Source organism: Ailuropoda melanoleuca, chromosome 9 (genome assembly GCF_002007445.2).
Source record: "Ailuropoda melanoleuca isolate Jingjing chromosome 9, ASM200744v2, whole genome shotgun sequence".
In the NCBI taxonomy this organism is placed as follows: domain Eukaryota; kingdom Metazoa; phylum Chordata; class Mammalia; order Carnivora; family Ursidae; genus Ailuropoda; species Ailuropoda melanoleuca.
Window position 1 is genome coordinate 62250742 of NC_048226.1, and position 72089 is coordinate 62322830.

Consider the following 72089-nt stretch of genomic DNA (forward strand, 5'->3'; position numbering starts at 1 on the left):
TCAGTTGATATTCTGCAGGATACCCCAACGGTCTAGATATGTTCAGACTATATTAAGGCAGAGGGCAGGAGACTTAACATCATCCTGCACAAACCTATAAATGTAAATGGTTTTCCCTCCTTGTGAAGGCAAACTCTTTCCAACCTCTTACCTAAAGAGAGAGAAAAGAGCTCCATTATCGAAATAATGGCTGCAAATTGTATAACAAAGGCACGTTAATCTGCTCTAAACTAGATCCCCTCTTGCCACAGTCTCTGTGATCACGGCTACTATTTGATTGAGCTTCTGGTAGTCTACAGTCACTCTCCAGGATCTATCCAGTTTCTGCAGGGGCCAGATTGGTAAATTAAATGGAGATATGATGGGGACCACCACCCCTATATCTTTGAGATCCTTAAAAGTGATACTAATCTTCACCATCTCTCCCATAATGTTTCATTGCTTTTTGTTTACTACCTTGAGTAGGGATGTGGGTAGGCAGTTTCAAAGGCTTATTTTTTAGAATTCTTACATTCACCTCATTGTTTAAGAGCCCTAGAACTTTCTCTAGCTCAAATCCAGTTCCCCTACTCATTAAACTTCACTTAAAAATTGTCACCAGCTATCAAACTGAGGGTTGCTGGAGGGGAGGGGGGTTGAGGGATGGGGTAACTGGGTGATGGACATTAAGAAGGGCACGTGATATAATGAGCACTGAGTATTATATAAGACTGACGAATCACACACCTGTACCTCTGAAACCAATAATACATTAAATATTAATTGAATTAAAACAAAAAATATATATAAATAGCTAAAAAAAAAATTGTCACCAGCTAGACCCCAAGACCTGACCTTTACTGCCCATCTGCTTGTGCTCTCCAAACTTTGTCTTGCATTTTTCTGTAAGCTCTTCTTTCCAGCTTATCTCTTAACTCAGATAAAGAGATAAGCTGAAGGACTATTAAAGTGATAGTGACTACCTTGACAAGACCTCCCGCCAGCTCAGTTTGAGGGTAACCCCCCGCTTGGGCCTGTGTGGATGGATCATGGGGTGACCTCTAGAATGACGGAAAACTACCTTAACCTCATTCTATCACTAAAATCTCCATACGAGGAGAAGCACAAGCTTCATTTACATACATACAATGTGTGTACAAGCATGTTCCTTAAGCCACGCGCAGCCTTATGCCTGCCTCTACATACAACAGCAAGGCCTCCCTATCTAAATATTCATTCTAACCCTAAATAAAAGGAATCTATTCACTCTTGCTTAGTGTCAGGGCTTTGGAAGTTATTTCCTGTGATCTCCGTATTTGCTGCAAATAAACTTTACTTTGTGCAACAACTCCACCTGGTGTATCTGTGACTCACCAAGGAGCACACTCGACGTTGGTTCAGCTACAAAATGACTATTTTGAACTGTGTAACAGGAAGAGTTTTCCCACCACAAATCCTATTCTACATTGCAGGTGTTAATCCATCCAAAATTATTGACATAATCACCAATAGTATAATTTCTATAAAACAGACCAAGAGAATAGTCTGCTGTTAGTATAAAAAAGGGGGAGGGGAGGAGCAGCCTTCTTCTATCTTTGCTTACCCCCCAGCAATCTTCTGAATATCCTTGAAAAAAAAAAAGTCTTTACTCTTCCACACTGTCTCTCTGAGTGTCTCAATATAAAATCCTACAGGAAGAGCACAAATGCTTTAGGGATAGCTTTTCTATTATGAACTATTACTATACTCTATTTCCTCTATTAGGGAAAATGGTCAAAAATAATTTGAGACTTGTGGCATTTATTACTCTATTGTCAGCCTTTGATTTTATAGACAGAAACCATTTATGGGCCAAGTTGCATAATCTCGATATTGATCCCTGGTTTTTAATAGCCCTTCAGAGCCTTTACTGTAATATAAAAGTGATCAAAATGGATGAGAAATGGGCTCTTGACAGAGCAGCTTACAGTCCCAAATAGTACAAATGTCCTAGTCCACCTCTTTATTTTTCACCCAAACCACTTGATACATCTTTTGATAACCTGGATACATGACCTCCCATCATAGCATCCTCCTTTATGCTGATGACATAGTCCTATTACCATTCTCAGAGTGGCCTCAAGGAGCCACTAAACTTAGTGGGCAATTACAACTATGAGGAACAGCTCAATATCAATTAGACCAATACTGGGATTGCTGATTTTGGCAAACAGTTTTTGCATTTTGTTAGCAAATACACAGCAATTCCCTAAAAAGATTAACTCATTTCATTATTTTATGGAGCATTCTGCAAGCCCTGTGAAAACTAACTCACTCCAACAGGCTCACTGGAATGCAGTACAACACAAAATCAAATATTCTACAAGTTCTACTAGCCTAGAGACAGACTACTTATAAGGTCAGTTTCCAAGTCTCCTGTCCTGACCCACTATCAAAATTGGAGCCTGGCACCAAAGCTAATCTGATAAGGGTGCTGGTGATTGAACCACGCCACAGATGATGTCATTGCTCCACTAAGATACCCTTAGACTTTCTGGATGCCCCTTCTCCAGCCTCTGTGTGCTTTGGCTCCCCATATCCAGCACTCAAATGTGTTCTTGAAAGACAACCTCATGGTACTGGAGTGGCTTTGCTCTGCATGGGCAGACAGCCAGAAGTGCCTGGGAGTTTTCATCCCGGCTCCCGGCCCCACCACAAGGAGTCATTCATTGTCAATCAATCTGAATATTGGGTGCAAGAGCACAAAAACCCAATTCCTTTGCCTCAGAAAGAAAAATTTCTGAGGCATGAATTATATCACAGAGTTCTTCTGAGGATCAAACAACACTATCTATATTAGTCAGGGTTTTCTAAAGAAGCAGAAACAATAGGATGGATGGATGGATGGATGGATGGATGGATGGATGGATGGATGAATGGATAAAGGTTTATTATGAAAAACTGCATCACACAATTATTGAAGCTGAGAAGTCCCACAGTCTGCAGTCTGCAGGCTGGAGGCCAGGAAAGCCAGTAGTATAGTTCAGTCCAAGTCTGAAGGCCAGAGAAATGGAGGAGCCAATGGTGTAAATCCCAGTTTCAGGGCAGAGAGAATGAGATGTGTCCATGCTCAGTCAGTGAGGCAGAAAAAAAAAAAGAAAGAAAGAAAGAAATTCCCCTCCTTCTGCCTTTTGTTCCATCCAGACCCCTGGGTGATTGGTTGATGCCCAAATTGCATGGTCTTGGGGAGGGCAACCCACTTTACCAAGTTCACTGATTCAGATGCTAATCTCATCTGGAAACATCCTTACAGGCACACCCAGAAATACTGTTTACTCTGGCCCCCTTGTGACCAGTCACGTTGCCACATAAAATTAACCATCACATTACCTCCAAAGAACTCTCCTGAGACCTTAGTCTTGCTTGGTTTCCTCCCCTTCCTTGCCCGGCTTCTCCTTCCCCTTTCTTCCAGGGACACTTCCTTAATAAAGCACTTACATGCAAACCCTCATCTTAGGATCTGCTTGAGGAAAGCCTGACTTCAGACAAATGCTAAGATTTTTCCACTTAGAGTTAGTTTAGCCCTGAGAAGTGGAAGGCTGAGCTCACAAGTAAGGGTCACATGGTTCCGATTGTGGGGAGAAAGAGGGAGAGAGAAGTTGGAAACCCAGCTGAGCCTGATGTCTCTATCAAAAGCCAAAAGGAGTGAGTTGGCATTAGAGGGAAAAATTAACCTCATCTTCTGGAAAGAACTCGTGCATTTCAATACCTTATTTTAAAAGGCTCCTGATCTCAAAATAAGCCCTGTAAAAAGCATTCCCAAAGGCTGAGCAAACAGATGTATTCACATCTCTTCTGTCACAGGTTGGCCTCTCCAGGAAGCAGACCCTGAGATGGAGATTAGCATAGAGTAGGTTGATTAGGGGTATTCCTGGAGCCAACTCTACGGAAAAGAAGGGAAGAAATCAAAAATAGACGGAGAAGCTAGGCCGGACAGATTCTCAATGAAAGCTGCTGCCAGCTCCAGGAAGCTCTGAACCTGGGTGGTCCCTCAGAGTCGTAGCAAATTGGGTGAGAAGGTTGAGCCTTGAGTAGATGAGTCATTGGGTGAAGGCTCTCCCAGTGAAGAAGCCAACTGTGGGCAGCTGGATGAACAAGCCCTTCAGTCCTGAATGCGACCTCAGTAGCACACACAGCATATCCTCTATGTCCCTTCCTCACAAAATCTTATCGACACAAGCAAAATATAAAAACAAAAGTGAATTTGTAATGGATTCAGAATGTCAGGAGAGGTGTCTCTAGCAAAACTGAACAGGGGAGACTTACTAGAAATTGATGCGAAATGATTGATAAAAATGCCCATAGAGCTAAGCAACCCGAAGTGATATTCAGGTGTCAGAAAAAAATCTCTCAAACAAGTCCCAAAATACCCCAGGCGGAACCCAGAACAATCCCAACGTCAGAAGTAACAGAGGCTGAATGGGGATGCATACCACAGGCACTGAGCCTGATAAATAATTGCAGAGTGTAACAATTACACCAGTCCCCAAACTGTCAGAGAACCCAATTCCAGCCTTCATTGTGAAAGAAATCAAGAGGGTTCAGTATCAGAGAAATCAAGTCAGGACAGTATCCCAGCAAATGAATGGGGGCCACCAGCAGGGGGAGCAGTAAAGGATAACCTGAGCCAAATGCTGCCAGAGATTAAACAAGGACTAAGAATTCACCACCCTGTTGTATAGGTAAGGACGGTGACACAAAAAGTAATTCAAGAACCTGGGCAAGGTCACACAGCTTCTTTTTCTTTTTTTTAACAACTTCATTGAAGTATATTTTACATATCATAAAATCCATCTATTTCATGTGTGCAATTCAATGATTTTTAGTAACTTGATCAAATGGTTGCAGCCATTACCATGCTTAAAGAACATTTTTATACCAACAAAATTCCTCATACATATAGTTAAATCCATCTCACCCCCAGACTCAAGCCACCACTAATCTACTTTCTTTTTCTAGAAAATGACCTTTTCTGGACATTTCATATCAATGGAATCATACAACATGCAGTCTCTTGTGCTTGGCTTCTTAGCATCCTGTTTTCAAGGTGCCAGCATAATAAGCTTGCATGACTCAGTACTTTCTTTTTATTGCTGAATAGTATTGAGTGGAGTTTCTATCCATTTTGTCTGTCCATTCACCAGTAGATGGACATGTAAGTGGTTTCCAGTTTCAGCAATTATGAATAATGCTGCCACGAACATCCCCGAGTCACACAGCTTCTAACCGGGATTACCAGAATACAGACTCAGTCTGAAGAGAGTACACACTCCAGCCTCCGGCAGCTTGTAGCCAAACAGCTTTCTCTGACTTCCTTCCACAAAGCTGTCTCCCTGGCGAAGGGGATGAGGCCATGCTCAAACTCAGCCTGGACAGAGCCACCCCAGTAAGCCCCCATAACTGGGAATGAATGACCTCCAGCATGGTACAACTTTGGTTTTCAGACTAAAATCACGGAAGGCAGGAGGAATGGAACTGATGGAGGTAAAGTGCATAGAACAATGCCTGGACCACGTGCTGTGCTCAATAAGTGCTGGTCGCTACGATTAGGATCCATAACATTATGGCTGACCTAATTCTGGGGGGGGGGGTGAGATTAAAGCAAATGTTTTTAATTTCCCCCTGGCAAGAAAAATAGTTAATTATGAAATTATAAAACATAATAGTTAACTATAAATTACAGTAAGTTTGAAATCTATGCATTACCAATTTAACCTACTAGAAAAAAACTTAATAATAACATGTGGTTGTAACTACAGACTGGAGAAGAATGAAAGTACTCAGCACCCTTCTGAGCCTTGTTCTTCTCCTGGATCCTCTGTCTATATTGCTGGCATTTCCACCCATCCAGCCACCAAGCTAGAAGGCTGAGAGGATTCCTACAACTTCTCCATCTCTCTCATTCCCTCTGTCCGCCCAGCTGGCGATCAAGTCTTCCCCCGCTGCCCTCCTTCCATCCTTCCGTGGCGCCTGCCACAGCCAGGCCCCATCACATTTCTCCCAGACTACAGCACAGGCTCCAAACGCATTTGGCATCGGCTACATCGTAGATTCTAAAAGATCCACCAGGACCCGGCCCCACCCACCTCTCCAGGCTCATGTCCCACAGCCCCTTGCCTTACACGTGATCTTCCAGAAACACCAAAGCCCTTATAATTGCTCACACACTCCTTTTCACGAGTTATCCCTTCTGTTTCAAATCACCAATATACTTCAACCTGCTTTCAGGCCCAGAGTTTAAGATTACACTCAAGAACTACTACCTCCAAAATGCCTTAACTGAATTCCCAATGGTGGGTCCAATCCCTCTGCTGTTTCCTCAGGCCCCAGGCATGCCTCCATCATTGCATTTATCACTTTCTAGTGCGATGACCTCTTTGTGGGAAGCTCCCGAGAAAAACAGTCTCAAGTTCAAATCTGCCTCTGTCACTTACTAGCTACGTGGTCTTAGGCAAGCCCCTGAGAGTCTCAGAGTCTCAGTTTCCTAACCTGAAAAATGGGGTTATAAGAAGATTAAATGAAATGAGGGATATAAAGTACTTAACACAATACCTGGCCAACTGTAAACTCAAAATCAAAGTTCTCATTATTTTAAGTGTCTTCCCTTGATGGACTTACTCCAGCTCACACACAGGGCATCTATGCCCGACACTGAGGAGAAGCTCACCGAGTGCATACTGGGTCAGCGGCTCCATGAACATGGACAAGTCGAGGGATGAATGACAGCACCAGCCACCCTTTCATGGATGGAGATGGAGATCCTGGGTGGCGCCCACGGGGCTTAAAGATGGTTTACTTGTTCCCCAGGCATGTCACAGTCATCTTTCAGTACCTACCTGAGCCATCTTCATACCTCACCGACGCCCAGGCTGCAGGTACCCTCGGCAGCCTGTTTGGATGCCGGGCAGAGAGAGGCTGACTGCACACTTTGTATAGCACTCAGCCACACCTGTGTAGTTTTCTGAAAGTAAGAAACTTCTCGAGGAAATCATCCTGGTGTTTTATTTTTTCTTTTCTTTCTAGAACAAAGAATAAGAGATAGAAAGGACAGGGTTAGGGAGGAAGAAACCATCCCTATTCTCAGAGCTGAAAGGGACAAGTGCGTGTATATGAGAACATTCTGCCCCTCAGCTGAGAAATAAAAAGAGAGAGGGCCATTAGGCCCAGAGCTGTCACCTGTGTCCTTCTCCTCTCTGCTTCTGCGGGGGAGGGAGCTCCGAGGGAGCCAAATGGCTCCCCTGGCTGCGGGGCAGGGGCCCCTCTGCAGCCATCCTGGCCCAGTTTTCCTTAGTCACCATCGTCTTCTCCCGACAGTGGCTCTGGGATGAGAGGGAAGGGCGACCAAGCTGTGTTCACATCATATATTAACTCACTCGTTCCAAATGTAAAACAAAGTACACAATCCCAAGATTTTTCCTTCCAATCCACATTCTTAGCAAACATGTTTTTAGCAAGATAAAGTAAGTCCTGCTAGGTAACAAACTTGCATTTTCCTTTACCTGTCGGCCACCTGGCCCATTTCACACAAGGCATCAGCCTCCCTCTCCTCGCACAGTAGCTTCAGTTTTCTGGGCGAGGTCGAAGTGTAATATGAAATACTGTCACTAAAAAACATATACACCGTAATACAAAAATGGACAGATGTTTCTTAAGTGAGTAATAAGTATCACTTTTCTCCAGTTTTCTTAACAGGCTGATTAAAAACAAACAAACATCTGCACATATACTAAACCCATTTCAATAAAAGAATGTAACAGTCAAAAAATTTTAGAAGTCAAAAAACAGACTTTTTCCCCTCTTTTCATTGTGTCTTTATTTAGGCAACACCTAAATTTTGCCTCTATGTCACTTACTACCATAATAGATTTCAAACTACTGTAGAATACATATCTCTATATCTATGGATATACGATGAACAAATAAACACATATACATTCATGTATGTGTGTGTATGCATATGTCCATATATATGAACATACACATGTCTGTATATGTGTGTGCATGCATATACACACATAATACTCCAGCAAAAATCAGTTCATTTCACTTCATCTTTGTACGAGATAGGTAAACTGAAGGAAAAGGGGAAAGCTGGGGCATTTTCACTCTGCTTTGCCTTCCTACCCCATGCTTGAAGTGGGGCTTCAGAGAAGCACAGAATATAGGAGCCAGAGGTTCCTTCAGGAACAAAGGGCAAACTCCTTTCAATACTGAGGAAATCAGGGCCTAGAAAGCAAAGTGACTTCCCAAAACCACACAGCCACATGGCAGAAGAGCTGTCAAATGCATTCATACATTCCGATAAGACAAATTCTGGGAGACATGGGCGTATGAAATATCGGGTAATAGTTGGAAGAGACACCAGTCAGACTCTCACCTGGAAGAAAGTTCCTTAAAGCCATAAAGACAGAAAGTTCCAAACTCAATCATCTTTGGAACTGACCATGACATTGTAAATAATACCAGCAGTAATGATGGCATGGGGTCAGTAAGCAGTGTGTGTGTGTGTGTGTGTGTGTGTGTGTGTGTGTGTAGGCACAGCTGTGCAAATGCGAGAATGGGAATTCTGCCTCATGAACGTGGTCACGAAAGGCATGCCTTGCCACGGCTTTCTCCGTTCTCTTCTTACACCCTTCCTCTTGCTGCCGTCTTTCTTCTTTCTTTTCCTATTACCCTACCATGTACCTACCTTGCTCCTCCACACTCCCTGTCTGCACATGGTCAGTCCCAGTCTAGTGACTTCTGTGACTCCAACAGCTAAATCATATCAACAGTTCCGTGATATAATTCACCACACAGTGCCCTAATGGTTAAAGGCAGGCCCCGCAGTCTCAAAACAAGGCGGGGAAGGGCAGGGTCATTACATCATAGGATATGATATCGTTCAGCTAATCAGCAATAATTTTTGAGAATCCACTGTAATAGGGCGTCCTCATCAATTGTAGAAAACAGCAAGTGGCAAGAGGCCACAGCAGGCACTTGGTTCACACTTGCTCCGAGGGCTGCACTCTGGAGCTCACTGAGAGCTCTGAGGGACGAAGGGGAAGAGGAAAGGGAGAGCAGAGGGGAAGACAGCAGTCATCGCAGAGCTATCTGGCACAGGGGACAGAATGGGTGCTTTAGAGGTGCAACCCCAACGTCAACCTGAAGAAAGACCGGGAGTAAAACAGCATAAGAAATCCCTCCAGCTCATAAAAGCCCTGCTTATTATACACATGCAATTAATAAAATCATTTAAATGTATTTAATGTTTAAAGAATTTCAGGAGCAAAATTTCATTTTTTTTCCTCTTCTATTAGAGGAACTCTAAAAGTGGATTAAGCAGGTTCCAATTAAAAGAAAGGTTGGATTCTGTTGCTAGCCTACAGGTTTTCAGAGAAAAAAAAAAAAGATGCCTCTCGAAACCAATCACATCTACAGGTATATATTTATTTGTCAAATCTGTACATTGTGAACATACACTCTGACATCAACATTCTGCAGGCAGTGTGTTCACTTTAGTGCAGAACTTGTCGTGAGATCATTAAATTCTACTTAACCATTTCTAGAAATGATAGCTAGACGGTAGATGGACAGACAGGTAGATAGAGATCGATTGGTCTTTGGTGTGAAGGGGAGGCAACGGGCAGATTTTTATTAAATGAAAGGTGAACTAAATGTTTTTATTTGGAAAAAGAATAGATGTTAGTCATAAAGCAAAACTCTTATACTCCTGATCTATATTACACTTAGGGGCACGTGGATGGCTCAGTCAGTTAAGCATCTTACTCTTGATTTCCGCCCAGGTCATGATCTCAGGATGGTGAGACTGAGCTCTGGCTCCCATCCTCACTGGGGAGTCTGTTTGAGATTCTCTCTCTCTCCCTCTTCACTGCGCCCCACCACAAGCACAAGTGCTCTCTCTCTCTCAAATAAACAAATCTTTACAAAAAATAAATAAATAAATTACACTTAACTTCAGTATCTTTGATATAAGAATTTGATAAGCAAAGGCATGGAAGTCATTGTTGTCTTAAATTCTATAATCCTAAGAACTAATTCCAAACAGCCAAACTTTAAATAATGAATATTTCATTTTTCTGCTTTATACTGAAGAGGTGGAATGGAAAGAAGGCTAACATTCACTGAAAGCTACCCGGTACCTGGTGTTCAATACTTTACAACCAATATTTATTGTATTTTAAAGATGTTCCTGTTGGAATCAAAATTATGATCATTTCTCAATATTTACACATCGCTGTTTCAATTCTAGCAAACACTGGGATTAGAAACCAATTTTAGGGGCACCTGGGTGGCGCAGTCATTAAGCGTCTGCCTTTGTCTCAGGGCGTGATCCCGGCGTTCTGGGATCGAGCCCCACATCAGGCTCCTCCGCTGGGAGCCTGCTTCTTCCTCTCCCACTCCCCTGCTTGTGTTCCCTCTCTCGCTGGCTGTCGCCGTCAAATAAATAAATAAAATCTTTAAAAAAAAAAAAAGAAACCAATTTTAGCGGCTATATAGATTTTGAAAAATAGAAATATATTTTGTTCACCAATCTAGTGCCCTTGATGTTGTTTTTAGTCTCTCAAAACACCAGAATGTTTGAAGCTTGTGATCCACATTGTATCAAATTACAGGCAATACATTGCAAATTAATTACACCAAAAACAAGGACTGAATTCTCTTGCTGGAGAGGAGGAAGAAACGGACTTTTTTTTTTTCTCTTTTTATTAAATAAAAAAATGTAATGAAAGCCTGTTAATATAAAGTGACACATTTCAATGTGAAAAATGCAGGCTGTGCAAAGCTTGAGGTTCTCACTGTACTAACAAAAGACCCACATTACGCAGATGGAGTTCCTTTCCTTATTCGCCTCATAAATGTTAAGAGTAGCACACACAGCTTTTTCACTGTAGATGAACACTTGGTAAACACTATAATTGAGACCTTTAACTTGTATGTTTCCCTAGGCTTGGTGTGACTGTTTGTAGCTTCAATGTGACAAGAGTAAAGCTTTTTCATTGAATACATATATCCCCATAATTGTGGCACATTCCCAGTGGTTGTTCTCAGCACATGGTTGTTAGTTTTTGTTTCTTCTTTTTTTTTCTTTTTTGTTTTAATTTCAAGAAAAACTAATGAGTTTCCAGAAGCAGTGTGAGTGCTTTGGGGCTGAATGTGATTTAAAACCAGCAGTAAAAGAAAAAGAAGACAGGGAAGGTAGTTGGTTAATTGACCTTTATTGTGCCTTCTGGTTCATTTAGAAATGGAAATTAAATTAACATGATAATTCAGTCCTACTGTGTTAAGGCTGCTATAAACCCATTAAATTTTATGGCCATTGATTTAGCATTTTTTTCTATTAACTGGGTTTAATTTTCAAAATTGTCATGCAGGTTCTGAAAAGTGGTTCATCCACTCTGATTCTTCTAAGCTACTAATGTGTAGCCTTTTCTTTAATGGTACTTGCTTAATTATTCAAGCGTGGAGGGCCCAACTGCCCACAAATGCCTGGATTGATTTTGAAACTAACCCCGCTCAAAGTCTTTATAAGTAGCAGGGAGAGTTCGGGATGGGAAGAGTCAGTGAGATTTCCAAGTGCATACACCAAATTTCTTAAAGATTGCACCCTGAAGCTAAACCTGACAAGAGGAAATATTTTGGATTTCTTTTTGTGAGATCAAGAGAGCCGCAGGAAGATCTTGTGTAGCTGCTTCTCTTTTCACAGCTTCTCAATAATATGAAATCTTTTAAAATGTAACCACTGCTTGCCTGTCAGATTCCCAAACACCTTTTCAGCTACTAATTTGGAATAGTGACCAGTCAAAATTTCTATTTTTGAACTTTTAAAAAGTATCAATTTTTTTTTTGGAAACGAAAACAATTTTCTTGATTCAGGCTTTACCTGATATACATCTGAATGTAAGGTTTCAGTATACGATGAGCACAGTTTTAGTTACTAACTCAAATATGAAAGTTTTATTTTGAAACTTATTGACCCTTGAGGTCTCCGAGTTTCAAAAAGATTCTCTAACTTCTCTAACCTCACAGTATTGCTGAACAGTAGAAACACGATGATTTTACCTTCTTGATTTTATTACTACTAAAGAAAAGGAAGGTAACTGATGGGCCCACAGACCCACACCTACAACTGATGAGCGAACAGAAGGCAAGCTGAGGACAAAGCGGAAACTGACACCCCACAAACCGCCCCCCCCCCCGTGGGATGTACGTGACATTCCTCAGGCACTCCTGGCTGCCCTAAGGACAAAGAAATAGTTAACCTATAGATACCACAATCCTGCAAGACTTAAGTCTCCCTCAGTTTACAAATGTCTTAGCAGTTTACAAGAACGAAGCATTTCTACCAATAACCTAGCTTCCAGAAGGGAATGTAGATACAATTAAATGTCTTTATAATCTGCAGCCTCCAGGAAGTTCCCAACCATCTTAATGTTAACGCCTTGCTAGAGGGAAAAACACCTTAACTTGACAATGGCAAGGCCTCCCGTATCCCGTAAGTCTTCTTTAACATATGAAAGTCCCTTCTCAACCTCCCTTTTTTCTTACCTCCCCCACCCCAGGGTATGTAACACCCACCTCTCACAACCCTGAGGCAGCAGCTCTTTCTGCCCACGGGTCCTATCCCCTGTCCCCGTCCTTTAATAAACCATCAATTTTGCAACAAAGACGCCTCAAGAATTCTTTCCTGGTCGTCGGCTACGGACTCCATCCCACTGAACCTCACCGATATTCCCCAACCTCATCACAACTACCTGGCTGGTCAACAGTCCTGGACTTGCAACCCCTGTTTATAAATTCAAAGAAGTGATGAGTGACCACTCTTTTTTGACTAAATTGTCAACATTTTCTCATTAATTTTTAACAGTATGTTCAATTAAAGTAGCTGAATTTTTTAATGCTACATCATGGCTGGTCTGTTCATATTAGAGTCTAAATGGCTGTTTTTATGGAGGCAGCATGATTTCAATAGTTTTAGCAGTTGGCAATCATAAAGACCTTCAGAGCATCTGAAGGTAGTGCTATTAGAAAATCATAAACAAATACTTTGCTCCCTTCTCAGCAAAGTAAATCAGGTTCTTAATTATCCAGACACTATTGCCTTAGATGATGTTTCCACTCCAAGTCAAAGTTTTCATACAGTTACAAATACTTACTTGTTCAATGAACAGCCTGATATGGAACCTAATAGAAAATGCTGATCCATACGAAGAGGTATATGGAGAAAAGACAGATTATTTTCTTAAAGGGACAGCACAAAATGGGATTATAAAAAACGTTCAGGTGAAGAGGAGTTAGAAAGTAGTACTTGCTGATGAATATTGTGGAAGGAACACTACCTGGAAGATCTCTTATTGTTCCTAGTATTTACTATAGTATCTTGCACCTCCAAGATGTTCAATATATAAATCTAACAATTGCCAATGCTTAATTATATAGCACTGACGATGTGTCCTGCACTGTTCTAAGGATCTCATACATATGAAATCATATAATCTTCACACGATATGGGTACAAGAATTACCCTCCCCACCTTCAGGTAAGGAAAGAGAAGTACAAAGGGGTTAAGTAAGTCATACAGGATTTGAACCCACACCAACTGGCTACTGACATCTGTGTTGAATGACTGCTATACTCTTGTGTCTGTCAGTTTCCATCATTTCCACTCACCACGCCTGGAAATATAGACCACCTTGGACTTACCCTTTGTCATTGCTGTCTTTCCTGCACACCTTCTCCCCACCCCATCCCTCAACACCCAGCCCATCTTAAATCCAGGAATCATGATTACTTTTCATTCTCTGATCATGGAATCTAAAGACACTCCCTTGAGAAAGTTTTCTAAATTGCCTGATTGTGTTAATACTTCAAAACTTGAAGCCCCTGACCACTGCTGTGAGGGTAAGAGGCAGAATGAGAGGGGAGGAGGGAGAATGAGAGAGCGGGTATGAAGGGGAGAGAGCACTTCAGCATGGCTTCCTTGTGTTTGCATGGGTTTGGGTTTATAGGATTCCTTAGAGTAGCACTTGGTTTCCCACTGTGCCTGCAACAGGGCCTGGGGGGGGGGGTCGCTGCCAAGATAGAACAGAGTCACCTTTTCCCTTTTCTTCCACTGTACCGGACACTCACCTCTAGCATCGTACCTAAACACTGGGTTCCTCACACAGTGGCCCCCTTTACATTCCCAAACTCTGGAGTCTAAGGGTGGTGATAAAGACTGTCACTGACTCAAATCTCTATCCTCAAGGCCTCGAATAATTCTGCCTCATTAGTGCCCAATAAATGATTGATGACTGAGTGAGTTAATGAATGCCTGAAATAAACCAGCCTTCCCCAAGAAGCATAAATGAGAGTCAAGATTATGTACTAGTTGTGTTTTTTCTAGAAAAAAATGTTTAAGGAAAATGTAGTATCAATTTTACAAATACTGTTTACTCATTTTGCACTTGTTTTAAGAAATGAAACAAATACGTGACGAAATTTAAGAGAATAATTTGCTTGCTAAAATTCATACTATTCAGAAATGACTAGATGATCTAATTCTGGTTTTATCTTCCAGACCCATGTAGCAAATACAACCTGAAGCCAGAACCCTTTTGTGACATGTGCCCTGCTGATGTCCACCCCCCGGGGACCTAAGGCTGCACGGGTCTTCAAATATCTGCTTGCATTTTATAAGAGTGTGGGCATCCGTTTCCCTCCTTCATTCTTCAGGGGCTTACCTTCTACACAGTTTCTCTGGAAACAAATCTCACTTTCTTCCTCACACATTGTTTGTCATGGTTTGGTGTTTTAAATTCCCCTGAAGCTTTCATAAATCCTTTTACTTATTCAGAGCGAAAAAGAAAAAAAAAAAAAAAAGGAACAAAAGGAAGGAGAAGGAAGGAAAATGAAAGAAAAAGATACACCTTAAATTTGCACAACATTGTATGTCAAATATATTCAATTTTTAAAAGGAGATAAAAAGAGCTATCAGAAAATTTCTTGTATCTACTAACTCTGAGGTGGTCTTCATATGTCTCTTCAAATAACTCATCCTCTTTCCCAATAACACCATAATTTCCAAAGAATGTTCTATCTTTGCAGAAGCAAAATTCTAGAATTTTTTATAACCTGATCCAGCTTTCTGACACAAAATATTTACTTTATCACTTTATCACTTGCTGCATATTTAAAATGGATAGTCGGACAGAATACCTATTTTTTTCAGAGTTATATAATTCTATATGTACTTCTCACAACAGAGACCAGAAAGAAAACCTTGTTTAAATGTCCTATAGCATCTGGGCATCACCAATAAGTCCTGGACAGAACATGCAGTCTGCAAGGACACAGCAGAGGAGTAGCTATTTCAAGAGCTGGATCAAGCTGAACATATTACTTCTTACATCATAATCACTGAATCAAGGAGAAAATGTAGTAAAAGCATAACCAAGAAATAGGGCCAAATTTGGAAGCCAGGAGAAAACAAATTATGGGTTGAACTGAAGGACAAGGGGAAGGCATGCATAGATGAGAGAGGGACAGGTCAGCAACAAAGGAAACTAAGCAAGCAGTGAACTGAGTTAGTTTACATACATATATTTATTAGCTCTGTCCACTGAGAGGACTGAGAAGTAACGGCACCCCAGCATCCACCAGCACCAGCTCCCAGATCGCGGCTTCTAATACTGTTCTCCCATAAAGGGAACCAGGGCTCCTTGGAGAAATGGCTGATTCTAGAATTGGGACAGAATATACAAAACGAGAATGCGGTATCTTGTAAAGCCAGAACGTAAAGAAGCACTCAAAGAACAAAAGGGTGGGAGCAAGGCAAAGGGACAGAGGAGCCAACTGAACCCAAAATAAAAAATAAATATCCATGGGTCCATACTGACATTAACAAATAATTGAGTAAATAGAGAAGAGACAAATCTCCGATACAGAAGAATTCCAAATAATTTATGTAAGTCCTCCTCCCCTCGAGCGGATGAGGCTTAACTCCCCACCTCTTGTGTAAGTGGTACGTAGTGACCTGCTTCAAAAGAGTAGAGTACGAGAAGAGGGAGGAAAAAATAACTGCACAGGTGATCAAAGTCAGTGTCAACTGTGTAAGTCACGTGAATGGTACGCACCCTTGACATTATGTGGTGAGAACGACACTTGATCTCAAAGGTCTTCCTCCCCAAATCCCATTACTCCAGTCTAACCTGGAGAAAAACACCAGACAAACCCAAATTGAGGGACGGTTTAAATTCCCTACCAGCATTCCTCAAAACTGTCAAGATCATCGGAAACAAGGAAAAGCCCAAGAAACTATCAAACAGGAGAGGCCAAGAAGATGATAACTAAATACCATGTGGTACCTTGAATGGGATCCTGGAAGAAAAAAGTAAAGAGTTTTTAGGAAAAAATTAGTGAAATCCAAATAAACTGTGATGATCCGTTAACGGTAATGCACAGAGGGTATTTCTTAGCTGTGACAAATGTACCATAGTAACATAAGATGCTCACAACAGGGAAAACTGGGGGGTGGGGCAGATGACAACTCTCAATACTATCTGTGTGCCTTGTCTATAAATAAAAAAAAATTCTAAAATTTGAACAGTTTTTTAAAGCCATAAATAAAAGGCTCCTTAATGAAAGGAGCAAGATAGAGGCATAGAATTATACACCCATGTTCAGCATCTAAGTATCTGAAAATTGAGTATCCTCCAGAGATTTCTTTTACGTCAGGCTTGGTGCATCTCAGTGGACCCAGAAAAGATGTATGGAGTTAAACTGGACTAGACACATGGTAGACTTTTTTAAATGTACATTTGTTTTGGTTTTTTGGGTTTTTTAAATTAAAATTCAATTTAGTTAACATATAGTGTATTATTAGTTTCAGGGTAGAGTTGAGTAATTCATCAGTTGCATATAACACCCAGTGCTCCTTACATCATGTGACCTCCTTAATGGCCATCATCCAGCTACCCCATCCTCCCACCCACCATCCCCTCCAGCAACCCTAGGTTTGTGTCCTATTTGAGTCTCTTATGGTTTGTCACCCTCTCTGTTTTTCTCTTATTTTATTTTTCCTTCCCTTCCCTATGTTCATCTGTTTTGTTTCTTAAATTCCATATATGAATGAAATCATATAGTATTTGTCTTTCTCTGACTTATTTCAGTTAGCATAATACCCTCTAGTTCCATCCACCTCATTGCAAATGGCAAGATTTCATTCTTTTTGATGGCTGAGTAATATTCCATTGTATATATATATACCACATCTTCTTTATCCATTCACCTGTCGATGGACATCTGGGTTCTTTCCATAGTTTGGCTATTATGGATATTGCTGCTATAAACATCGGGGTGCATGTGCCCCTTCGAATCACTATTTTTGTATCGTTTGTATAAATACCTATTACTGCAATTGCTGGGTCATAGGGTAGCTCTATTTTTAACTTTTTGAGGAACCTCCATACTATTTTCCAACTGCACCAGTTAAAATGCATATTTATTGATCATATTGCAAAATCAACCTGTTGTATTTTTGCCTTCAGTATCACGTCCTTTTGTAAACTACCTCCAGGAACCACTTCCCAAGAAATAGTCAATTAAGGAACCCTACAATCTACAGGTGCTTACATGTGATCTAAACTGAACAAACAGAATGCCTAACTGCCCTGGGCACAGTGATTGGTCCAAGGGTGAACATGGAACCCAACTAGAGCCAAGCACAGACATTTTGGTTATACTGGAGTAGACATTTGGTATCTTTCTGAAACTGTGATCTATATTGGACTATGTAAGTCTAGAGCTACAAGGACCACCTTTTCTAATCACATGGAGAGAACTTGTTGGATAAAACACCTCAGAGGAGAAAAGAGACACAGAGAGAAAAGAGATTTCTAATGGCATCATCAGAGACCTGGATCCAATATGCCCATAGGCAGCACCACTCCTTAGATTCACAGTTATTTGCACTCATAAATTCCTGTTTTTCCTTAAGTGATTTTGAGTTATGTTTCTGCTACAACAAAAATCCTGACGAATAAAGGCATTTCAAGACTGAGTAGATGAATACTCAACTAGTAAATTACATATTTATTAATTTCAGTTACTTATATATTGAAATACTCAACATTTAGAGGGTACCTACTACTTGCCAAGTGCTGTGCTAGGTCCTGGAAATACAATGAGACAATAATCAATCTCTTCCTCAAGAACATACAGTCTGCAGGGGAAATAGGCAGACAAACAACTACAATACAAAGTGATAGACACTGATAAATGTATTACTGCATGCAACAGACCTCGCGAGATAGGCACTCAGTGCAGACAAGGGTGTCATTCTAAGAGACAGCCAAACTAGGTTCAGAAGAATGGTTTAGAGGAGTAAATCAAGATGAATCAGGAGTGGGAGGAGAGTGTCAGATGGGAAGAAGCAGATATCAAGCAGTAAGAACAGTCCTGTTGATGAGGGAATAGAAGGCTGGCTGAAGACAAAGCAGAAGCTGACACTCTGTAATCCACCAGCCCCCCCCCACACCCCCCCACCCCCGTGTATGCAACATTCCTCAGCGCTCCTGGCTGCCCTAAAACTAAGGAAAGGACCTGCAGCTCATTGATAGGCACACAGTGATAGTATGGACAGCCTTTGCTTGACAATAGCGGGGCCTCCAATATCCTGTGAGTCTTCTTTGACATGTGAAGGTATCTGCAGCTCATTGATAAGGGCACAGTGATAGTGTGGACAGTATTGGCTTGAAGATGGTGGGGCCTCCAATGTCCTGCGAATCTTCTTTGAAATATGAAAGTGCTTTCTCAGCCTCCCTTTTTCCTCACCTCCCCCAACCCCATGGTATATAATCAGCACCTCTCACAACCCGGGGCAGCAGCTCTTTGTGCCCACAGGTCCTGTCCCCGTGCTTTAATAAACCACCAATTTTGCACCAAAGAATTGCCTCAAGAATTCTTTCTTGGTCGTCGGCTCCGGACTCCACTCCACTGAACCTCACTTATATTCCACGACTTCATCACTGTGGCAAAGAGGTGTCAGGAAGCCTGACTGCTTTGAGGAACTCCTAGCAGCTCAGCATGACTGATCTGTGGGGACAAGGAAGGCAATGGCAGGATATGAGGCCGGAGAAATACACGGGGGCAGCTCCTGACTTTGAATTGTAACCCAAAGACAATCAAGGGCTACAGATGATGGTTATGTTCTGACAATGATCTCTATCAGTGTGGATGAATGATACACACTTTGTAATATTCACACACACACACACACACACACACGCACACCTACCTGCAACTCACTCAGCCACACACTCTTCCAAGGCCTGTCCCACCTGGCTCTCAGCTCAAAATTCAAGCTGACTGCCCAGAACTCAGCGAATTATCAGGGCAAACTTGGTTCCAGTTATAGCCAATAATCCGTCAGTGGATAACTTAGAGCTCAAGTGGTAGCTGAAATGGATACCTTGGAGCTGATATTCCTTCTCGCACATTTGATCAGTACAGATCAATTCTCGGATCAGCACACACTTCAATTCCCAATGACTATTTTTGTAAAAGTTTTCCTTGGGTTGAGTAAGACAGATATTCATCATTGTCTTTTCTCCCTTAGAAAACGTTCACTAGCCTGGCAAAGGCTCCCTTACTACTTGAGGGTACAGAGAACATGTTACCGCTGGTTCATGAAATTCAATGAGAATTTACTAACAAGAATTGTGTGGCGTCTGAGGACCAATTTTTTTAAATGTAGATCTGGTTCAATCCAACAAATACCCATTAAGTTCCTACCCTGCAAAGCCACTATTCTGGAGGCTCTGGGGTACAAGCTGAATTCCCCATACAAAAACAAATTTTCTCCATCATGCAATGAAGGGTTCTTTATATATCAAAGTTGGCAGGAGATAGAGGACTAAAATTGTTTCAAACTGTTGTTGGCAGTAAGCTTCTGTCTGTGTTAATTACACTCTCTGTTTGATGCTCATCATTCAGTCAACAGTTAACGCATTGTAGCCTTTCTGTGATTGACTAAATACCAAATTACTATGTGCAGCTTTTTAGATTTCTGAGTATATCAAATTTATATCATTCTCAGACAATCTTGATTGTAATAGTTTGGGGATTTTTCCAGCCCTAACTCCCTTGATAAACAACGAATCAATGAAAATCTTGGGAACAAATACAGACACATTCACGAAGAAAGGCTTACAGGTTTAAAACCCTTTAGAAATACAGATTTTTAAGGAAGTTCTTTTAACTTTAAATTTGAAAGGATAGATGACTTTGAGACAGAAAATTTGCACCATATTTTAATATTGTCTGCTCATACACAATTACATAATGCACAGACATCATCAAAAAATACAACCGAATTTGGGTATGTGCATGTATGTGCTTGTGTACGCACACATTTGGTATGAGGGTGAGAGAGCTATTAAAAATAATTCAAAGTAAAGATTCTAATGAACAGAAATCAAATAGAAAGCACATGCTTTGTGTTCCTTACTTTTAGGTTCAGTATTCAGTTCTCAAAATACGTTAGAATAGGTATTTTAAGCACGAAAGAGAGCAGTTTGCATCCCACAAGCTGCTTACACTCAGAGGTGTGCTGGAGCCAGCTCATATCGCTTGCAAGAGCTGATTGTGTGCATTTTTTTCAGCTCTACATTCAGCAACTTACCATGGGTAATGTGAAATTGCCATGGTGGGAGCAGTTACACCACAGAAATTGGCAGATGCTATAAATCAAAGTGTTTTTCTTTTCTTTTTCCAGGAAAGTTGATTAGGAAACCATTACCAAAAGACAACTGTGTACATACATATGTTAATATTTATATGTGTATATAAATGTTACATGTCTAAACCTACATGTGTATATGTATACGTGTATGTTCACACTCACACACACATAAACAAAACATATGTTAGGGAATAGAAGGCTAGACAGAAGTATGACGTAGGGATTGTTTTATTTTTGTACCTTCATATTAAACACGGGGCAGCTTTTCTGTAGTTATGGATATGTAGATAGACGGTAAACAAATGACAGATAATGAGAGAGAGGAAGAGAGACAGAGGATGACTAACTTAATAATAAAATTGTTGCTATAAAAGAAGACAAGAATAAAATTGGAATTAAAAGACATAGTGGCTGGGGCGCCTGGGTGGCTCAGTCGTTGAGCATCTGCCTTCGGCTCAGGGCGTGTTCCCAGGGTCCTGGGATCGAGCCCCACATCGGGCTCCTCCGCTGGGAGCCTGCTTCTTCCTCTCCCGCTCCCCCTGCCTGTGTTCCCTCTCTCACTGGCTGTCTCTCTCTCTGTCAAATAAATAAATAAAATCTTAAAAAAAAAAAAAGGCATAGTGGCTAATAAATGTAGAAAAATTGCAATGGCTTTACTAAAAAGAAAGCAAAATTCTTAAGCATTTCATACTTCTTAGAGCTAGGAAGACAGTTTAGTCCGTGTCTAATCTAACTTCCCATTGCACCTATGAGGAGAGTGAGGCACACGTATTTAAGTGGCTCAGCTGTAATAATAAAACTAGGCAACGGGGCGCCTGGGTAGCTCAGTTGGTTAAGCGTCTACCTTCCGCTCAGGTCATGATATTGGGGTCCTGGAAAGGAGCCCTGTGTCCTGCTCCCTGGTCAGCAGGGAGTCTTCTTCTCCCTCTCTCTCTGCCCCTCTCCCCACTTGTGTGCGCACCTGCTCACTCTCTCTCTCCCAAATAAACAAATAAAATCTTAAAAAGCAAAACAAAACAAAACAAAACTAGGCAAGTAACAAAGCCAGAACTAGACTCAAGTTTTCTCACTCAGGCTTCTAAGGGGACCACTAGACCTATTATGTTCCCTTTCATGCCATCTTAACAGAATGAAATTGCCAAAACAAGATCGATTTTTCCAGCGAATGCTTTTCATTATTAAAACAAAATACCAGTTGCTTAAAGCCCTTTCAAGAGAGCAGAAATACATGACAGATGTTTCTTTAAAGCAGACTTCCCACAAGTCTTCCCTCCAAGTCTTGACTAGGGTCACCAGTGTCTTCTAGATGAAAAGACTGGAGCACAAAATTTGAGATATTAGGATGAACCTAGTATTTTCTTTTACAAAATTACTCTTGAATTGATCCTGCTTGCAATTTCCCCCATCATTTAATGCAACTGTACAAACAAGGTTTTCCTCATCTCCGAGTATTAAGCTGATGTTAAACCCTAAGGAGATGAGAGGCTGCCCCATACTATTATAAGACATGAATTTGTTACGCTACTAATAAAAATATCTGCCAGATTTACGACTAATCTATGATATCCCTGATGTTACCTAAAATACCCTGTTCAGTGTAAACACTTATACATGAACAGTTTACATTTCATAAAGTGCTAGATTGCTAGAAACTTCACTCGGAGGAACAGAAGGAAGCCAATTGCCATCTTCCTCCCACTTGAAGATCCCTCTCAGCAGGCATCTCTCTCTGATGCACTATGTCTTCTCTGTTGACTAAAACATCCATCCATTTACTAAAAACAAATTGAGCCAACAGAGCAAAGAGAATAGAATTTAGAGCCAGATACTCAGGTTCAAACCCTAATTCAGCTACTTCCTAACTGTGGAACCTTGGAAAAGTTATTTAACCACTCTGAGCCCAGTTTCCTTATCTGTAAATGCCTATAATGATAGTATTAGAATTAATTTGACTTGTTAAGATTAAATAGAAAACATTTCTAAAGCAGCTGACACAATATCAGGTGTATAGTAGGTATTCAGTGAATACCTTCTTTCCCTTCTCACCCCTCCACTGACTAGGTGTTGGAGATAAAAAAAAAAACTAATAAATCATAATCCCTGCACTCTGAGTATTTGTAATACAGCAGGAGAAAGATTTCTAAATGACTAATTTCCACACAGTATTACTTGGTGAATCAATTAGGATCTCATCAGGAAACAGATGGTACCTCAAACTGGATAATCTGAGGAGAGTCTAATAAAAAGGACTATTTTCAAAGGTAGGGGTATTGTGAAGAAAGCCACAGAAGACAGTGCAATGTCCAAGGGCTGAAAACTGTGGCAGAGCCCTCCTCACAGGCCTGGAGGGCTAGGGGAAGAACCGATACAATTATCTACAAGGAAAAACTGGAATCGGGAGGTGCTGGAACCGACTTGTGGCACTTTGAGAGAATAGACAGTGTACATCACTTCTCAACTCCACAGATAGTGACATCACATTGGTTTCTTGAAATCAGTCATGGTAGGAGTATTTACACCGCAGAAATGGTTAAACACTACAAATCAGGGATTCTCCATCCCTCAGGTTGGTTGTTAACCATTTACCAGTGCATCACTAGGTATAACCTGTGTTGTGGGAGGCAACCAGTTCAGAGTAACCTCACAGAAAGGAAACGAGGGGAATAAATAGCCCACATTTATTCTCTTTCTCCCTTCTCCTCTCCTGAAAATGTCCAACCCAATGAGAAGCCAGAGAAGAGAGAGAAGTCCATTGATATCCATTCAGTCTCAGAGAAGAGAGTCCATTGGAATTCATTCAGACTGACTTCCCAGGCAACAAGCAGGGGGACAGGATGAGAGAGCTGAACTGAAGGGGAAAACACTAGCATACAATATATATAACAGAAGAAAGACAAAAGATCTATTTAAGTATCAAGGAGAAAATCATATTTCCTGGGGAAGTCAGGGAAAATAAAGAGGAGATGGGTCGAAGGATGAGTAGGAGTTTACCGAATGTAAAAGACAAGGAACATTACAGACAGGAAAACTGTGGAGGGGGAAAGAGGCTGTGATGTTTGACACTGGTGAAGAGCTGATATATTTAAAGACTAGCAGGATGGAACAAAGTGGGGTTGGCGAACTGGGAATTAAGGAGGATGAGGGTAAAAAAAATACTCTTGAGGTCACACTGAAAAGCATCTTAAAACATGTCCACTTTTTCCCATTTTGAGGCCAACAGCATCTCTCATTTGGATGACCAGCGTAGCCCTTTCCAACATTTTCCACTACAGACAAAACCATATTCCTAAAAGACAAATCTCATCTTATACCTCTTCTGCCTAAAACGACAAGCAGCTCCTCACTGCCCTAAAACTGGAGCCCAACTCCCCTGCCTTGTTTGCTTGTACTCTGCACCTTCCCTTGCCCGATCCTGCTGCTCTCCTTGCTTTCATCCCCCACAGTTTCCAGAAGCAGAGTGGTTTCTCAATCCCTGAAATGAAGCAGGCTTTCTCTCTCCTTTCCTTCCCTTCACCTGGCCAACCCAACCTCAATCTTCAGATCTCAACGCGGACGTTTCAGCTTCCTCAGATGTCCCTGACTTCCCCTCGTCCCGAGATCTGTTTCCCTCCCAACATGCCCTGTGCGTCGTCCTGCTGTGGCGGAGTTCATCCTGAGTTGTAGCTGCCAGCTCCTTCGTCCGTCTCCCCGTCTAAACTCTGGGATCCTTGAAAACACACACTATCTTGATTACATAAATCTCTAATGGTAAAATACCAGGCACAGAGACAGACATCCTGATACGTGGGGAGAAATTTTTGATGAAGTGTTCTCACCACTAACTAGGAAGGGGATGCCCCTCCCCCCAGTTCTGTCACCATTCATCCAGCTTGGTCTGACTAAATCCATAGAACGTGTTGGCCATGAATCCTACTTCTTGTCGTAAGAAGACAAACACCACCAGTGACACAGAGTGTAAGCCTAAACTGAGATTTATGGAGAAGAGCCCAAGCAGAGCAGCAAAGGGGTGCCTTTAATTCCTCGAGCTCATGCAGAGAATGTGGCTGGCCAGCCCAGCCCGGCGGATGCACCATGAAAGTGTTCCAGAAAAGGGATCAGCACCCCCGTGCTACTGGAAATTTTTATCAAGAAGCTGGGAGGGAAGAAGAAGACACCGTGAATGACCTGACAGAGAGCTTGTAGGATGAGGGTCAGGGTGAGTACATCTAGTGACTTTGTCTCCCTGCCAAGCCATCAAATGGAGTCAGGAGACAGCCGGCAGGGTCATCAGTGGATAAAATGTGTGTTTCATCACGTGTGACACACCAAGATGCTGAAAGTTCAATAAGAAACACAGTCCAAGTGCACACAATTGTCTTAGCCACTCACAAAGTCAAGGTTGTAGCTCAGCACCAGGCAACACAAGCCCCAAGTATGGTAGTCTGGGAAGAGAAGAGACCTATGGAAATGGATAGGTTTTAAATATTTACTGTGTGGAAGGTGAGAAAGAGGGAGGAATCAAGAATGACTACTGTGTTTCAACTTTGAGTAAATAGATAAGTGAAAATGGATAAGGAACACGGAGGGAGACAGCTCTCCCAGCCTCAGATGCAAGCCTAAACATTCCCCAGGCTTGCTTTCAAAATGCTCTCTTTGTTTGTTAAAGCTTTAAAAAGCTGACAAGTTTCTCAACTGCTCTACACTTTATTCCTTCATCTGTGAGGACAAGATAACAATAAAGTGTAAATGTGTGCTTAATTAATGTGAATTTAACTCTATGATCTCAGCAAAAGAGGGAGAATAAGAGTAAGTATGAGCATAAGAAAAAATAATTTACATTATGCAACCATAATTTATTAAATGATTCTACTCAACGAGCATAGCTCTAAAATCAATTTGATAAGGGAGAAAAGAATCTGCCATTGCCTTAGTTGACTGTGTTCCCACACTTCATCTACATTAAGTTTGCTTTTAAAGATTAAAGGCAGTTTGTTCCATATGATATGGCCCTAAATGAAATCCAGTAAACTTAGTGAGTTGATCAAAACATCATTAAAGCAAATAATCACAAAAAAATAAAACATATATATACATACACTTTAGCCATTTGCTTTAATTCAAAGCGCATAATCACAAATCGAATAACGTATATTTTGCTATAGAGCCAAGACTTTAAACAATTTCTTTAATTCTTTATTTTTTTAATATGGACCCGCTGATTGGAGTTCCACATCCTATTCCTACCGTAAAATTTAATACTTTCCAGTTTATAGTAACAATACAGCTTTGAGACTCAACACTATCAAGGCTGTGACCAAAGAAATGTATAAGGTAGTGTCATAGCTCAGAGGTGTGTGAGTTTAAAAGACATTGTCTTTATTCAGTTACAGTCTATGATCCATGTCTTCAGGATGATATCTCACCTTTCTTAGAGTGCGTTTTATGCCCGTACACCCCTCACACTAATTCTGGTCCTGGCTGGCAGAGCCTTCCCCTCAGTTCAGACGCTAGCTTCTATGAATGGCTGGACTGATACCATGTTACCATATATTTCTCCTTCTAGTTTATCCTCTCTGGATTTTAGTAACTTGACCAATTAAACCTCCTGAAGTGCCTCCCAAAGAAAGCACAAGATTAATATGACTTCACTTCAAATGCTCAAACTAAACGAATGCTAGCTACATTGTTCAACCATGTACAGTAAGGATGAAATCCTCTCTGCTCGTCCACTGCCCCTGCCCACCAGGCCTCCATCCCAGCACCCCGGCACGTGCCCATCCCAGCTCCAGCACCACTCAGCCCAGTGTTAGAGAAGGACTGCTGTCTTGCTTCCAGATTCTCTAAAACAACAAAATATAATTAAATATTCATATACAATGAATAACGATTGGCTGCCTTGATACAGCCACGCGCATTTTCTTCTGGGAACAACATTATGTTGATCCTTTCTTATGTATGGTTCTTGAGGTGACATCCTAGTTAGTATTCCTAAGTAGTTGTATGTTTGGCATTATTAATATTACGAATTTTTTTTTACTTAAGAAATGTGTTCTTTGTGTGAATACTTTGGTTATGTTAGTTGCCAAAATGCACACACAAACATACACACACACATTTACACACAAATAAAGCAGGAAGAAATATAAAATATTCACAGCAACACCTGTATCCAGACCTAGAGACACTGAGTTACCATTTGCCACGGGGAAGCAGTTGTTCCCATCATCAGTGCAACATCAGCCCAAGGGAGGAAATAAAAAGTTGACTTTTTATTCTAAATCTGAAGATAAACATAGTTGACATACTACATGTAGGAAGCAGTAAAAAGATATGCCCAAGTCTTGACTTGGAGATAAATGACCTCAGGTGTAAGAAAGAAGGTATCGGTACACATATCCAAAGCAGGTGGTCCCCACCCTATCTCTCCAAGCTCCCCACCACCTCATACTGCCATTCCAAAAGCATCTGAGCACATGAAAAGAGGACAGATGGAGGAATCCAACTAAGATTAAAAGATGGAAAAAATGAGCAGTGGGAAAGTTTTTATTCTTTTTCATCTCTGGTCAAACTTGGGGCTGGAGGAGTACCAGGGCATTCTCCTGTAATGTTTGCAAACCTATCGAGCCCCACTGAAACTTGAAGGAAACAAGAGTGTGGTGGCATATGCACAGAGACTTCAGAAGGGCCCACCACCATCATCAGCCTCAAACCAGGCACGGAGAACGACAGGTATCGCACGGGCCCAGAGTGAAGACAAGACGATGAGTGGTTCTAAGAGCCTATCTGAGAAGGGACCCCCAACAGGAGAAGGAAGAGGAGGAGAATGCAGCCACCAGGAGGGTGAGAAGAGGGACAGCTGTTTCTCTGTGATTCCTCCAGGTGTTAGACATAGCAGGAGAACAGACGACAGGCACATCAGCAGAGCAGAAAATGGATGTGACTTCTGTCTGCCTTGAACATCACGAGAGTAACTCCCCCTCACCTTGGTGTAGCTTAGAAGTTAGATCAGAAGAAAAACAGAAGACGAAATTTCGCATGGGGAAACAGTCTTGAATACAGTTGAACATTGAACTAGACTGTGTCCATTTTATAGATCTTGACCAAGAACCTAGTGCACCGGATAGCTTTAATTTGGGGGAAAAAAAAAAAAAAACCCTGAAGACTCAGAGGCAGAAATTAAAGTCAGTCAAGAAGAAGCTTATGGGCAGAGATGTTAACTTTGAGTTTCCAGAGCTTCAGTTGTAAATAAAAATGATTAAATAAAATATTCACAGTAAAGATAAATATGTAAATAAATAAATAAAGTCAAGAAATAAAGCTACTCTTTGGAACAACATGTATGACCATACAGTTAATATCAATTACACATCTCACACAGGACAGGATTATAGTAGTTTCCTAGACAGACAAGCTTTGGAGGTGAGTGAATGAGATGTAAGCATGACGTCCGAAAGCACCATCTGATAGAGAATATAAGCACTTCTAATGATGGAGTCTGGTTTCCCAAGAAGAGCCGGAAGGCATGAGACGGAGCCAGGTAACTCAAGAGTTGAGGGGTCAGTCTGTTTAAAAGCAAGCCCTCTTTATGCAATGGCAACTTAAAAGTGGGGGGATTAAAAGTTGATCTTTTTATTCTAAATCTCAGAACAAGAGGTGGATTCATGGCTGTAAGACATCTTCCCCTCAGCTGAATCCTGGTCCCTCCAAAAGATCCACTTCAATTGTTAGCCAAAGTGCCACTTGACAGAATTACAGTAATCGTCTCTGGCTGCAGCCAAGGCAGGCAACAGTTGGCTTCCAAATCCACTGGAGCCAACCAGGATTTCTTTTGTCCTATATTTTGGAAAATGATAACATGTACATTAACCATATTTAAACTATTCTTTTCAAAGCTAACAAAAGAAACTCATAATCCTCCCCCCACCCCCAATTCCAGCTCTTCATGAGAAAGAGAGAAAGAAGCCAAAATCAAAGACTATTTTGCTAAAATCTGTGAAACTCCGGCTTCGGCTAGTTGTTTTTACTGCCAAAAATCAAATAAACTGTCCCCTCCCACCTCTTTACCTCCTCCTGCTCTGGCTTCTGTCCACTGGAAAGCATCCGGGACTCACACTTCAGCTCTAACAGGGTGGGGAGGGAGAGGGGGAAGGATGCTGCCCGGCTGGAGTCAGAACCAAAACATTCATAAACACGTGCACGATCTGCAAGCCTAAGTGCTACTGCTCCGGAATGGCTCCTAAGGGCGGTGCAGAAGCAGCGAACAGTAACGCAGCCGGTACCAGCCATGCAGCGGGCGGAACAGTTGCGGGGAGAGGGGCACCCAATGTCAAGGTAAAATCGGTCACTCGGATATTCTTTAAAGGAAGCTAACTGGCGGCCTGGAAGGGCCCGTGCGGCTCTGCGAGTGAGAAATCCTCCTGGATTGCTATTATTTATCTGGAACCCCAGGTGCACAATGAGCCCTGTAATAGGCAGCGTGTGCCAAAACAAAGAGCAGAGCCCTTGCCCTGAAGAGTTTGCCGTCTAAAGGCACATTGGGGTACAGTTAGACTCCACGAATCGGCAAAGCAGAAAATAAACATAGCACACACAGACACCAAGGAATAGATCTTTGCTGAATGTGTCAAAGCTTTCGGAAACAAGAGGGCTTTCAAGAGAGTTGTGGTTTTCATTTCGTGTTGTATCGCATTTAAAAAATAAGCGGAAAAAAAAAGAAGAAGAATCTGCTGTTAGTAAGGATTTTAAAAGATCTTGACAGGCCAGAGCAAGGGTCTAAATACAAAAAGAGGATTTTAATAAGATCTACAATGTAATGATCTATATTGGGCTACGAAATAAAAGGACTGTTGGGAGCCAACTCCAAGTTCATGCCACGCACACTGTGTGGTGGCTGAACTCCCCAAACAGTCAGTTGATCCCAGGGTGAATCCACAAAAGGACTCTCTCTAGCTCTAAAATGAGAAAGGTGATGGTTTGGCTCAGGGCAGCCTCTGAGCAGGGCCGACTCAGACTTTACATCCCAGGGCAGGCGGCTGAGATGCTGTGTGACCCGGTGCTGAGACCAGGCTCTGAACTCACATTAACAGATGAGACATCAGCTCTCTACCTGACACTAATTTGGGCAAGTTCATTTGCTTCTCCATAACGGTTTCCTCGTCTGTGAAAAAAGAAAAGGGAAGGGAAGAAACAACAGAAAAGAAAAAATCCTAAGAAACCCTCGTTTTATGGGAAAATCTTTATAGTCTTAGCACAGTCTGGCAGAGTGACTTCTTATTTCAGCAGAGCCTCCAACATCCTCCCAGCCCTTCTTTCCCTCCACTGCTTGTTTAACTGGGTCTCCCAGCCCCGTCCCTGAGCTGTGGCTCTAAGGACCCACATCCCTGGCCTTCAGAGTGGGATGCAAGCCTGATTAGTAGAGGCGTGACACTCCTCCCCCAGTCTTCTTTGTTCTCAAATGTTGGCTGGGTAAAAATTCTCCCATATTTACATTTCTGTGGGAAAAAAAAAAAAACAGAAGCAGGACTTACGTCTCACAATTTACATCACTGATTCCATGTGCTATCATGTTCATGATTAATTAGCTCGCAACCGTTTCAAGCCCATATCTTTCTCTGCGACTCTGAGACAGTGGAGGTGGGTACACTGCAGGGTAAGTGGGAAATTTCTGATGTGGGAAGCTTTGTGTCCCACCACCCTGGCCTCTGCCTCGGATGTATGTTTGCCTTGGTCTCACCAGAGCCTCTTCTCTTCCTCCCAGGGCCTGAACCACTGCCATTTATTGGCAGGATCTCCTGGAAGTTGCCCTATCCCTCTGTTCCCTCCACCTAGTAACACATTTTCTTCCTCTCTTAGGATCCCTCTTGCCCTACCCCCTGCCAGGCCAGGGGCCTGTGATATCTGCTCTCTCATAGGCGTGGCATTTCCCTGCAATCAGCCTTCAGTGGGGCCATTCCCGCCAGGACTCCAGGCCAGCCCTGATCTGCCATCAGTAGTCTGCCCCACCAAATCCCAACTTGCCCAACCTCAGCCAGTCAACGTCCCAAAGCCCAGTGGACACTTGTCTGACTGAAGGAGGGAATGTGCCTGGCAAGGCATCCCACTCTCCTCTCAAATCTTCAGTCACTCCAATACCTCCGACACCTGCCTATTTACTGCCTGTTGGCTAGCACAATGAGGGGAACACTGTATCAACAGAAGTTTCCACTCCAACTTCTCGTGGGTGCCACATGCTGATTCCAGTGTTACTGGGAGTCATTCGTGTTGGCGGGAGTGCCTGTAGTAACATTCTCTGATTGGTATTTGTTATTTTTCCTGGTGATTGTGCCATTCCAGCCTGCTCAGAGTCCTAGCATCACTACGGAGTCATGCCTTTCGCATGCCATCTTTCTCCGTTCTCGTTATTGGGTGACTTTTCACTTGGCCTTTTCTGTAGATCAGCCCCTCAGCATATGCCATCTGGAAAAATGAAGAGTGAAAACACTGCTTTAAATTAAAGAGAGAAAAAAGTAAAGGGAGAGAAAGAGACTCTTTATCACCCTGAATTAGACCCAATTTTCCCACTCTGTCACCGCCCTCACAGGAGCTGGCACGGTCTTCAGAAGCTGTCCCCATTTCTTCTAACTGTGGCAGAGAGGGGGGCAGAGAGAGAGGGAGAAAGAGAGAGTCATCCAGTGCATTAGATAGATTTGGCTAGATTGATGTCATTGCTCATTAAGAAAACAGGCAATCTGCTTCTCGTTCTCATTGGAGAAAATAAATCTGCACAGAGCCCAGCCAAATAATGTGTAGCAAATGATCAATGTTATCTGAGGGAGAAGATGATTGATCCTTTATTTCTTACACCCTCTCATGCATAATGCATAAAATTCAGGATGTCCTCAGCTTGCCTCAGGACCTAGCAGTGAGGTACCGCATTACCATGCAGAACACTCGTTCTGAATTTCTAGTGACAGTCTCCATATCCCTGAGCAAGTGGGAGCCAGGAATGCTTCAGAATTCAAGAGTCCCTGATAGTGGCATGATGGATTTTTGAATCCCTTCCAGGCCTTTTTACAAGCACATGCATGACTCAGGGAAAGTCTCAAAGAATCTCAGGTCTCAATATCCCCTAATACAAAACGGAATTGGTAATATTGGTTTCTTTCAGAATATCAGATCAAAGATTAGAAACAGAGAATTTTTTTGAAGAATCAAAAATGCGGTAGATGGCTAACAAGGAAAACTGCTTTTTTTTCATTAGAATGGTTAGGCTTCAGAGAGAAAGTTAATCACTGGTGATTCTGGAGAGAGCTGGCTTCTCCGATGCTATATCTCAAGTTGAGGCTCTTTCATTCCTCCTTCTCCATACACATTCAGTAATGACCGTGATGATGAGGGCGACAGTAATGGCAGCTAACATGTTTAAACACTTACTTGCCAGGCTTTGAATTAAGCACTGCCCATGTTGATCTCATGTAAGGTAAATTCAGGATTGGAGAACTTCGTTAACTTGCCCAAAGGCCACAGCTAATAACCAATGAATTCCAGAGCCAACACCACTGATCCACACATAAAATGCTACTATGGTGGGAATGGGGTCAAAGCAGAGGAATGGGAGTTATCAAAGGGTAACTGACAATCTTCAAGAACTAGGCTGGTAGAGGACTTTGTAAAGTAGTAAGAATTGAAAAGAACAGAGGATTTTAACCCCTACTATGAACTAGTCATCACACTTGATTCTTTACATAAATTTCAGTAACAACCCATCAGGGTAGGCAACATCATGCCTGCGCTGGCTATGAAACGAGTGTTTCTCAGTCTCACAGGAGCCTTCTGTGCTCTGCTTCGGGTGGCCGGTGGGCCTGGGACTCCGCAGACCACAGACCGAGTGGCTCCCTGTTAGGTTCTGTCACTAGGGGGCATCAGAGAGACCACAAGACTGCAGGAAGAAGAAGGATTCGTGCCTACCTGGTTTACTCCTGTCCATGTTCTGGGCCTCCTTCATTCCAGCAACAACACTCCCTAGCTCTGGCCGCAGCAGCTCGTTCCTGCCTACAGTAGCAGTTTGCAATGCAGTAGCAACAGTGAGTAAAGTGTACGGGTTTTCTAACGCTCGTAGAAGCAGCCCTTCAGTGACACCAGCCCAGCCAGCACACCCGCCTCAGAGATCTGCAGCCCAGCCCTGCGAGGTCCTTCCTCCAATATTCTAAGTTCTAATAATTCCATCTTCTTCCTCTTGTTTCCCCAACCAACCGAGGGATGGTAGCTTCTTCCTGCATCATCACCGCCATGATGCCCAGGTGTTCGTTTTTACCCTTTTCATTTCTCTAACACTCACTTAACAATTCTTAATATTAAATTCTCTGCTAAAATAATTCCTATGCTTGCAGCCTCCTGACTGGAACCCAATGATACAACCCTCAAGCTGTTTGCTTGCACTTAAGTCACTTGCATTTACTACTGAGTGATTAGAGTAGTTGGGGAGGAATCCAACCCCAGGTTTGTCTGGTTCTCCAATACCCCATGATGGCTCCCCACAAGGCAATGGTATCTACTTTGCCCACACTGAATAAAAGGACGCACATGGAAAACATACACCATCATGCAAATTAAAGCCTAACAAATATCTGGCTATTCTGTAAAATGATGAGATTGCATGCATTAAAATTTTTATCAATATTTTTACTAATAATGATGACTATCATATACACCAAGTGAGTTCCACTGCACTGAAATGCCTTGTTTAATGGGTTAGCTTGCTTCTGTGTTTGATACAATGAGTCCCTCTTGGTGTCCAAAAAAATGTCACACAACCCTCTACCTGGTATGACCAGTGATGACACCAGAATTGATTCTAGCTCTGCTAAGACACTTTGGGTAGAGAATAACAAACGAGTTACAACTCAAACCATCATCATTTGCATAATAAAAGAAGTATCCAAAACTTCAAAAAGATCAAGGTAGATTTGCCACTTGTCAGTATATAGCAGGACTCTATGATATAATGGCAGGCACCCCAGAGACCAAGAGACAGTAGGATCAAGGCGCATACTGTGCACGTCAAAATCGACCAGTACCTCAGACACACTATACCAACAGGGTGATTACTGCAGCTCCATATACACTGTGAGACTTAAGATGGTTGATGAATCCAAAGACTAAGAAAATTGGGAGCTCAGACTCTATACTGATCAGACACCAAGAAGTCAGAAACTGCTCCCAGAAGGGAACATTAAGTCCTCACCAGAAATTCCAGGATACGATGTGTAATAAGGTAAGCTAAGTTGATTTGGGTAAATGGGTCTATAAATATTTATAAGTCTTCTATTAAATTAACCCAGCTTCACAGCATACACACTGAAATGAAATGTAGATAGGCAGATAGATAGATAGAGAATGAATGAATGAAGTGAATATATATATACACACATATCTATGTAAATAATGGAAGGGACTATCTTTTCTTACTGTATTCACAAAAAGGCCATACTGCAGTGAGCCCATCTAAAACACATGACAAACACACATTTTTAGAAAATCCTAACAGAGTCCAAGGGACAAAATGAACAATTTGACCAACCCAGTGGCCAAAACTACAGTGAAAAGTAGAGTGGTGCACTCACTATAAAGAAAAATTGTCACCCTCTTCCCATGTAATGCTTCATTCTAAACCAGTGCCCTTGGCAGCACCTACCACAATGTCACACATCCAGTGGATACCTAATAAATACTGGTTGCCTCTGATAACACTGACAGAACACAACGGCATTATAATGAATAGTGGGTGATAAAAATATATATAGGTAATGGCTCAGTATTGGTTGTGTCTTTCAACAGCAGTTTGGAACAATAAAGCCCGCTATTATATTATAGATAGATAACATTAGATGTGGAAACCATAACTCCCTTGTCTGATGTCACCCGAAGAAAATGGAACTCCGATGAAAGCACAAGCTTCCTTTTAGTAGCATGAAAGAAGTCACCGCTCATTTGGGGGCCATAGTCAAGAATCTACACCCTCTGAACTTGGAGGCAAGGTCAGGAAACAACCACCCATTGAAACAGAAGGTGGTAAAAGTCAGCATACAAGAGATTAGCATATTCAGTGGTCCTAAGAGTTGATGTGTAAATGTGTTGTTGCATGGATTTAGGAATCTGCCAAGCCCAACATTCTAAAGGCTAGAATGTAGGAAATGAAGGTTATCATTTAATCAAGTGTATTTGATAATAAGTATAAAGAAGAGCTGTAGCAACAGAAGAGAGGTGTGTGTGTGTAATCAAGGAAAAGTAGGCAAAGAATGTGAATTTGTTCGTATTGATCCAATAGTGAACAGGAGACAGATATTGCATTAAAAAGTAACTACTCCTGTTCTAGAAGAGTTACTCTATTTGGGGGTGCAGAAATAATTTATCCAGCGTTGAGAGGCTGCCATAAGGAATAGCTGCTGGGTTAAGGAATAGAAAAGGAGCATAACAAGTTAATATAAGTCACATTAAGTCATTTCAGTGTCATAGGCAGTATCCAAGGCAGGCCTTCCCTACTGTGGGAGATCCACATTCATGAACAATTTAAGGGACTCAGACTCCATGAGCGAGAAGGCACCAGATAAGCTGCAACCACATCTGGGCACCCGCTGATTTGGGAAACCTGAACACCATAATGATTGGTAGACAAAAAAATGAAGAGAGGGATTGTACCATGTTTATAAAAACAGCCAGCAGAACGCAGATCTCCATGCTTTCCGGACAGGGTACATGATCTGAGAGTGAGCTCTGTTTCATTAGACATGTGCGTCTTCTCAGATCAGATAACCTGAAACCATATATTTGCTGGGTGTGACTCCAGATCCGAACTGACTCTAGGTCAACAGGACCACAAAGCTGAGAACCAATTCCAGGACACTGATGACCAAATCAAGTCACTGCCACCCTGAAATATGTCTCGAGCAGCCAGCTGCCCTACCCACATCTCTGTCTCTGCCACGGCAGCCCCGAGTCTGCCATCTAACAGAGGGGAGGGTTGGAATGTGCAAATTCACTTTATGGGGTGTCATTAAATTATCTCCCTTTTCATATTTATCCTTAATCTCTCCAATCAAGTCATGAGCAAAACCATGAGAAGGACTATGTCCTAAATGTCTTTCTATTATGAACTAACAGTTATTGGTGAACATACTACACTCTAAGCTCTGCACAGAGAGCTTTACACATTACTTCACTTGTCACAACAACTCTGTGAGGTATTATTTTCTTCATTTTACATATGAAGAAATCAGCGCATGAAAGAGGTGGGTAATTTGCCTGTGATTAGACATGTAGTAACAGGGTTGGACTTAAGGCATACATTCATAGCCACTATGGAAAGACGGTGGTGTGCAATGGCTAAGAAGACAAAAAGATATGCCCTCCAGTCACTCACTACATTAGGTTAGAGCTCTTGAAAGGGCATGACGCTGGCATAAAAGTGGATGGCTTAATAGGAGAGTAAATTCAGAAAAAGACCCAGTATGTATCAGAATTTATAATCTGATAAAGAAAGCATCTCAAAATAATAATGAAATGATGGAAAATTCAATATGTGATGATAGAGAATGTAGTTAACCATTTCAGGAGACAGGGTTAAGTTACTAACCAGTGCTGTATATAATGGAATGTATGAAACATTCTTTATAGACTAAAGATTCAAATGAGAACAAATAAAAAATAAAAGTACTAGAAGAAAATATCAATGAAATTAATATAATCTTGGGCTAGGAATTATACCAAAGATAGAAATCATAAAGGGAAGAAATGAATAGATTTTATTACACACCATTTTTAAAGTTTCTCTTTGACCCAAAAAACCATGAACAAGGCTTTTAAAGAGTCAATTGACAAACTGGGGGGCTTACGGAGAAGAATTCATGAAAAAATAATTGATATGCTTAATACATAATGAACTTAAAAATCAATAAAGAAAATATAAACAGCCCAATAGGATAAAAAATGAACAAAAGGCAGATGGTAAAAGATAGAGTACAAATGGTTACAAGCAAATAAAAAATTCTCTATCTTATTAGTTAGAAAATAAATGCAAATCAGGACAACAAACTGATAATATTTTTAATTTAACAGATTAATATAGATCTTTTCAAACACAAAACCTAATGTTGGCAACTGCTTGAGAAAACACAGGAATTCTCATACACTATTGGCAGGAACATAAATTGGTTTAACATCTTTAGGTGACAGTTTGGCTGTAGCTATCAATTTCTTTTTTCAGAAATTCTATTTTCTAACATAATTTGTCAAATGTGTAAAAAAAAAAGATTGCAAAGGTACTCATCATAGAGTTTGTTATAATCGCAGAATGGTGGAAACCATTGAAAGGTCCATCTATAAGGAATCAGCTTAATAACTAATGACAAATCCATACAATTGATTACAATGTGGCTATTAAAAATTATAACCTAGGCTTAATGTATTGACACGAAACAATGACCATGATATTATCAAGTGAAAGTAGCAGGCTATTAAACAATATGAATGTGATGACTCATGCGATTATCATTTTAAAAAATTAAAATGTATGTGGAAAGGGGGGGTTTACACAAGTAAGAAACAGTACGGAAAAGCATACACCAAGATGTTGACAATAACCACCATTGGATAATGGGGTTAGATTAAAAGATATTTTATTTCTCTTTTATTTTTTCAATTTTTTTCTTTTTTTGGTAAAAAGATTTTATATTGTATTTAAAAGATAGACAAAAAGTGACAGTACTCTTAAAAAAATGAAACTTATCATCTACAATTCTTCTTTTAGAGCTCTTCTCACACTAATTTGTGATTTGTTTGCCCACCAAAGTGTGAGAAGTGTTTAATCATTGGAAAGGTTCATAGCCTGCACTTGGATGGGTGGGGAGCCTGTGACACCTGACCTAGAGTGGAATCAGGCCTCTATGGATCAGCTTATTGTCAGCACAAGTTTTGGGATGCTGTCCTGAGAGATCATTTGAGTGAACTCCCTCTTGTTCTCTGCTCATGAAATCTCTGTAATTTGATTCATCATTTCATACTTTCCATTTGTTTCCAAGTTGTGGACTGGCAGGTGGCTTTGCATTGAGTATTGACTTGTTCCTGAAAAGCTAAATACTGAACTCTTAGGACGATTCTTACACCACAAGTGTCTTAAATTTGGAAGACAAAGGAAAAGTTAAAACACTTCCTGTCTCTCAAATCTGCCACTGCCACCCTCCCTGTTTCCCCCTTACACACATCAATATATATCCACAGACATCATTATTCTCACCTCTCAGAGGACTCAGCCAGAAAAGCTGGAGCTGTCAAATAGAATCCTCTTTGGGGTGTAACATGTGTCCCCACTTGAGCAATTACAGCCTTGTGTTCATCCAGGCTGGACAGGCTGACCTGTCTCTTAAGTTCTTTATTAAACAACATCTGTACCTCACCCTCCTATTCTGGTGAGGTAAGACAGAGATTCTCGAGCAGCCTGATAACAGCTGTTTTATCATTCCTTCTACAGTCTATGAGAACACCAAGGAAAAACTCCCAACTGTGAAGCAAGGATGATTGGAAACACCCTGAACACCAGATTAAAAGCAAGAAAATTGCACCAAACCTGAGAGAGATTTTTTTCTATGCTTCACACGGAGGCCCCCCACCATCACGGACTTCTGGATTAAACTGTTAAAGTTTAATGAATTATTACCATGTTTCTGTGGAAAACTATAACCTAGGACTTTGTTTTTAACTAAAAGCTCCATGGACCAGCTGGCAATTTTCCACCAATGCTGATTTTTAAAAAAGAGTATGTTTCTCACACAGAAACACCCCTCCCACCCTAATCATTGCATTCCCCAGGCATATTTCCCTCAGACCCCAGACAAGTAACATTACAATTCATCCTCATCTCAGCAATTGTTAACATCAAAAAGAAAAGACAGAGATATAGCTAAATGAATTGCATGGAGAAAGCCAGGTGGATAATAAGAGACAGCTTTCATTTGCACATTTATATAACTCAGGAATCTACTACAGGGGTGTAAGAAACAAAATCTGAAAAATTATTTACCCATATTTTTTTCATTTGTTAGAAAACTTCCATTTAAAACAGGTAGGGCATAGATAGGGTGACTGGAGAAGACAAGATGGTGAATTATTCATTCTAGCGGGGCCATTCCAGGTCACAAGACAGGAGACTTCTTATAATCTTAGACATAATAGAGATCGAGGATGACAGAGCTCTGTTAAATCAACTCATACTGCATTCAATTCTTCAGAACGCAGCACTGATAAGACATTGGTAGACCCAGGAGAGAAACATCTGAGACGAATTGTCAGGTATCAGAGAAAAGCAGGTCAGAATGCAAGCCTGTTTTTTAAAGCAATTTGTCCAGAAGACCAGACAAAGGGAAAACATTATAGAAGATTCCTTCATTTCCCCTGATTCCATGCCACCTTTATTAAAATGACTGTAATAATAGACCAATCAGCACATTTTTTAACATGGAGAATGAAAAAAATCAAGCCCATGATTGGTTTTTTAGAACTTTTAAATGATCATAAAAATATTATGTATGCCTAGAGGCAATTTTTTTAAATATAGAAAAGCAAAATAAAGAAATGATCTCTCCTCTTACCACTCAGAAATAAAAACAATCATTAAGACTTGGTAAAAATGTCCATCTATTTTATGTGGAGATATGTGTATTTGATAGTAATGATAATCTAAAGTATATATATTCTCCCCAAAATTGGATAAATATATTTCTTCTCAAAACTGGATTTATGGGGCACCTGGGTGGCTCAGTCGTTGGGCGTCTGCCTTCAGCTCGGGTCATGATCCCAGAGTCCTGGGATCAGGCCCCACAAAGGGCTCCCTGCTCGGCAGGAGGCCTGCTTCTCCCTCTCCCACTCCCCCTCTTATCTTCCCTCTCTTGCTGTGTCTCTCTCTGTCAAATAAGTGAATAAAATCTTTTTTAAAAAATGGATTTATATTATAAATAGGGTTTATAATCTGCTTTTTTTTCACTCAACATTCTTAAGCATTTTAATTGTAATGTCACAGTGTTTTAAATTTATCATCACCATCAAAAATGGTTTTAGGCACCAATATGCATATTACATAAAGGTTTAAAAAAAAAAAAACCTTGATATAGGATCAAGCAATTTCCCAACATATGAAACATGTACCCCGATCCTAGTTTTGCAATATCCACAGGGGGATCATTAATCCTCTGGAAAAAGAAGACAAGTTACAAAAGACAAGTTACATAATCTCTGCAAACTTCAGTTTCCTTACCTGCAAAATGCCATCACATTGTTGCAGGCTCCATATCCCACATAACTCAGTCCTGGAATTAGTTAGATAAGCAAAAATATCCGTTAAAAGGGGGAGTCCTAAAGTGATACAAACATACCTTAAATATCTTGCAGTAACTTAAAATATATGAATGATGAACATTCATCAAGCTTATGAAATAGTGCAAAAGCCTTTTTTTCTTTTTTGCATAAACCACACCCAGTGTGGTTATATAATCTCTAGTTTTACGTTAACAAGAAGCAGAACATGCAGACACTTGCAAAAACGGTCTAAGTACAAAATCCTTCTAGATTTTCCCACCACACTAAGTTGAACAGCAACTTGATTAGTGAATTCCTTAAGACCTTCTAAACATTCAACTTAAGTTTTCATAAAAACAGTATCTTTCTTTCCCACCTATATATTACAACTTTACATAATATTTAATCGATTTACATAACTTCAACAACAAACGCATCTGAGAAACAGGCTTGGGAACAAGCTCCATTTATCCTTCCGAGCACATCCCTCCACTGAAAGCAGCTGAAGGACTCAGTGCACTGGAAGAATAATCCACTGGCCTCGAGCATCCAGTGAGTTGTGAAGACCAGTCAACCCGTGGTAGAGGGAGGGAAAGCCTCGGATAAGACAGGGCGGAGTAAGTGCCTAAGGTTCCTATAAACATCAAAAGAGGTAATGCACATGAAATAGCACAGTGTGTGGCTTAATTAGCTCTTGATAAACATTAACTTAAAAAAAAAAAAAGAGAATAAGAAAATAACAATTCCTTCTGCCCTTTGCTCATCATTACTGTAATCTAGTCCAGGTTCAACCAAGACCAAGCAAACAGAGCCTAGATTTTGGGGATTTGTCAGGCTAGTCCTAACAGGACTTGAAGATGAGGGTCTGGCATAAATCTGATGCAGCAAACCGAAAGTACTTTCCAGAACACAAGTTATCTGGCTCTGATGATAAGTTATCATTGGATACACTGGATCCCAGAGTCAGATGAAACCGTATGAACTCACAAGCCAGAAAAATGTTGTATCAAACAAGCTGATAATCAGGAAAATAAGACACTGACTAGGAGCATTAAATAGTAGGCTACCTTTTAAGCCCAAACATCTGCTTCATTATCTCTGGGATGTTTACAAGTTTACATTTGTAAATGGCTGTTTACTGTCCTTACATCTCAGGTCAGCCAGGTACCAGGAAAGGAAGCCCCAGTGAAAATTTAACTTAAAAGAAATTATAAACCTGCCTCATCCTGGCTTTAATCATTTTTTATCACCATCCTTCTCCATCTTTGGAAATTCCTTTCTTGCCACCAGCCCAGGCAGAGCTGTTTTCTATTCAATTTTCCCCACAGCAAAGAAGACGACAGCTAACATAGGGTTTCAATGAGCTGCATTTTGAGAACACAGGAAGCACAGTGCAAGAGTAAGTAGAAACAACTTAATTGTCTGAAGACACAGGACTAACAGAGCAGACAGACAATCAGTGGATGAAGTGTTGACAACGTAAATAAATAAGAACAGTATGGTAAATGCAGTCAAAATCCCTGAGAGCAAGAGTTGTTGCTGATTTCTCTTAGAGATAATGGGCACTGAAAACACTGCAGAGGCATGGAAGTTACAGGAGTCCTAGGACCAGGGTTGTAAGTGATAAGGAATGTCCTCAAAGAAACACTGCTCAAGTTCTCATGTGAAATGCCTACGAGGTAACAGAAGAAAGAATGAGAAAAAAAAGAGTTTCCTTACGTGACAATTTGGAGCAAATAACTGGGTCACAGGCCATATTTGTGATATTTGTGTCGTATCAAGTTAGTTCAGCCTTTTTAGGATCACAGTTCCCTTTGATAATCTGTAATAAAGCTACGGACCTCAAAATAGTTTTATAGTGTTTAATAAAGCTACAAGCACTTATCCTGTGACCCAGCAATTGCACTGTTGGCCACTTATCCCAAAGAAATGAAGACTTGGGGGCGCCTGGGTGGCTCAGTTGGCTAAGCATCTGCCTTCAGCTCAGGTCATGGTCTCAGGGTCCTGGAATCGAGCCTCACATTGGGCTCCCTGCTCAGCGGGGAATCTGCTTCTCCCTCTCCCTCTGTCCCCGCTGCTCTGTCTCTTGCTCACTCGCCCTCTCAAATAAATAAAATCTTAAAAAAAAAAAAAAAAAGAAATGAAGACTTGTTCACACAAAAAACTTGTTCACTAGAGTCCATAGCGGTTTTATTCACAGTAGCCAAAAACCATGAACAATTAAACGGTTTTCAGTGGACACGTGCAGAAACCAGCTGGGGCACCGCCCTCCTGTACCACACGTTGCTTCTCAATAAATGGAAGTGAACCAGATACACTCAGCAACTTGGATAAATCTTCAGGGACTTATGCTGAGTAGGAAAAAAAAAAAAAAAGCAAATTTCAAAAGACTACAAATTGTATGACTCCCCTTATAGAACATTCTTGAAATAACAAATTATAGAGCTAAAGAACAGATAAGTTGTTGCCAGGGATGAGGGATAGCACAGAGAGGGGTGGATGCAGCTATCAAAGGAGTAGTAGGAGGGGTCCTTATGACTGCAGACAGTTCTATACCTTGACTGTGGTCGTGGTACTTGCATAGTGCCTAACACAGCTGCACAGAAGCACACACTCAGGGCCAGGTAAAACTGGAGAAATGTTAATGAACTCTGTAGACCCCCACGTCAGTTTCCCAGTTTTGATGTTGCACTATAGTTATGCAATATATTACCATTGGTCCTGGAACATCAGACCTCTCCATACAGTTCTGCAACTTCCTGTGAATTTGTAATTATATCAAAATAAAGGTTTTCAAAAAGGCTGGTCTATACATACTGATATGGAAATATAACTTGGTATTATTAAAGTCAGTCGTCAAATAGAACCATGGTGTGATCCTCTTATGAGATTAAGAGATTGAAGATGTAAAGAGAGAAAAGTGAAGAAAAAACAAATTCTAACTTTCTATTTGATATGCTTCTATGCTGGTTGAATTTTTTAACTTGATATTCTGTACAGTTTAAATTTTTTCACAGTTTACTTTATCATTTAAAAGTCAAAGGAGAATAATATAAATTATTCTTTAAAATCTATGGACCTCTCCCCCAAAAAATTCATATATGCAATTATGCACACAATTTTAGCAATCTCATAGACCCTGAAGCCCATCCATGGATCTCCTAAAGGGTTTGTGTGCCCCTGACTAAGCACCCCCACTTTAAAAAATTGACGCCTGCTGACGTGGAGAGAGTAGGATCAAGGGACCTATTAAATATATTCGGTAATCACCCTGGGCTCCATTTGCTATGACGCCCATCCACCCTCAAGTGGGAAATAAAGATTCATTTCTTTGTTTCTTTGGGAGTGACTACATGTGGAACTCTGAATTGCAACTTTAAGAACCACACCAAGGGTGATCATAACAAACACAAAGGAATAAATTAACATATAAATAACTTATTACTAAGAGTACTTAGAACAACATGAGGAAATAGAATGGTTCTTTGAGCATTTGTTTACTAGCCATATTCCAGGCAATACGCTAGGCACTGGAAACAAGGCAGTGAGAAAAACAGGCTTGTTTTCCACTTAGAAACTACTGGGTGCCTAGAGGCGTGGGAATGTTCTTGGCCTACTTAATGCAAGACATCCCATCTTGTTGAATATCTTCAATATATAAACAACATGTATAATTGATACATAAGGATTACAGAATCAGAGTGGAAATGTTTTATATCAGTCCCTAAAAGAAATATAATATATAAATATATAAAGAAACATCTGATAGAGAGATCATAGCTATCAAATAGCTATGCTCATCCAGAACCTTTTCAGACAACCACTGGTTTAATTTTTGACTCAAACACAGCAGAAAAGGCTAAATGATTCAATAATCCAGACAAATAATCTCTTGTTAGAAAAACAAAAAAGGAAATCTTGGTAGAGAACTGCAATAGTACGTTAACAGGAATAGGACAGGTAGGAAGGCACAGAAAATGTTAAAATTTTTGAAGTTGAGAAGCGGCATGGTACAGAATACGTGTGGCTAATAATACAGCCTGCAGCTAGACCACCTGGGTTGGAATCCCAAATCTGTCACTTAGAAGCTCTATGACCAAGAGTTACTCACTCTCTGTGCCTCAGCTTCTTCATCTGTAGAATGGACACATGAAAGAGTTTTAATGAAGGCTGAATGAATTCGAGTTCTAAAAATGTATTTGTCAAATAAACTTTGTAACAAACGTTTATTGGACTGAAACCCAATGTTACAGTATTCAAAGGAAAATATTCCTGGGACAGAAGCACCAGGTAGTGCTACGGAGAGACGCTCTTCCAGACAGAATCCAAACAAGGCCAAGGCAGGAAAGCGAGAGCAGGTTTGGAAAAACCAGTCCAGGAAGGTGCAACAAGAAGACAGAGACTGGGGGCACCAGGCTGGCTCAGTCGGTGGAGCGTGCGACTCTTGATCTTGGGGTCATGAGTTCGAGCCCCACTTTGAATGTAGAGATTACTTAAAAATAAAATCTTTTTAAAAAGAAGAAGACAGACTGGCCTGAAGGGGCAGATTAGAAGCTCAGCAAAAAGAGACCTTGCCTGCCAACAAAGGATTTGGGTTTTACTTGATAAGTAATGCTAAACCCCTGAAGGATTTTAAACAAAAAGGAAACCTGATCAGTGCTATGCTTTAGGAAAATCAACTTGTCCCATGGCTGATGAGTAGATGGGAAAACCAGTCACAAAACCATCGTATTATAAATAGTTGTACACCAGGACAAGTGTAAGCAAGCCCAAAGCAGAATGAGGACAGTGAAAATGAATACGAAACAGAACGGATGATAACTGAGTAAAGAGACAGAGAGACTGGAAAAATGGCTGGGCCAGCAAAAGAAATAGAAAACTATGAAAATAGAACTGAGAAATTACCATGTGCCAGACATGCTAGCAATTTCCCATAAGTTTTCACAAGGAATATGCCAAACAATCAAGTGAAAGTAGCCCTTTGTTTACCCATAAGAAACTGAGGCTCAGAAAAGTTGAGTGATTTGCCTGGATCATGCGGCCAGTGAGAAGCAGAATCAAGATCTGAACCCAAAGCTTCCTAATCCCAGAGCAGGTTCCATGCTCTCTCCACGATCCATGCTAGTGCTGGCGGTGGGTGGGGGGGGATTCCAACTCTGTTTTTGGACATACTGCTGGACCCCTAGATGAATTTTTTCACTGGGCAGCTAGAAATTCATGAGGAAGTCTGCGGGGGGACATGAGGGCTGGAGAATGGAATTCAGAAGCCTCACAGAGGTTTTGTAAGGATGAGTGAAGTCGCTGAAGTGAATAATCAATAACAGATCATTTATAATTATTAACTTGCATGTTCGTGTGCTGGGATGTAATCATGTTTGTCTGAAGAGCTAACACAGCAGTTTTAAAGGGATTCGCAAACAGAAGAAAGCTGCTGTTCTCTCCAGTAAGCAATATTTTAGTGGCAAAACACCCTGTGAATGGTTTGTGAGTACAAAGCAGCAAGCATGTGAATAGCTTTTTACAATGTCACGTTCTCTCCCTCCACTCGGGAAGGAAGCACAATGCTACCATAAGCAGATACTAACAGCACAGATGCTGGCGCTGATGTGAGCATAAATGCTGTCCCGCACAAAAAAAAAAAAAAAAATCCCAAAGTACCATGCCTGCATAAATCTTATATTTTTATGAATCACTGCCATTACGGCAACCGCACACTGAAAATTTGTGTCTTAGGATGTGAATGGATCTTTCTTGACAGTTTAGCTTATCTCAGACTCCTCATAATTTATACTTGTCCATGTATCATATCCAAACAGGGCTTTGCTTCCTAGGTCGCTCGAGTGGCAGCCTGTGCGCCGCACGGCTAAAGTTCAAAAATAGAGTTTAATTGTAATCCAGAGGAGCAAAATCTTTCTGATGACTCTGTTGCCTTGTTATAAACATCCGACCACAGATTCAACATTAATTTTTCCATTTCTTATCAACAGTAGTTTTCCAGAGCCAACAAATATATTCTACCATACAATTTTATGCTTTGTAAAAGGTGACCTATACTTTCTTTTCAAATGCAGTTTCTTTAATGAAAATATTGTAATGTCAGTCCATGCAAAGCAAATGCATATTAATATGCGTTTACATCTGTCTCATATTAATATTCATGCCTGAATCCACATCCCTACACAAAGCCAATTTTCTGACCATCTGTGTGATGGCTGGTGGATGCAATGAATAAATTTTATTTGTGAGGGGAGTGATAAATCATGTATCTTCAGTTTTTCACCAACAATCTTTCCTCTTAGGTGCAAAAATGTTTTCATCGTGGTTTGGAATATTTAAGTAAACGAAACGGATTAACCCCTTAATATTCCTACAGTTACTGACAATTTTACAAAGGCCATGAAAATGCAATCTCAACACCTTTAACCGGAAATAAGAAGGGACTATGGATTTACTTGGCTGGATTTGACATCTCTGGTTCCTATTTGAGTTCCAGTGTTTCATAATAATTTTCTGTGTTGTTTAAAATGCGCTGTAGCTGTTTTTGAGAGGTGTCACAGACGAACAGAAGGCCTTTGCAAAAAGAGTATATTCTTGAAGAAAGTCCTTACAACCATCAAGAATCATACAAGTCACATGAAATGTAACCATACACAATGGAAAGATTTCAAATGGGGAAAGTTTATCAGTATGTAGATAATCTCAGTACTTTCAATTTTACCCAAGTGAAATATCAAGATTTCAGCAGTAACAACTTGTTTGTAAATTTGGTGATCTTTGGGGGAATACTGCATCCAAATCTTAGAAACAATTACCTTTCAGGATCTGAGACAAATGCAGTTAATTAACCTGACAAACAGAGCCCAAAAGGAAGGATTCAATTGAAAAACAATCATATCATGGTAGAGAGAGCCTGAAAACTATTGCACGCTAAAGAAAGAAGTATGATCTGGTGGCCTGGATAATGAAAACTGTGTCAGGTGGCCTAAGATGGTTTTCTTGCCTCTTCCTGCAATGCCTTCTATGAATTCTAGATGATTGGGCTACTAGATTGAATCCAAACCCAAGGTTTCCATTCAATTTAGCTTACCTTCTCTGAGTTAGACAGGCTTTCCTAAGGTCCCTAGGAATGTCACAAATAGCACAAACCATAACTTCCAGGTCAAAGCAGAAATAAATTGGAACTTAGTGTTCTCACTTGCAGTCTGCCAAAAGTTTCTATATCAGCTGTAGCGACACTGAACAGAGTGACAAGGTGAAACAGGAACCCTCAAAGCTATCAATCTACTGTGCATACAGCCCCAGTTGGCACATGGATATTCAAACTACAAACGGAGCCAGTTCAGAGAAATTTGGTCCCAAATAAGCAACAGTTAGTGACTGAGCACTGCTCCCTGCAAGGCATCATGCTAAGAAAGAGCGTAAGAGGCCATGCTGCCCACAAAAAGCTTACCAGCTAGACGGTAATGGAGACAGATTCTGCCACAAGAAGATTCTCAACCACCGAGTTGGTGCGTGATAAATATGAACTGAGTACGGGGCACCTGCGTGGCTCAGTCGGTTAAGTGGCTGCCTTCAGCTCGGGTCATGATCCCAGGGTCCTGGGATCGTGTCCTGAGTCCAGCTCCCTGCTCAGTGGGGAGTCTGCTTCTCCCTTTCCCTCTCCCTCCCCCTGATCGTGCTCTATCTCAAATAAAATCTTAAAAAATATATATGAACCGAGTAGGGCAAAAGGAATTTTTAAAACGGTGAGATTTCCACAAGCCCCGGAAACCAAGGAACCTCAGCAAGAATTTAAAATCAGTCTCAAGGCTAAAAAGATTCAGATGGTTAGAGAAAAGGAGAAGTCAGAGCAGATGGGAGAAGCTTCACAAAGGCCCACAGCAGGAAGTATTTCGTTGTAAGGAAGCAGGAGTAATGGGTGAAACTGTGAGTAGCCTGCACTAGTTACATCTCGAGAATTAATGTTCAAAACAATGGGAGTGAAGGGCAATGGTTTTGAGTAGTACATATATAGGCATTAAATAACACTGAATTATGAAGTCAGAAAAATAATCTCCTACTAACTCTGTTAATTCTCCTAATTGCCTCAAAAAGACAGTCTCAGTTTGGTGCCAATGTATCTTTCACACCACTCCAGTACTTGCTAAATCTCTCCTTTTCACAAAGTGAGCCAGCCTCAGGCCCAAAGTCTACAGACTGGAATTTAACAACATTGTTTGCTTTCATGATGTTGGTTTTCAGTGTTACTTTATTTGATACCAAGTAGTATTTCACTGGTTTTCATTTGCAGTGGTCATATAACATTGCCTTTTAGGGAAATTTTATTTAAGATTTTTTTAAATTAGTTGCTTTTTAAAGATAAAAAGTAGATTTAGTGAATGTGACGAACAAATAATGGAAGTTTGGAGAAGTCTAATATGGCATAATAACGGGCAAGATGGAAAGATGGCTTGGACTCTGGCCAGAAACGCCTCAATATAGAAGCTCACTGGATCCTCTTACGGCCTTTGATTCAGTTCCACTTGGTAATTCTCAGTGTCTCTGCTTCCCTTATATACAGGTATTGCTGAGGTCACGTTTGTAAAATTTCTTCTGGGCCTAGAATTTTTCAAAAATATATCTAAACATTTTCATATAAATGTGAAAGGAACATTATCTAAATGAGAGATGGAGAAAAGCATAATAGGTAACCAAGCCCTACCCCTCACTGATTTAACATAAGAGATAAAAACATAAAATACTTCACCAGCAGCAAAAGGATATTGCTTTCATTAGATCGCTCAGGATTTCACACCGTATACTTAAGTATGATTTAGCATAATATTGATACTTGTTTATATTTGCCACCTACCTATTTCACAGTGATGGTAGAAGGATTAGTGATATAATATTTCTTAAGCCTTTTCGGCTCTTAAAAGAAAATATGCACTATAAAATCAAGGTAATAGTAATAATAGTCATCATCATAATAGCAATACCTGCTCACGCATTTTCAAACGTGCGCTCTGTGTTGATGGAAAGGGAAATTAGGCTGTAAGCTAAAAATGCATGCCTATCAGCTGGTTGGAACACAAAGACTTAGGATGGGATAACAGTGATGCTATCTACAATCTATCAACGTCTGGACTGGGGCGTGAGAGTCTGCCTTTCAGCCACTCCTGCATTGTTGCTGCTGCTGGTCTGAGGCCGCCCTCCGAGTAGTAAGGCCTTCAACCACACCACGCTGTCGGGGTCAGATCTGAAATCTATGCCATTGACGATCAGCAGATTTAAGGAAGCACGTCTAAACACATCTTGGCAAATCTGTCACCGAGCTTAAGTCGCCCCCATGTTTGCCCCACTTTTTGCCTGGTAGTCTATCTCCATTGTCCAGTTCACCACCTACATGAAAACTCTGTCTCTTATTGTCTTCCTCTCATTCCCAAGTCAGACATGAACTCTTTAAAACTGATCACAAGGTTTGAACAAAGATTTATATTCAAAAATGTTGATTTCAGAACTCTTTGGAACATCAGGAAGTATGAAAAGCCTGTTTTATATAATATATTTGATAATGTGGGAGATGTTCATGATACGGCATCAAGTTAAAAAGCAGGATACAAAACCACATGCAGTATTGTTTAAATTTAAATATAGGTAGAGAGAAATATAGAAAGTAGCATGTGTAATTAATAAATTATCATCTTGTCTTTTTTTTCTGTTGAGTAGTCATTAGCAAGAGGGTGGAAATGTGATTTCCCCCTCCCCTCTCACTGAAGAATAGCAAGGTCTGTGAGGCTGGACCTCTTTTGTTCCAAAAAGGAGTTAACATCCTTGGTGTTTCAGTCGCATAGCAGGAGTGAGCAAGGTGGACCTTCCTGGAAGGGGATGACTAAAGGGTGCTAGAGATCTGGGGTGGGGGAGTTAGATTTTTTAAGACTGGGATGAGGAGTCAAGCTCGGGGTTTCTGCTCCCTGGCTCTCTTCAATGTGCCCTACAGGAGGGCATGGGTCTGGAGATCTGGGGTCTCAACAGTTCCTTGGGAGCCCTGACACCAGGGAGCCTCCACCCCTGAATGGTCTATGAGGGCTGGACCACAATGGACTGACTTTTCTCCCAATTTTTCCAGACAGTGCAAGACCTCGGGGTGTTTTACAGTCTCAAAGGAGTCCTTAACCAACCCAAGACCAGGTACATTACGGGCTAAGTCTTTTTTAATGGGATGAGAAAAATTTTTTATGTGATTTTTTTTCTTGCATTAAAATAATATAGGAAAGTACATATTGACATATATATATACATGTACCTATGTATATAAGTGAAACACTGGAAGGAAATACTCCAAAATGTTAACAGTAGTTAACATTTGGTTGGTTTATGGGAGATTTTTTTTTCTTCTTTACACATTTCCATAATTTTCAAAAATTCTGAAAAACACCTAAGTTCCTTTTAGAATTAGGAAAAGAAAATACCATAAAAAATGTCATTCTTTAAAATCAAAGCACATATTTTATTCACCTTTTTTATATGCAGCACCTAACACATTCTGTTATACACAGCAGGCATTCAAATAAATGATAACCAAATTAAATAAAATAAACAATTCAAAGCCCATGCCATAATGGTAAGTTAATACGATCACCCTGGTGTACAAGAAATAGCCCATGCACATATGAAAGAAAATAAGTTATTCTGAGATAGCTATTCTGAGAATATCATTTTATATAAGACTATCAAAAATTACCATGAGAGAAATATCATGTAAGCATTAAACAAAGGCAACCTGGGCTCAGGGACAGTGTCCTTGATTTGGAGGCAGAGGCTTTGTTTAGGTCCCCATGTTACCCACTAAGTATATCCTTTTGGTAAATCTCTGACCTTTCCAAACCTCCAATACCTCATCTGTAAATGTAAGTTCTACCAACTTAAGCACGGCATTAAGATCAAATGAAAAGTGAATGTGAAAGCAGTTCTGAAACTATGATGTACTATACCAGACTATTTTTATTACTAGAACATGTATTTGACAGAATGAGAAAGATTAAGAATATAGCTAATTCTTTTAAATCATTTATCAAGTAAAAAAAACAAAATAAAAAAACAAACAAAAAAACTAGGCATCCATATCATGCTCCTGCCTCTGTCCAGTCAGTGGTCTAAGTCATTCTTAACAGGATCACAAACTCACGTGACAAAAACAAATTTAGACAGAGGAAATTAACGTTGGTTAGTGACTTCCTGTGCTTTCCCATGAGGTTCACTCACATATTCATTCTTTCAACAATATTTATTGTGTCAGACACTCTGCTAGGGGCTAGAAATTCAAAAGTGAGCCAGGTAAGTGTCTCTGCCTTAGTACAACCTTCATGCTAGTGGGCAAGAGATCACCAATCAACAAGAATCCAAGATTGGGGTAAGTGCCACGAAGTAAATAAGCAGGATTGTGGTCAGCAGCTTCCAAGATGGCCCCCACGGATCCCTCCTCTTGATTTTTACACCCTGTGTAGTCCCCTCTCACATTTTACAGAGTTGGTCTGACTGACCAATGGAATACGAAGGATGTAATGATATAGACAGTGTGGCTTCTATGTGGTCACCTTCTTATGCTCTCACTGGGGGGGGGGGGGGGGGCCAACNGGCCAACTGCCATAAACTGAGGACACTCAGAAAGCCTACAGCAAGGCCCATGGGGCAAACAGCCAGCAAGGAACTGAGGCCAGTGTGAATAGTCTTGGAAGCGGATCTTGCAGCCCTTCAGAGGACGGCAGCCCCAGTCAACAAGTTGACTGCAACTTCGTGAAACACCCTGAGCCAGACCACCAGCTCCCAAATTCTTGACACACAGAAAATGTAAGTCAGACAATAAGTCTTACTGTTTAAAGCTGCTGAATGTGGGGGTAATTTGTTACACAGCAATAGATAGCAATACAAGATGCTGAAATAAACCGAGCAGGTGTTTCCAAAGACCTACTTGAGGAGATTATATTTGCTCTGAGACCTACAGAATAAGAATGAGCTCTGCAAAAACAAACAAGCAAAACCCAGCTACGTTAAAGGACCAGCCAGCAGAAATGGGAAAGGGCTTGGAACATTTCAGAACAAACAAACTTTGCTCCCCAGTCTGAGTCTGTGCGCTGATTACACAAGTCTCCATTCAGCCCTTCTACGTCCCCTATTGCTGGCAATTCCCATTGCCTTACCTACTGCATTTCTGCTTTTTCCGTCTAGTGTTTCTTGGTGGAACTATCGGCACTGGGGGCAATTCTCCATAGTGTAGGACTACCCACATATTGCAAAATGTTTTGCAACGCAGGCCCTTCCACTAAATTCTTAAGAGAATCTCCACTGACAATCTCATGTGACAACCCTCAATTGCCCCCTTCCTCACTTTTCAAACTAGCCTCCAGAAGGACAGTATTGTCCCCAGGTTAAAACAACACAATCTAACCTAAGGGAACAGAGTGTAGTGACTAAGAACATTCTCGGGCACTAAGGTTCTTAGATATGAAACTTAGCTCCATCGCTTACCACAAAATCTCTCTCTCCGCTTCATTCGTTCTTTTGTGAAATAGCTGTGCAGCCGGGGGCCGCCGCGGGATTGAGCGGCCGTGGCCGACATGAGGGCTCCAGACCGGAGACCTTCCAGACCTTCCGTAAGAGGAGGAGGAGCTGGAAGACCTGAAGGTGGAGCTGTCCGGCCGGGCGGCTTCCAAGCTCTCCAAGATCCGACTGTCCGCAGACGTGCGGCCCGCGTTCTCACCGTCGCCGAACAGACGCAGAGAGACCACCTCAGGCAACTGTACGGGTAAGAAGNCGGCCGGGCGGCTTCCAAGCTCTCCAAGATCCGACTGTCCGCAGATGTGCGGCCCGCGTTCTCACCGTCGCCGAACAGACGCAGAGAGACCACCTCAGGCAACTGTACGGGTAAGAAGGACGAGACCCCGCACGCGCGGCCCCAGAAGACCCCCGCCGGACGCCCCGGCTGAACCAGCGCGAGGGCAACGAAAACCGAGCTGCGGCCGCCGAAGGAGCGGCCCGACGCACTGAGAGCGGGGCTCTCAGAGCGGGGCTCGGGCCTCCACACAACACAAACTGGCAGAAAAAAGGAAAAAAAATCTTTCTAAAGATTAAATGAACTACCGTGTAAAATAGCACGGGCCTGGCACATGGGAGCTAGGATTAAATCATTTCTTCTCTTTGTCCCGCCAAAGCCTCTCACTCTTTAGAATTAAACTGAAGCCATCTCTTTCCAGAAAGCTCTGAGGGCTCCACTCACCCTCTTCTTCGGATTTATAATGGATGTGCTACCCTTCTTCGGGGGCAGATGGGCGATTGCTCTCTGTGGACACTGCACGGGTATCCAGGCCAATTTCTTAAGCTGTATGGCAGTTTTCCTTTTCTTCTCCACTGCAGACCACAGTGATGGGAGGTCTGCTCTTCTATACCATTCTTTTGAGGTTTTTTCCCCATCAACGTTGGTTGTAGAGTTGGACGGTCTCTACAGTACACATCCCGTCCTTGTTGCCACAAAATAAAACACGGGGGCTTTTATAACCCAAATGTCGGTTACCGAGATGTCCCCATAAAACCTTCTGGCACTGAGGAGGCAAGATGATGGGACAGGCTTAGCATCAATTTTAAAAAAATGCTCAAGCATGAGTTAACATCACCACAGAATCTCAGGACTCAAAGAACTCTATTTCCCGAGTCTCCCTTTGTCTGGATTGCCTGCTTTCGGTGATGTCTGGACCTCTGTTGTCTTGCCTCTTTCAGTCACTCTCTTCTCTCCAGCCTATATCCATACCAAAGTGAGATGTGGCTCCCCCACCCCCTTCCCTCTCCTTACAAAGGAGGTGTAAGGCAGAGTTCTGAGAGCGACAGGGGAACTCTGGGTACAACCAGCACAGCACACAGCTGAACACTTACCATAATTCCTGTTACTAAGAGTCCACCAGCTCCAATCTCCTGAAATTTGTTTTCCTCACTCAAACATACTGATAATCACCATGGGGCAGGGGGGAGCTTTAAAAAAAACCCAGAACATTTATAGGGTAAGAAATGTTCTAAATTTCTTAGCACAAACCTTAGACCTATCACATTCAGACTCTTTCAAAGAGCATCAAAGCTGTGAATCAAAGATTTGCCTTCTTTTGCTTGCTGCTGTTGCTGTTTCTCTAAAGGATTGCCTCTTTCCGCAACCACCTTCCTTACACTGGATTGAACCCTTAATTTTTTTAAAGAGCCCACCCCACCTTAAAGTGAAGATGTAAATCAGAGATGTGAACTATTGTCTTTGTGCGTGCCTACCTTCCCCCAGCGTGCGGTTGACATTTCCAAGCACCTCCAAGGGTTCCCAAATTCTCACGCACCCGAACTGACCCCTACAGCATAGCCTTCCTTTCCCTGCTAGATTAGAAATCCTCTGGGCCACATGCTCAGGGCTTCGACTTTTTTGTCTCTGTGCCCCCAATACCTAGTTCCAGTCATACAAGAAGGCCTTAATGTCTTTATTGACTGATTGATTCTTGAAACCACACCCACTTATCAATCAGTTTTTGCTTTCTTCATAATTGACCTCATCCACATGTCCTCATGGCAAAGGCACCATATGTTAGTTCTTATGTTGGACTAAATAAAGAAAAGAAATTTGGGAAGAGCTTCACACATCATCTGGGTAATTATCCTGTACTTATAATAGAGCAGCTTAATGTCCCTGCATTAATAAATGACTCAAATGCTGCTACAAGGGCTGAGCGTGATTATCTGAGCTTATTACTTAACCCACTCAATTAAAAAAAAAAAATCTTGTGATCTGATGTGGCAGAATAGAACCTAAATGTTCTTTAGCTCCAGCAAAGAACAAAGCTATTTACTGATATGGGGGTGGGACGTGGTCAGCTGGTGGGTTCTAGACTCAACAGCCACAAGAGGCCTACGGAGAGGGTGGTTTTGTGGTCTGCTTGGCTCCCTGCTGCCTTCCTTACTAACATTCAAACCTAATCCACCGAAGCCCTTACTTTAAAACCTGGCCCTCGGGGATGTACTGTATGGTGATTAACATAATATAATAAAAAAATCATTAAAAAATTAAAAAATAAAAAAAAAATAAATAAAACCTGGCCCTACTTCAGTCTTGGGCACCAAACTTGTCCACTTGCCCTAAATTGAGGACGGACAAGGAGCCTTGGGCTACGAGCCTGGGCAGTTGATAGGACTTTATTCTGGCTTCCAGGTTCACTCTGGCATTGGCACCCTAGTTCCCAGATAAATAGGTTTCTGCTTTGTAAGTGGCGTATCTTGCCCTACAAGTAAGTCCCAGCCCCCAAGCCCACTGGCAGAAGCAGAATTTCCACCTCCAAACTCCAGGGTTCTTGGGACCTGACAGCTGGATCCCCCTATAGGATCTGTACAACTTGACTGCATTGGCAACTCCACGTGAGCGACTCCACAGCAAATCACCTGCCTTCCTGGAATCCTAGAACTCACTCGTCCTCTCCCTGCTTGGGTTTGATAAATCTTAAATTCAGTTTGAGCTTTTGAAGGCTACTTTCCCCATCACCTCCTACCTCTGCGATCTTCCCCAATGCGGACCCAAAGTTCTCAATCCTTAAATCAGTGCTTCCCAACCATTTACACATCATGGCACACCTAAAACATAAGATTTGCTCCTTTTTTTGAGATAAAATTGACAGAAAACATTAAATTAGCTTCAGGTGTACAACATAATGATTCAATATTTATATGTATTGTGAAATGATCACCACGGTAAGTCCAATTACCATCCGTCACTACATACAGTTACAATTTTTTTCTTGCGATAAGAAATTTTAAGATCTACTCTCTTAGCAGCATTCAAATACATAATACAGTGTTATTAACTATAGCCACCATGCTGTACATACAAGATTTGTTCTTCAATTGTACAGATGTTCCCAGTCAAGGTGACTGGACCAGAGAAGGGCCTCTGGCCACCTCAGACCTTCTTTAGCTCCATTCCAGCTGAGGGCACTGCTATTTGGTCACACAGGTGGTAACCCATTCATGGCCTCCTTGCATGGCCTCTAGCCTGGGACCACTGTTGTAAGAGTTTTGGGGTCAGCCTGGATTTTTCAGGTCTTCCTATCTTTAGCCCTGATTTTCTCTGCAAAGCAATAATGTTTCCATATTTTACACCAACTCAAGGATGTGAGGGACGCAAGTATAAGAGACTCGAATTTTCTTCAAAGCTAAGTTGCCCAGTCAAAAGGCCTTCCAATTCAAAAGAATGAGAACCTCAGAACTAGGACAAAAGACTTGAAAAACAGGCCTTCTCTCTTTTCCTACCTTCGATTACCCCATTTACCACACACATTTAGTGTTATGCATTATGTGCCTTAAATCATAGCTCCCAAACATTTGGCACTTACTTTATGCCAGGCAATGTGCTAAGCTCTTTCCAGGCATCATCACATTGATTTCTCACATCATCTTCAAGGCAGAAATTGTTATTCCTGGTTCAAAAGTGAGCAAACTGAGGCTGAGGGTTATGTGACCTCCCCAGGAAGGAATGACCAGGGTTTGAACTCAGATCTGTCTGACTCCAAAATCACATAATGCACTGGCACTGTGTTTGGCAGGTAATAGTACAGTAGGTATAAAACGTATTCCACAGGCTACTTTTAAGAAATGTTAAATTCTTTATTTTCTTTTAACCAAATTAAATTTGGCTTCAAGTCCCTATTACAAAGCAGAAATTTAATCTCAGTTATTACAGACTCTCCTCTTTGTTGGGAGACAGTTCTTCATGGGTCTTTGATGTTTCTACACATCTGGTGAGTAGTGGTACTGACTGCCCTTTGTTCCAGATCATCTTTTCAAAGACATTTTCTGGAGCAAACAACACTGGAAGGTAGAGATAGTGTCTCCAGACCAAAGGGTACGCATGCTTCCTGCCCATTATGCAAGATTGGCATTCCTAAGCTCAGGGTTCCTCTTCCCATAATGCAAGCAAATGCACGGGCCCGTATCAATCATCTGGCTTCCCTCCCAGCACCTTTGGAGCACTGCAGCTCAGAGAGGCAATATGAACTGCTGGTGCTCTGGCTGCTGGGACTGCTGTGAGCACTGCTGCTTCATCTCCGACCCGGAAGTAGATCTTCTGCCAGCATCCACAAAACAGGAATAAGTTATCACCCTGCAAGTGGGGTTACGCTCTCAGACCTTTCACCATTCTTGACATCCTCCCCTCTCTAGAATCTCACCGAAACTTGAAAGGCACCCATGTGCCCAGAAAACAAAGTCAGATCTCCATCTCCCATCCATATGGGCACAGCTGCTGCTTTATGGCCCAGGCTCACTTTGTCCAGATAGGGACAATGACTCTAAGGGTCCTGGGTGGAAATAGGTGTGGAATCCTTGGCTTGACTAGCAAACCCTGCACCTAGGGTCCAGTCTTCCATACTGCCATATTCTTCGAGGTCCACTGTAAGAGAACAGGGTCCAAGTATCCACTACGCCAAGATCCTGCCAGTTCTGGAGGAGCTCTTCTCCTGCTCTTCCTTCCCCCTCTCTACTCTCTCTCCTGATCTCCAGGACACTTCAGTATAATCAGCTTAACAAGTTTAGGCTTTCACCAAAGACAAGAAGTGAAGTTCCCTCCTGACCCAAACGTCCCCTGAGGTAAGTGACCCAAGGACTGGCCACCTCCTCTTCAGGCACAGGAAAGACAAAACACAGACCATGTCTCAGTAAATGATCCTGCCCCAACAGCAACCACTCAACATGGTAAAATTTGGCTCTGCTATCTTTTTCTAGCAGTGGCATCTCTTTACCCTGTTTTTGTATTTTTGGCTTTAAGCATAGGTAGGAAATCTCTCTCACTCAATTACATCAAATTAATGAAAAGGAAACTATCTTAGCTTTCTCTCTTCTGGTCTATCAAATTAAGAAGAACATTATCTGAAGTATCACCCCCCCACACACACACACACACAAAACATAAAGTAATCACGATGACAACAGTGATGACGACAATAGCACCCTCTTTCTATCCTACCTATATTTCTTCTTCCTGCTTGGCTGGCCCCAACAAAGAGGTTTGGGGAAAGTAAGCTGAAACAAAGTACAACCAATTCAGCTTTAAAAGGATTTTTGGCAGTCTCTGGGTTTTGCCTTATTTGCAACCAATTAGGTCAACGTTGATATCCTTTTAACCACTGATTTTACTGAAATATTTATGACATTAACATAACTGCACTGGCAAGACTTCCTACAGGTGCCAACTCTTCTGTTCTCCCAATTTTAAATAAATCCTCAATTCTCTTAGTCCCCAAACAGCCCTGGGTATGTGGCAGCAATTGGCTTTAATGACACAGTCTACACCTACCTCTCTTGCAAGGCACGGACAGTGCATACACCCTTGGGGTTATAAGCTTGTCTAGTTATGAAGAAATGTGGCCCTAGTTATATTTTCAGAGATCCCACATAAATAATTCTTGCTGCAAAAGAAGCAATTGAATCCTCCCTCTCCCGTTTTATCCCCTTTGCAATTTTAAGGTTGTAAACTCCCTCTTGCATTAGGGAGAGGGTCTTTGCCTGTCTTGTTCATGCTGTATCTCCTAAGCCTAGAATAGTGCTTTGCCTATAAAAAGTGTTTAATAAATATCTGTTGACTAAATGAACGATCATATGGACAGATGAATAGACTTCGTTAAGAACTAGAAGATTAAAATATCCTTAGTTTCATATCCAAAAGTTAAAATGCTGCTGTTTTTAGGTTTCTGTGGAATCAGCTCTTAAATAAAATTGTTCCCTGTAAGTTTGGCACTTAAAGAGGATCAAGAGAAAATATTTCCTCTCCTTACCAAAAAAATAAAGTATTCACCACCTGACCCCTGTAAATACTGGGGGTGGGGGCTTCCTTCTGAGCTTTTAGTTAGTGTTATTATGCAGTGTTTCTTAACTGGTGTGCTACTGGCATTTTGTATGGGATTGCTCCATGTATTGCAGGAAACTTACATCATTTCAGTCTCCCACTAAGCATCAGAGGAAAGGGCAGTGCAGGATGAGTAGGGACTAGCTGGACAAGGAAAGATGAGAAGACTGCCCCAGGTAGAGGCAGTATGCGGAGGGGTCAAGAGTGACGGGCTCTATTCATTCTCTTTGACAGCTTTGTTAAAGTCAAGTTTCAGATTCAGAGTCAAGTTCAAAGTCCAACTGCCTAGGCCAGAATGCAGGGGCCACCATTTCCAATCCGCATGACTTTGGGCAAGTCACAAATCTGCCTCAGTTCTCACTTCTATAAAATGGGGATAAGGATCTTATTCTGTGATAGATGTGCTATCAGGATGAACTAGGATAATCTATTTCAAGTGCCTAGCACAAAGTCTGGCGCATAGGAAATGCGCCATAAATAATACCTCTTATCAGTTATTATTATCATTATTATTATTATTCAACAAACATCGGTGGTCCTGTCCACACGTGCTAGGCACCACACCAATCAGAGGATACAAAGAGGAGCTCAATGCGGTGCTGGCACTAGGAAGGCAGGAGACAGATGAGAGCAAATGAGGGCAATGCACACAAAGGAAACACTTCATACAGGGTGGTCTGGGTTGCTGTCGTTGTCGTTAGAAGTAGTAATAGTAATAAACAAGTGCAATCGAGTATCCCTGGTGCTATGATGGAATAATTCACTGTCTGCCTTTCCTCTTGCTTCCTTCTTCCACCCATGATACCTTCCTTCTCCATTAAGCCACTTACAATGCTGTCAGTATCAGAGGCCTAACTGCAGTCCCACTTCCTCCCTAAAATTCCCTCCTATGCCAAACCTCGTTTTCCTCCCTCTCGCTGCTCTGATTTAGTACTTTATGAGAGTGTCTTGTCTTGTTCACTGCTTCTCCACAACTGGGACTAGAAAAATAGATAAGCATCTACAGTCTTAAAATAAGGAAAGTACAGGCCCGTGAGCCCATTCCAAGTAATCAAAGAAATATGTTTGTCATGAAAAATTTGTATGTCAGAACTGACCAACAAATCACGTGGCATCTTGGACTCATTTTATCATAGTTAACTTTCCATGCCACTTGTTAAAAACAGATTTCTCCACCCCTACTCCCATACAGACCTATTGAGTCAGAATGCCCACGAGTGAAACATGGGAATCTGTTTTTAACTTGCTCCCCAAGCGGCTATTATGAAAGGTCAGTTTGGGAAATACTGACTTCCCCCAGTGACTGCTGCTGTGAAGCAAACATCCCCAAAACGAAGTCGTGTACAATAACTTTATCATTCCCATGGGTTCCCTGGATCAGAGACCGGGAGAAGGAAAATGGAGCACAGCTTTTCTCTGCTCCTCCATGCTGGCCAAGACCTCAAGGTGCAACCACCTGTAGGCTCAACTGCCTGTCGCCCTGGGCACAGGGAAGTGGCCTCTCCAGCACGGAAGTCTCAGGGTGGTGGAATTTCTTTACAGGGGGGCTGGCTTCTCCCAGCGTGAGCCCTGCAAAGGGAACTGGGTGGACACCACACGGCCTCTCCTGACCAAGCTTCAGAAACACACCGCATTACTTTTGCTGCGTTCTACGGGTCAGAGTAGCCCCAGACCCACCTAAATTCAGAGGGGACAGACCTGACCCTGCCTCTCCATGGAAGGACTATCAAAGAATTTTAAACTGCCCCATGTCTTGTGTCAGTCTTTAATGTGCACCCACGAACTTTCCTTTTCTCTAGACATTCTTTACATTGGTAAGGTTTTGGCCAATACCAGCACAAGGCTATGGGTTACTGGTTCCTTGGAACTCATCAATAGTCCCAGATGATGCTCAAATCTGCTTATGAGAATATTCTGTTTTGTAAAAATGCTTCTTAATACCTTCGATTCGGAAGCAACCCTTGTTAATCCTGTCTTTAAATTCATTGCCACTAATCCATACTCTCTTTAGACCTCTTCAGAGAGGTTTAGAAACATTAACAATGTTTTAACTCATCTTTTTGGTTCATATAAAACTAAGGATTAAAATCCTTGTAGTACACAGGTGATAAATTATGCTCTCCCCCCACCAATATTTCCTATATTCAATCTTACATAAAATATTGTGATCCAAAGTCTGGAAAAGATTAAAGGATGAATTTTCATCCTAATTCATCACGCACACAGACAATTCTTTTGGCTGGTGTCTGTGTTGTTTATACATTTGACCATGTTTTATTCATGTTCCTGTATATAACTGTCCACGCTTATGTCACACAATCCATCCAAATGCCTAAATGTTACAAATACACATATAATTTTATACTACTTGGGATTACATAGAAATTAGATGTGTCAGGTTTTTGTGTATTTAATATGACACTAAAATAGTCGAGTCCATAAGTTCAAAATTTAAAGCATATTAGTCACTTTGTTACAGTAAAATGCACAGACGCAGCAGAATAATAGCAGCCTGTGTATTGCTCTAGCAAGTTCTATTAGAAATGTGTATATTTTTCCCCCAAAGCCATCTTCAATTTCTTCCTTCCACGTAAAATTGGTTTTGAGGACCAAAAAAAAAAAAAAAAGACTCAAATCCACATTGGCATTTTTAAGGAATCACACTATCTAATGTAAGATATTTTACCGCATAAGTGATCGTATTCAGAGACAAAGATTTTTTGGACATGTGAAATTTTCAATTCATCTCAATGGCTGTAAAACTAAACCAGTGCAATGTTGCTAATACAACCACATAGGCCCAATCACACGGTAATAAGCCTTCCATATGACTCCTATAATTTGATATTGCTGCCTGTTCTAAATTACCATGGAGTTTTAAAGAATACTGTCTATTTGTTTTTGAATACGCAGTGTATTTTCTTCTAATTACATTCTGATCACATTTCACAGAGAAAAATACATCTGGCCTATCAATGGCATAAAATGGGTATTTCCTCAGGGGTGTGTAAAGTGTATATAAATCTCAGCTCCTGCCTGAGATTTGCAGAGATGCTAATACACAGGTCACTTGTGTGCTGATTTTTCTTTGTGATTGGGGAGCAATGCTTGCAAGCTCTCTGTGGTGTAATGAGATCATGGGCAGTTTGGCTTACATGCATAAAGATTTAACTCTTTTGCAAGTAGTCCCTCTGCCCCAGTACATTAAGTTCCTACATTGCTTTAATGTACCAGCCTCCCATCTACATTTATTTGGGAAAAAAATAAAAGCAGTATTTCCTTTAGTTTACTCAGCCTAAAACAAAAAAAAAAATTCATATATATGCATACACTTGTGTGCTACATAGATGATATTAAATAAATACATTATAGTGGCTTTCATTTTTAATGGCTCGATTTTTTTCCTTTGATTGCCTTCACCAATAAAAGTGTAGTCGGCAGAAAAGCACCCTTCTGGATAATCCATTGTCTCATTTTAACTCATTTTTATCAAGGAATTCCCCCTGCAGCAATCTCCACTGCCAGCCATTAGCTGTGCACATCTGCCAACAGTAATGACCACCGCTGTAGACATACATACCTGACCGCCATCTAATTTAGACCTCACCCACAGGACACTAATGCCATGTCTCCAGGGCCAGCTGAATTCCAGACTGTTGATGCAGTACAGTTATCACTTCATTTGGTCTTTGGTAGTGAATTAAGAGCGCCTGAAGTTGAAAATAGGTGAAAGGCTTGTGTTAGGGGCCCTCATCTTACCTGTGTCCAGTCTCATGTGTGCTCTGACAGAATGCATGTCACATCACAACCCTCAGAACTTTATTGGAGTTGTGGCCAAGATAAAAGATGTTTCAATCCAGTCCCTTCCTCTGTACAGGTATGATATATGGGTATGTTAGCATGGCCAGAAAGAAACATATATGGTATATCAATAAATAGATCATATATTAAAATTTGTTCTACCTGAATTTTAGTTCTCTTTGATCTGTTTTCCTCTGTGAACATGCCCCACTTTAAAGGGATCATTTAATTGAAGCAACAGAAATTAAATAAGTAATTTTAAAGTTCTTATAAAATGCATCCACATTTTTGTCTCCAAACCATGAACATTTGGTCTTTTCTACTACATTTTTAGGGACTAGAGGGCAGTGGCTGTTGGAGGACACTGTATCCTATACTAAGGTGAATGGGCCATTAGAAGACGTTAATAATGACAGTTCTAAGATGAGACTTAAAGGATCTACTAAATGCATGCATTACTGGCGATACAGAGAATGGTCAGGAGACTAGTGCAATGATCCAGACAAGAAATCAAGATGTCTTAACTAAAACTGAGAATATTTCAATAGATATTTTGGAAACAGAAGTAACAGGACTAGGATATAAACAATAAGACTTGGAGTGAGGCACTTTGATCTCAGCTCTGACATGTAAAGATCTTGGAAATCATCGTTCCCACCCTTACAAGGAGAAAAAAATGGACAAACTGAAAATCAATTAATTTGCTTGGACCTATCATAAAATTGAGGTAACAAATTGCCTCCCTGGAATCTGGAGAGATAGGTACAGCCCAAGAAATATAACCAAGATCTGTTTACCTGGAGCAGAAGTTGCAGGAGCAATAAACTGGTAGGAACTGGTAATTCTGACAAACTGCTGGAGGCTCAGTGTAAACTAGGGTAAAAGTGAGAAATTCCTGGGGTCCACAGTCTTGAAACAAGGGGACTTTCCTGAGCTTTCCCTCCAGGAACACCACCAGATTGACAATAAGGATCTGAGAAAGATCCCCTCCTAGCCAAGTGATCCCTGTGAAACCCATCTAGAGCCATCACCATAACAAAGGCCTATTCTCTAGGGAAAATGAATTCACCTGTGCACAATTTTGAAACCTTATCCTACCTGGGGGAAAGGAATTCCTCCCCACTCCAGCACCTTACAGCCTTCCTGTAGGGAAGCTGAGGGGAGGGGGGTGGACATGGGTAGGAATCCTATAGTCAATTCCTGGACCTCCAGGAAATAAGTTGGGAAAACTGTAGCCCCAATATGAAGTAAAGGGCAAGGGAGAAAGAGCTATACCACTTGGAAGAGGGACAGAAACACTTGTGAAGGCTATAGTCCAACACACAGGCTCTCTATGAGCCTAGGACTGAGACTTATTCAGAAGATAATAGAACATTTACAGACACACACACACACACACACCATCACCTCACCAACAGACTCAAGTGTAATAATAGTGAATTACAGATAAAGAAAGTGTAAGATGCACACTCTCTCCAAGAAGTAGTATGTAGGGAAGCCTCAAAGCCAAGAGAGAGAACAAAAACAAGGGAAAAGCTAAAGCTTCCAGTACCTACAGTTAAGATAAGCATTAAACACAGCCCAACTCCAGCCAGATTAACATAAACCCTCCCACTAAAGATCTACTTCCTTCAGTTCTCATTATGCTATACAACATGCCCAGCTTTCAACAAAAAACTACAAGATCTGACAAAAGGCAAGAAAAAACACAGTATGAAGAGAAGAAAACCATCATCAGAACCAGACTCAGATATGACACAGAAGTTGAATTATCACACAGGGAGTTAAAAATAACTATGATTAATATAGAAAGGACTCTAATGGGAAAAGTAGATGGACAGGCAAAGTCAGTTCAAGGCGAAAACACATGGGTAGTGTAAGAAAAGAGACAGAAACTCTAAGAAAGAGTTGAAAGGAAATGCTAGAAATCATAAATGCAATAATAAAAATGAAGAGTGCCTCCCTCCAATGTTTCCTTTGTGGGTGTCTTGCCTGAAGGCAAGCCCCACTGTGTCTGTCTTGGACTTGCAGACAAAACCTAACAATTCCAAGCTAGTCTACAGCAGTCCTGCATTGCTGGTTAAGTTTTGCTGTCACCTCCCTTGCTGTCAGCTGTCATTTCTCTCTTCCATCAGTATGACTTGGACTTGAAACCTCCTCTGTCCTCGCCCAGTTTGCTGCTTCTCAACTGGGCTAGGGAGGAAGACAATTGAAAACATTGAGTCTAGAATACCAAATAGAAGTCAAGAACAGAAAGTGCTCAGGGGCCTGGCTTTCATGCAAGGACATGAGTTTTCTGCTTCGTATCGTCATAGTCCTTTTCCATTTACTTTTTCAGATCAAAGTTGTATTCCAGACTGACCTCTACATACATGTGATATGCCACCATGTGTATCTTTAGTTTTCTTTTTTTTTAAGATTGTATTTATTTGAGAGAGAGAGCGCGTGTGCATACATGAGCAGGGGGAGAGCAGAGGGAGAGGAAGAAGCAGACTCCCCGCTGAGCAGGGAGCCGGAGCCCAGGATCCTGGGATCATGACCTGAGCCAAAGGCAGATGCCTGTGCCACCCAGGCACCCCTATCGTTAGTTTTCTTAAAGCAAAATGAATATCAGCCTTCCTTAAAGCACTAGCATCATAAGCAATCTACACAAAAATAAAGATCCCACTGTCCCCCAAGAATAGCATAGAGGGAAATTGACCAAATGTAATGTATTTTTCCTCCTGTTTAAGTGAAGGGTATTCCTAAAATTACTATAAATTGTCACAACTTATATATTTATGTTCTCCTTTAAGCTCTTATGTTGGGGGCTGGTCCTAATTCTTTCATCTGTTTTCACACTGTACAATATGAACCATCTACAGAATGGATGACCACCTTCCAGGCAACCTTGACTTGGTGAAACCCACAGAAGAGCTCAGGAAGCAAATGCCCATTCAGCTGATTCCCCAGGAGGGCCCCAGCTATAAGACAGAGAGAAGCGTCTGGTAACTGCTCCCTCCGTACCAGCTATCCTCATTTCCATTATAAGCTGCAAATGACAAAATCAATGGGTAGAGATGAAACTGGAATATAAAGAGGCCTAACACTGCTACAGATTGCAGCTCTACCTGGGAGGCCTGCGCAGAAACTCCTTGGAGAGGTTCCCTGAGAACAGCTCTGCCGTGCAGCCAAAGTAGTGAGCTTCTCCTGAAGGACCCTTCCTCCCAAGTGGACAAACAGGCTCTTGGTACCTCCCGAACTGTCCAGGGAGGGAATAACCTCCTCCAAGCTTCTGTAGGCCCACTCCCAGGGAGACCCCACACACAGAGGAAGAGAGGAAAGCACACAGCTGCTCTGCTTGGGAATGGCCAATCAGGTGCTGTTCCCTAAGCCTCCAACCAGCAGGATGGGGGCCCCATGGCAGGCAACAGGTGTATAAAACAGAGTGGTGGGGACGACTACCTCAACTCAGGCTCACTTTATTCCCTGAGTAGTTAAATTTCCTTTTGCTGTCAGGGGGAGGGAATCACGCCTAGGTAAACAGCCATCCACCTCCCTTGCTGCTCTCAGAAGAAATCTTTTTTAAATATCCAATTCCTTCTTCTACATTCATTTTTAATTCTTCAATAATTCACTCATCCATTTATTCCAAATATTTAATAAACTCGTGATATGTGCCAATTGTGATTCCAGGTGTTGAATCCCTGTACATCCTAGACAGAGAAGAGAAAAGCAAATAAATATGTAGTTTAAAAAAAAAGTCAGATGCTACGAAGGAAAATAAGCAGGGTTAGGGGAGAGACAGCAATGAACACTGAAAACGGCTCTCTGAGGAGATAAAGTTTGAGCAGAGACATGACAAATAAGAAGCAGCAGCCAGGGGCAGTTCTGGGGAAAGAGTCTGTCAGAAGGGAACAGCCAGTGAACATGGAGTGCCCAAGGTGGGAGGCCTCTGGGAGTGCTCCAAGAGCAGAAGGGAGGAGGCCAGAGGACTGAGCGCAGCGGGCAGGAGAAATGGAATAGAAGACAAAGCGATAGTTAGGGGCAGGACTATGAGGGACCTCACAGGCCATGGTTAGACACTGGGTTGTGTTCTGAATATGACAGAAGGTCACTGGAGTGAGCACAGAGGAGTGATGGGATCACTCTGGCTGCCCATGGAGAGTACACCGGAAGGGCAAGAGAGGAAGCAAGACCAAAGGAGATTCTTGCAGTGATCCAGGCAAGAGGTGATCGTGGCTAGGATTAATCTAGTAGTGGTGGAATAGAAGAGAAGTGGTTAGAGTCAGGACAGGTTGTGAAGGCAGCGCTAACAGGATCCACCGAGGGATGGGGTATGGGGTATGGGAATAAGAGAGCAGTCAAGGAAAATCCAGGGTGGTAAGCCTGAACACAGGGATATACGGAAGTCCTCCCAACAGAAACAGGGGAGACAGAATGCATGGATGAACAGTGACCCTCTCAAAACAAGTGAGGAAAAGAGAATGCAAGGGTGAACAGTGGTCCTCCCAACAGAGACTCAAGGAAGCACAGATGTGATGGAAGTGAATAAAAATCATGCAGGCCTTTTGATTAAGCTTCATTAATCCCCAAGGGACTTGTGGCTATTAGAATTCTGAAGGAATACTTTCAAGTACATTCACAATATAATACATTCATAATATACCATACTACCACTAGGAACTGACAACTGACGAAAAGAGAAGCGCGTATTCCAGCCTTGGTGTACTTGTACGAAGACACAAACATGACCACAAAGATACTGTGCAGGCAAAGCTAGGCTGCACATCCTCTTCCCCTGTGTTTTAACATCGACTGGGCTCCTGAGCCACTCAGAATGTGGGTGCGGTGCAGTTCAACAAAGATTTATTAGGCACCTCTTATATTCTGTGCCTGACACATTATGCTTTATCCCCATTATTTCACTTAATCCACGCAATAGCATTATCCAACAGGTACCATCAGCTGCATGTTGACAATATGAGAAAACCATGGCTCAGAAAGTTCAACTGTCCCAAGACCAGAAAGCTCTTTGTGCCAAGATCTCCCCTCTATTCCTCTCCGTGGCAACACTGGACACCTCACTCTGGGCTTTCCTATTCTGGTCCCATACTCAGAGTCCTTGAGGAAGGAAGGTGGTCCTGATGATTCCTGGTGAGTCAGAGATTTGAGAAATACTTACGCTTGAAGGAATCAAAAGAGTCCTCCCAAGCCTGCCTGCCTACTTCTTATCATGGAGAAGCAACAGACCACAGTGCTGAGCGGCAAAGACTGGATCCCTGCCCGGATAATTACTAGCTATGCCACCTGGGGCAGGTTACTTAACCTCTCTGTGCTTGGCTTTACCTACTTTTAATAAGGGAGTGATATTAGTACCAAACCAATATGGTTATTGTGAGCATTAAATGAGTTGTTGTACGGAAAGTACTTAGAACGACATCTGGAGCGTAATAGGCATTATATACATGTAGCTAGATTATTCTGACAGTTCTGTTGAATACCCTAGAAACAATCAATCGTACTGCCAGTCCCCTTGAGAGCCTGTGGTCTAACGAAAGTAGTCCCTCATCCGGGAGAGTTATTTATCTCTTAAATAAGAGATATCACTGTAATTTATGTTCTTAATGCTTCTTTTTAACCTTAAAACTTCTTTTTAACCTTATTGCTTTCATTTTACCATTTTAAGTCTACCCATTCATTATGCAAGATCTTATTATTAATCTGGTGCAAAGTACCAGATTAGAGGTTTGGAAGACTTTCAAAAAATGAATCAGAAGAAAACCTGCTCAGAAGTAGCTCACTATATTACATCAATTCAGTCAAACATCACAATTAGTCCAAACAACCAGCCAGCTCGGTAAACCTGTTTTTTGTTTTTTGGGGGTTTGTGGGGCTTGGGGTATTTTGGGGGTTTTTTGTTTTGATTTGGTGGTGGTGTTTTTTTTTGTTTTGGTTTTTGGTTTTTTGTGAGGGTTTTTTTTTTTTTTTGGTTTTTGGTTTTTTTGTTTGTTTGCTTGTTTTGGTCTGTTTCTCTCTTCTTCTCTCAATCAAAGCTGAGTTTTCTTTCTTTACTTAAATGGATTCTCCTGTGCATACCTGGGGCTGATGGACCTCCCACCCTTAGAGACCACAGGGCTGAGTGCTGTCCTGGGCAACCAGTGGAAACAGTGTGGAACTGGGAATCAGGACCTGGGTCACCACTAAACTGTATTTGTAGTCTATTGCCGCTGCCACAGATTACCCTAAATTCAGCAGCTTAAAACGACGACTGTATTATTTCCTGATTTCCATGAGTCAGGAGTCCAGGCATAGCACGGCTCAGCAGGTCCTTTGGTAAGTGTTGCATGTGGCAGGATGAAGGTGTTGGCAGGGCTGCATTCCTTTCTGGAGGCGCAACAGGAGAACACATTTCCAAGATCATTCAGGTTGTTGGCAGAATTCAGGTCCACGGGGTTATAGGACTAAGGTCCCTGTGTCCTCACCAGCTCTTTGCCAGATTTGTTCCCAGCGTCTCAAGGCTGCCCATATCCCTTGGCTGTGACCTCCCTCACCTCCAAAGCCAGTGATGGTGGATCAAGTCTTGCCCACACTCTGAATCTCTCTGACTTCCCTTCTCTTCATCTCTCCAGTCAAATCACTTCTCTTGTGCTCAAATTCTTCAACAGCAAAATGGGAAGAATAACATTTACCTCAGATGACTGGTTTGAAGATTGAATGGAGTAAGAGATATGAAATTGCTCTGAATACTGGAAAGCAACAGATGCGGGGACAGGGGAGGGATGGGGGAAGTTAAAAGGGGACAGGAAGTACTGGGAAGATTTCTTCACATTTAGAAAGATCAGTGTGACTTCGATGCTAGGAAAATAGGGTGAGTGTCCACAGAACACTAAAATTAAGGGAGAAATTATTTGTAAAAACATTGCGAAAATAGGAATTTTCATAAAATATCATAAACCAAATGAAACACAAATTAACCTTAAAGCTTATTGAGATATAGTCTACACTCTCCAAATGATCATAATCTACAATATACATAAGGAAAACCTGAACATAAGCCAGCACAGTATCACAGAGCCTGTAGACACGCAAATACCATTTGTGATAACAAGTATGTCGCAGGCTCCACATATACTGTCATGGGGCCAGTTACTTAACTTCATTCCTCATCTGTAAAATGGGAACAATGATAATAACAGCATCTACCTCAGATGTATGGTGTTGGGATGCTATAGGAATTAAAGCATGCACGCAGAATACCCAGCATGATGCCAGGCTATAAACATTAGCTACCATTTTGTCATTGAATTCAAAAGAATAAGACTACAAACAATGGGTCATAAAACCAAAAATATGGAACCAATAATCTTGCTTATTCATAGCCCTTATTGAGACAACAGAAAGACTCACATATCCCTCAAAAAAATATGCAAAAAAATAAAAATATCTTCCAGGTTCCAGTATTTAATAGATATTTTACCCCTTAGATACACTAACTTGATTTTTTTTTCTTTTTTTCTTGTTTGTACCTTGCAGGACTTGGAGCAATCATTTGGTTAAAAGCAAAGGGTTATGTGGATTTGCAATTTCAGCAACTAACAGTTCTGGAAGATGCTTCCAGCAGATGCACCTACATCCTGAGAAGATTTAGTCAGGGCACGGCTGCCACCATTGTTGACACCTGGTGGTTTCTGTAGCACACGTTCGACTGAGAGTAATGGCAGGAGACAGGACCGCGTTTAGACAGAGGCACTACAGTCTGCGCATGGGCAATCCGTGCATTACCCAGCTGCACTTCCCATGTTCAAGTCTCACACACACCACGACAACGGTGCTGCATTACTGGCACAATTTCAAGACACTCTGAACCTGTATGCCCCCCGAGAGACCTGTTGAGGAACCAAAGAAAGTAAAAAGAGAGATTTAAAATATCAAATGCCTTACTACCTGATGTGTTAGTGTTTAACGGATGTAATTTAAAAAGAAAATCAAAGGGCTTTCCCTTTCAAAGTGACAGGCTCTAGGGAAACTCTTAAAATAGAAAACGTAAAGCAAATCCAAATAGAGGTTCCATAAGGAAAAAAATAAAGAAAACATGTAAGGGAAAATCAATAAAAGGGAAAAAAACTATAAAAGAACAAGATTTTAGAATGGCTGTAAATTCGGAGAAGACCATTTGAAAACTGTTTTATCTTCATATAGCATTAATAAAGCACCTCCTATGTGTGAAACACTATGTTAGGAGCCCTCAAAGAGGCAAACAGAGGCGCAGACAGTAAGCAGGCAATTCGAAAACAGAGAGGAAAATCTCGTGGCAGGGTAGGTAAAAACAGGATACATCAGAAAGAGTAGAGGGCCACCTAGCTCTACGGTCAGGGAAGCAGGAAGAAGATTAACCCAAGACGATAAATGATGGAGAATAGAAAAGAGGCCCAGATGGAGGGCCACTTGCTTGCTCCTGGGACCTGGACAAGTCACTCTTCTTTGTACCTCGGTTCTCTCGTCTAGCAAAAGAAAGTTCTTGCGCTGTGTGATCAATCAGCCTAGAAATCTTATAAATTCTATAAGCAGAGGGTCGTCCTTAACTCTTCTCATTCTTCATATGCCACCTTCAATCTATTGCAAATGCCTATTAATGCTACCTCCAAAATATGTATTCAGGATCCGACTTCCTCACACTTCCTCTATCCATCACTATTACTGCGGCCTGAGTCAATATCACCTCTCGTCTGAATCAGTGCAATGGCCTCTGCTTCTATCTCCCCTTCCCAACAGCAGATGCGAGCAAGCCTGTTCTTTCAGAGCAATGATACCTCTGTTCAGAATGCTGCATGGCTCCGCATCACACACAAGCACCCCCCACCCATCCCCACCTTGTCTTCTGTTACACGGCCCCCATACACTCTTCTCCAGCCACAGCAGCCTACTTGCCATCCTTTCAACACTCTTGACATGGCCCACGGTCTCTGCTCCAGCAGCTCCCTCTGCCCAAAAGGCTTTTGCTCTGGTTTCGCTCTGCCAATGTTCCCATCCCCTTCAAGGCTTTGCTCAAATTTCCCCTTCTTGGTGAGGCCTGCTCTGACCATTCTATGGAACCCCCACAACCTGTTCCTATGCCTTAGATCCTCCTCCTCATCTGATTATTTATTTATTTATTTTGTGTATTGTTTGCTATCTCTCTCCTCCCCTATAGAAGGTAAGCTCCAAGAGAGCAGGGATCTTTGTCTGCTTTGCGAACCAGTAATCCCTGTGTCTCAGAACAGTGCCTAGTACATAGCAGGCACCTGATAAATACTTGTTGAGTGAGCAAATACGCCATCTGAATAGAGATACAAAAGCAGACAAATCACAGGATCTACTGGTAAGACTCTCGGT

The 72089-nt window shown here is 41.6% G+C and overlaps 1 long non-coding RNA gene across 1 annotated transcript; it reads right to left on the reverse strand.

Moving 5' to 3' along the window:
- Positions 1-6788: 6788 nt before the first annotated feature.
- LOC117803771 lies at positions 6789-47688 on the reverse strand. The gene is made up of 3 exons (XR_004627842.1): positions 47493-47688; positions 40002-40053; positions 6789-7037 (listed from the first exon to the last, which is right to left on the reverse strand). It is a non-coding gene; the product is annotated as an uncharacterized LOC117803771 (long non-coding RNA).
- Positions 47689-72089: the final 24401 nt, after the last annotated feature.